The sequence below is a fragment of the Sarcophilus harrisii genome, chromosome 1 (genome assembly GCF_902635505.1).
Source record: "Sarcophilus harrisii chromosome 1, mSarHar1.11, whole genome shotgun sequence".
Classification (NCBI taxonomy): domain Eukaryota; kingdom Metazoa; phylum Chordata; class Mammalia; order Dasyuromorphia; family Dasyuridae; genus Sarcophilus; species Sarcophilus harrisii.
In genome coordinates, this window is record NC_045426.1 from 256,653,927 (window position 1) to 256,726,015 (window position 72,089).

At 35.9% G+C, this 72,089-nt stretch overlaps 1 protein-coding gene across 2 annotated transcripts; it reads right to left on the reverse strand.

Annotated features, from left to right (window-relative positions):
* Positions 1–19,372: 19,372 nt before the first annotated feature.
* WIPI2 (WD repeat domain, phosphoinositide interacting 2) lies at positions 19,373–51,022 on the reverse strand. 2 transcript variants are annotated; one of them, XM_031940887.1, is made up of 12 exons: positions 50,699–51,018; positions 44,914–44,996; positions 43,441–43,610; positions 42,711–42,807; positions 41,290–41,387; positions 40,931–41,023; positions 39,090–39,160; positions 37,286–37,393; positions 36,180–36,344; positions 35,061–35,168; positions 25,449–25,579; positions 19,373–24,617 (listed from the first exon to the last, which is right to left on the reverse strand). In XM_031940887.1, the coding sequence occupies exons 1-12, from the start codon at positions 50,770–50,772 to the stop codon at positions 24,505–24,507; spliced, it is 1,311 nt and encodes a 436-aa protein (XP_031796747.1). In that variant the 5' UTR covers positions 50,773–51,018; the 3' UTR covers positions 19,373–24,504. The 2 variants fall into 2 exon arrangements, with proteins under 2 accessions (XP_031796747.1, XP_031796754.1); XM_031940894.1 differs by lacking the exons at positions 19,373–24,617; positions 25,449–25,579 and adding an exon at positions 32,420–34,350 and having other exon boundaries at positions 50,699–51,022.
* Between the last annotated feature and the right edge of the window lie 21,067 nt (positions 51,023–72,089).

The following is a 72,089-nucleotide window of genomic DNA, read 5'->3' on the forward strand; positions in this document are numbered from 1 at the left end:
GTCTTCTCAAATACTTTTTTTGCACAGTCCTAAAGAAACTATGAAATATATAGAAAAGATTCCTCAACAGAATGAATGAATTCATACCTGCTGGTTAAATCTAGTACCTTCTGGATTAAACCCAAGGAGAGGTGGTTTGGGGGTAATCAGAAGCATTATTACATTGTGAATCATCTGACAAGACTTGAAGTGCTCTGGACAAAAGCAGCAGCTACATCTGCTAAGAGGTTACATAATATACACACACTTACACATACATACACACTCCCATTTTTTTTTTCAGTGAATGTTTCACAAGACAGACCTCTGCTCACCAAAATAAGTCAGTTCATATGATGTGGTTCATCAAAGATTAAAAATGAAGATATTTTCTGAGAAGACCACCAAAGATATTTTATATAAGATACATACCTTTTTGACATGGAAAAGACTGAAGACCAGAGGCTCCATGTGTCTTCACTCAATCAATTAACATTTATTAAACACCTACTATGTGCCAAGTACTAGGGATACAAAAAGAGGGAAAGGACAGTCCCTGCCCTCAAAGAGCTTACAATCTAATATCTTCATTAGCTACATCCTTCGCAGTTCTCTCAGCAACTGTAGCTTTTCAACATTTGCTTGTTTTCTTTTCATTTCATGTCAACTCCTTGGGGGAAGGACTTGAAAGCTCTTTGGATATAAGATCTTAATGATTGATGAGTCCCTTTCCATGAAAACGCCCAGACAAATTGCTGACTCTCAACTTCCAACTCATCCTCTCCAGTGGTTCTCGTAGTATGGTCTAGAGAATCCTGGGGATCTCTGAAACCCTTTTAGAAGGTCTACAAATTTAAAAATAGTTTTTATTTCCAATATGGTAAATGCCTATAAATATAATCCAGATTTAAAAAAAAACCACTTTGGAGAGATCCTCAATAATTTTTAATAGGATAAAGATACTGAAAACAAAAGTTTGAGAACCACTGCCTAGCCTGTTTCAGCACCACATCAGGTTTCTCCACTTCTCCACTGGCTGATTGACCATGAAAGAGATACCTTCTTTTCCTCTCCCAGCACGTCCCATTTCCCCTTTATGTTGGATCTTCCTCTGTTGGACTGTAAATTCCTTGAAAATAGAATTGTTATTCTTCAATTGATAAATGATCAAAGGATATGAACAGACAATTTTCAGTTGAAGAAATTAAAAGCATTTCTGATCATATGAAAAGTTGCTCTAAATCACTATTGGTTAGAAATGCAAATTAAAACAACTCTGAGATACCACTACACACCTGTCAGATTGGCTAAGATGACAGGAAAAGGGGCAGCTAGGTGGCACAGTGGACTTCAGGCAGCCCTGAAGTCAGGAAGATCTGAATTCAAATCTGACCTCAGACACTTAACACTTCCTAGCTGTGTGACCCTGGGAAAGTTACTTAACCCCAATTGCCTCAGCGGGGGATGGGAAACAGGAAAAGATAATGATGAATGTTGGAGGGGATGTGGGGAAACTGGGACACTGATACATTGTTGGTAGAGTTGTGAACCGATCTAGCCATTCTGGAGAGCAATTTGGAACTATGACTAAAGGGTTATCAAACTGTGCATACCCTTTGATCCAGCAGTGTTTCTACTGGACTTATATCCCAAAGAGATCTTAAAAGAAGGAAGTGCCAAAATGTTTGTGGAAGCCCTTTTTGTAGTGACAAGAAACTAGAAATTGAGTGGATGCCCATCAATTGGAGAATAGCTGAATAAATTATGGTATGTGAATGCTATGGAATACTATTGCTCTGTAAGAAATGACCAGCAAGATTATTTCAGAAAGACCAGGAGAGACTTACACGAACTGATGCTGAGTGAAATGAGCAGAACCAGGAGATCATTGTATATGGCAACAAGAAGATTATGTGATGATCAATTCTGATGGACGTGGTTCTTTTCAACAATGAGATGATTCAGGCCAATTCTAATAATCTTGTGATGAAGAGAGCCATCTTTACCCAGAGAGAGGACTGTGGGAACTGAGAGTAGATCACAACATACTTTTTTTACTCTTTTTGTTGTTATTTGCATTTTGTTTTCTTTCTTTTTTTTTTTTCCTTTTTGATCTGATTTTTCTTGTGCAACAAAATAATTGTGGAAATATAAATGGAAAAAATTGCACATGTTTAACATATTGGATTATTAGCTGTCTAAAGGCAGAGGTGAGGGGAAGGGCGGGAAAAAATTTGGAACACAAGATTTTGAAAGGGTGAATACTGAAAATTATCTATACATATGTTTTCATATGTTTTGAAAACAAAAAGCTTTAATTTAAAAAAAAAGAAATAGAGTTGGCTTTACTTTCTTGTTATTTCTTTAATCGCTAGCATTTAGCACAGAAACTTGAACATAGTAAGCTCTTATTAAATGCTTGCTCACCATATCTATCTATCTATTTATCCATCCATCCATCTATCTATCTGTCTAGTTATCTCTGATTTGGGAATATCTTCTGCTAGCCTACTTATTCTGTATAATTCTGGCTTTTGATCCTCCATAAATCCATTAGGATAGATTTATCCAAAAGAGAGGTAGCCTTCCTGATGTCCTAATGAATGGCAAGGCACCACCCTGGCTATTGCTATTATTCTTCAATCTTCTTCCTCACATGAATGGCCCACCTCCTTTGCTGGTTGTAATGCCCTCAATGACGCATTTAATATCACTTTTTTGCCCACAAGTCACCATTGGTAATGAGCTAGAGTCTACTGACAGCTACCATGCCTGTAATCCATTACCCTTAGGGTCACCCTCAATTTTGAATTGTCAGCTATTCACAATTATATATCACTGCTAAGAGATTACTAGTGTTGGAGAGATGAGTTTTTGTGTCAAGGTGTAGGTTGGGATCACTGAAAGCACTCTGCAGTTTCTCACCTGAAATTCATCCTGTTCATCTATTCAACTCTGAGCTCAGCTTATCATTCATTCATCTGCAGGGTTCACCTCACCCCTAGTTTTGGGAAATAAATAGACTTGGAATCAAGAATAGCTAAAATAGAACTTACTAGTGATAGCTAGTTTTGTCATCTAAAAAATGGAGAAACTGTTTGCCTCAGATAATAGCACTCATTTCTCAGAATTGTGAGGCTCAAATAAATTACTATATCTAAAGTATTTTTTTATCCAAAATTTAAAGCACTGTATAGATTTTAGCTATTATTATTACAGGATTAACCCAATATCTATTCAACTGAATGTTAATCTGAGTTATCTGTATTCTACTTGATATTTTATATTAGCTCTTTTCTATTTTTCACTAGCACTACAATACAATGCAAGTACTTAGTAGGCACTAAAATACAGGGTGAATTAGCTAACTTTTCTCTGATTAAGACTTAGCTCAAGCTCAGTGCATTAGCTATGAAAAATGTGTTTTGGTCCAGATATTAATCTCTGTCCACACACAATCTAGCCTGGCTATTTATAAATGGACCAAATTACCTGGTCAGAATGTGAGAAAAATCTAAATTCCCGACTTGGGCAGGTCAGATCTGTAATGGCTAAGAGTCCTCAGGCTAAGATCTCAAACAAGCTGCGAAATCCCTTACAGAATTTTAACCACTTGAATGTTTTATTGCCACGAATTGTGGCCCTTATAAATATTTCTAATGACCTGTCCCATTTTTATACACTTTCTCTGTCATATTTGAAGACCAAGCCGAACAGTGAACCAAACCCTTTTCATCCTAACTCATTCAACCTAATTCTATAGACAGCAGTTGGTATCTTTAAAGCAGCCAGAAGGGAGAATACCTAACCAATGAATGATGAAAATGTCAATTTGAAGCTGCTCTTCAGGATTTAGCTAAATGGAATAAATCTAAAAAGCAAAAAAAAATTATAACCTTAAATCCAATTTCTATAAGTAAGGAAGAAGGACAATACTCCGATAAAAACCAGAGAGTATCCAGAAATTCATGGGGAAATGACTGGCACTGAAAATGTCAGCCTTCTTCAGAAAACAAAATAAATTATTGAGAATCAGTGTGGTATGGTAGGTGGGGAAAGTGCAGGTCTTAGATCTAGAAAACTTGGATTGCAGTTAAGTTTCTGACATTTTTTGGCTGTGTGACTCTAGCCACATCAGTTCTTTTCTGAGTCTCTGTTTTCTTGTATTCTTTTATATTTAACTGACTCCCAACATTTGTTCTGTATGCATTTATTTCCCCATTAGAATGTAAGCTCATTAACAGGAGGGATTGCTCCATTTTCTGTATTTGTATCCTTAGCATTCCCATCAGGATGCCAAGTACATAGTAGGCACTTCTTTATCTATAAAATGAAAATGTTGAACTCTAGGCTTTCTAAGGCCTCTTTCAATTCTAAATCCCATTATTCTATAATTATGTCAGGAGGCAGTCTTTTAAAGACAGTGATAAAAATGCAAATTTTATCTGTAAGAGAGAATTTGGTTTAGAAGGTTATAAGGATTTTTTTTTTTTTTAGAATTTTGGGGCGGTTGCTTTCTCCAGTCCTCTTAACATTCAGTTTCCTAGTCTCACATATACTTTATAAGAAAGTGTCTCTGATATCAAGTGAACTCTTTTTTAGTTCTGTTTTACCTAAATTGATAAACAACAACAGTAGGGTACAGAGTTTAAAGGAAGCATGGGATCAACAATTATCTGAATTTTCAAATGAACGAACTATAGAATTTGAAAGAAAAATGAAGGCAGATGATTAGATTGAATGCAATTAGCCTTGACAACAAAAATGTAATAAGGCTCATAATTAGTCTCACTATTCTTAGAAATTGGTAGAGGAAATAGGGTTTCTCTCTTTATGTTCTCTCTTTTTGCACTGTCTTTTATCTATATATACATATACAAAACCACATATATGTATATTATGTACATGTATGTATACATAGATGTATATATCCATGACTATGTCCATATATGTATGCGTGTGTGTGAATGCAGACATACACGGTTACATGCATACACATATACATACATATATGGATTCAAACAGGGTCAGGTAAAAGCTGTTCTGTAGTTTTATATCAAAGAAAGCTAACTTGTAAGACACAAAATAAGCAATTTAACCACATAGAGATAGGATTTGTTCAACAGTACAATGCTTTGTGCCTCAGTGTTTATGTAATGGCATGGCTGTTTTGGTCTGCTTCTGTGATTTCATTGGTATATGGCAGGAACTTTCAATGAGCAAATGCCCTCTGTAAAGGTAAATTAACTATTGTCCTACTGTGTATAATCTCAGAGATGCAAGAAGTTACATGACTTGTTCAGATATGTATAAAAGACTTGTACCCAGGTCTTCCCAACTTCCTATTCAGTTCTCTATCTCCCTTACTCCAATCTTTGTTTATGTACATAAAGGATTTAAAATTCCTTGTGAATTTCCAAATATGGTAGGTATGATAGAAACAATTATAAATAGCATCTTTAAGTTTGAATTTTAAACTTTGGGAAAAATACATTATTCACCTGTACAGGTAGCTGTAACTCCTATGACAAATGGAAAATAACTACCACATTTTTTCTTTTGGTCTATTTCTTTTTTTACTGCCTGATTAACATGGAAATATATTTTACATGTTTATAGATATATTACCTATATCAAATCATTTATCATCTTGGGGAGAGGAAGAAAATTTGAAAATCAAATTTCTTTAAAAAAAAAAAAAAAAAAAAGAATGTTGGGACAGCTAGGTAGTGCAGAGGATAGAGCACCAGCCCTGAAATCAGAAGCACCTGAGTTCAAATCTGACCTCAGACACTTAATACCTCCTAGCTGTGTGACCCTGGGCAAGTCACTTAACCCCAAGTGCCTTGACAAAAAAAAAAAAATTCTTTGCATGTAATTGAAAAAAAAAAATACTATTAGATTTAAAAAAAGAAAAACCTACCACAGATTACGAGATAGCCATGATCCTATAGAGAGCAGATTTTTAAGGTCTTATTTATTTGTTTGCCTATCTACCTATCTATCTGGGAAGGAAGTCCATATCTGTGATTTCATATAAATTAAGGAGCTCTTTCATATACTATGAAAGGGAATGTGGATAGAAAAACATCTAGTGGCGAAAAAGTCTGGAGGAGGTATGTATCTTGCTTTTTCCTACCAGCTAGGCTCCTTAGTTCTAAACTCACATATAAAGGGTGACATTCAGTATTGGAGTTAGGAGACTGGGGTGGAGTGATGGGAGAATGGCCTCTCATTTCAAGAGAAGGTCCAAACAGGGTCTTTTCTTTATATCTCTGTCTCTCTTGGTTTATACCCTAGAGTCCTTCCTAGGGAAGGTCATTTAAAGCTTATATGTGCTTCATTTCTACCATCTTCCCAAAAGGGAGTAGAAGGATATTAAATGTACAATGTAAATCAAGTGTAGAACAGCTAATTCATAATGAAAAAAAAAATCAAATGAAGGTGGTCTAGCTGTACCAGATCTAAAATTATATTATAAGGCAGCGGTTACTAAAACTATCTGGTATTGGCTAAGAAATAGACTAGTTGATCAATGGAATAGGCTAGGTTCAAAGGACAAAACAGCCAATAACCTTAATTATCTAGTGTTTGACAAACCCAAAGACCCCAGTTTTGGGGATAAGAATGAATTATTTGACAAAAATTGCTGGGAAAATTGGAAATTAGTATGGCAGAAACTGGACATTGACCCACACTTAACACCGTACACCAAGATAAGGTCAAAATGGGTTCATGATCTAGGCATAAAGAATGAGATCATAAATAAATTGGAAGAGCATAGGATAGTTTACCTCTCAGACCCGTGGAAGAGGAAGGAATTTATGACCAAAGAAGAACTAGAGACCACTATTGACTATAAAATTGAAAATTTTGACTATATCAAATTGAAAAGTTTTTGTACAAACAAAACTAATGCAGGCAAGATTAGAAGGGAAACAATAAACTGGGAAAACATTTTTACAGTCAAAGGTTCTGATAAAGGACTATTTCCAAAATATATAGAGAACTGACTCTAATTTATAAGAAATCAAGCCATTCTCCAATTGATAAATGGTCAAAGGATATGAACAGACAATTTTCAGATGATGAAATTAAAACTATTACTACTCATATGAAAGAGTGTTCCAAATCACTATTGATCAGAGAAATGCAAATTAAGACAACTCTGAGATACCACTATACACCTGTCAGATTGGCCAGAATGACAGGGAAAGATAATGCAGAATGTTGAGGGGATGTGGGAAAACAGGGACACTGATACATTGTTGGTGGAATTGTGAATACATCCAGCCATTCTGGAGAGCAATTTGGAACTATGCCCAAAAAGTTATCAAACTGTGCATACCCTTTGATCCAGCAGTGTCTCTACTGGGCTTATACCCCAAAGAGATACTAAAAAAGGGAAAGGGACCTGTATGTGCCAAAATGTTTGTGGCAGCCCTGTTTGTAGTGGCCAGAAGCTGGAAAATGAATGGATGCCCATCAATTGGAGAATGGTTGAGTAAATTGTGGTATATGAATGTTATGGAATATTATTGTTCTGTAAGAAATGACCAGCAGGACGAATACAGAGAGGATTGGTGAGACTTACATGAACTGATGCTGAGCGAAATGAGCAGAACCAGGAAATCATTGTATACCTCAACAACGATACTGTATGAGGATGTATTCTGATGGAAGTAGATTTCTTCAAAGACAAGATCCAACTGAGTTTCAATTGATCAAGGATGGACAGAAGCAGCTACACCCAAAGAAACAACACTAGGAAATGAATGTAAACTGCTTGCATTTTTGTTCTTCTTCCCAATTCTCCTTGAGCAACAAGAAAACTGTCCGGTTCTGCACACATATATTATATCCAAGATCCACTGCAATCTATTTAACATGTATAGGACTGCTTGCCATCTTTGGGGAGAGGGCGGAGGGAGGGAGGGGAAAAATCGGAACAGAAGTGAGTGCAAGGGATAATGTTGTAAAAAACTATCCTGGCATAGGTTCTGTCAATAAAAAGTTATTAAAAAAAAAAAAAAAAAAGAACAGCTAATTCATTTCCTCCTTCAAGAAAAATATTTAATATGCAAAAGGGTAAAGAAAGGGAATAAGCTATTATATGGTGACTATTATGTAGATAATGTGTCCTAAACCCTTTTTTTTTTTCCCCAGATATCTCATTTAGTCCTCACATCAACTCTCAGAATCTCTTCCTCAGCAAGGAAGGTGCTACTATGATCTTCATTTATAGTTGGGAAAATTGAGACAAAGACTAAGTGATTTACCTGAAACACAGTTATTAGATTTTGGAAGCTGGATTTGAACTGATATTCTGACTCTAGATCCAGTGTTCTATTCATGGTATCACCTAGCTGCCTCAAAAAGAGAAAAGACTCATGAGTGTATATTGACAAAGACATAAAGCATAACACAAAACATAACAACCTAGTACTCCTATTATATTCTTCTGGGGGTAAGGGTGGACACTTAAAACTTTACAACATGAGACATTTAGTAGGAGTCTTGAATGGCCATTCCAAACAACTCTTTTAAGATCCAGAGTTCTTAGCAAGCCCGTGTAGAGCTTGGATTCTTTCTCATGATGGCAGTCATCTTCTACTCAAAAAAATATTGCAATAGCTACAGCAGAGAGTACTTCCTGCAAAGCAACTGGCACTGATTAAGTGCCTCAGGAACTCTTGAACTCTTAAATTCGAGCTGAAAAGAGCATTTCAAGGATCACTGTTGAGTCAGCCATACACAGGAGAAACACACACACATACATACATATATATGGTCACATCCATTTATCTATCTACCTACTTATCTACCTATCCATCTATCTGTCTGACTATCTATCTACCTTCCTATCCACCTCTCCATCTCTCCATCCATCTCTCCATCTCTACATCCATGCATCTATCCATCTATCTATCTATCTATCCCTAAGGGTCTGACGACTATTTTCTAGTTCTGGCTCTATATTAATTAGTTATGTGACATTGAGTGTGTCACTAGTTATAAATTTCATTTGTGAATTGAAAGTTTTGGATCACACAGATGTCTTCCTTTCAAATTCTAAAATGATTTTAAAGTTTATGTGCATACATATGTGTGTATATACAGACAGAAATATCAACTCAACAAAGAACTATGGAATATATATATTCTGTAAGGCACTATAGAATCCTGGGCACGAAGGAGAATGGAGCCTAGTGATTGCCAGTGATTAAATACAATCCACAGGGCTTGTGAGAGGGCAAAAGAAGGGTGTGACTCAAGTCTTATCTAAGACAGGCAGTGAGGCACAGTAGAAAGTATCTAGGGACCCGCCTTCATTGAATTCAGACACATTCATCACTAAGTTGACTGCAGGGTGGTGAATTTTAAAGGATTGCAGTGATTAGAAAAGACCATTAAACAAGGAAGGGAAGACAATCTGCCTTTAATAGAGGAAGTACCAATACCAGTGGGACTATAGATCCTTGAAGGTGAGTCTTTGAGACTTGCTGTAGACAAAAAGTTAATCACAGTTCCAAATATGGTGATAAGCCTCTGAATTTGGGCTGGTCCTGAGACAATAATACAAATAATAGCATTTACATAGTGCTTCAAGTTTTGTAAAGCACTTTATTATATAGAATGTCCCAAGTCTTAATGCAGTTTTAAGCTTTAATAATTTAAAGTTAACAATTAAGCTTAAGTTAATAGTTTAAAACTACATTAAAATTAAGACTGTTGGGACATCCTGTATTAGCTCATTTGATCTTCAGCACATTGTGAGGTAGGTACCATTATTATTCCTACTTTAGAGGAAAGGAAATTGAGGCTAAAGGAGATTAAGTCACTTGTTTTTATAGATGAGATTATAACTCAGATCTTCTTCAAGCTAAATCCAGTACTGTGGTATCTAGCTGACAGTAGGTGTACACTCATGAGGGGGACTGGGAGGAGGTAAAGGGAATCTACTCATCAATGACAATTTTTACCCTTTCAAGGATCTGCAGTTGCCTGGACAAGTGGGATGAGTATAGCGGAAAGAGTACTAGACCGAGAATCAGGAGCCCTGGGTCCTAGTTAGATGTCCAGGTAAGTCACAACTTCTTAAGGCTTGAGTTTCACAGAATTCTAGATCTATGAATGAAATTTGAAATCACTTAGTTCAAAGTTTCTCATGTTGCGGTTCATAATTCCATACAATATCTCCTAACAAAATTTGGGGGGTCACAAAATTATGATTTTTTTACCAGTGTTTGCATAAAAATATCTAGGGCAAAAAGGGGTCATGAGCTTATTTATTTAATGTTTTTATTTTTCTTTATTTCTTTATTTTTATTTTTATTTTATTATTTGCCCAAATGAGGCAATTGGGGCTAAGTGACTTGTCCAGGTAAATGTTATGTGACTGAGGCCAGATTTAAACTTGGATCCTCCTGACTTCATAACTGGCACTGTATCTAGCTGCCCCAAGTGGAAAAAGTTTAAGAAGTCTTAGACTCTAATTCAACTCACTTATTCTACAATTGAGGAAACTGAGGCACAAGGAGGTTGAATATACATCCTCATTTGTTTCATTTCTCTACAAAGTCTAGGGGCATGGGACTTTCATAGCCTACAAAAATTTATTGAGTACCTGATATATATAAGACATTGTAGTAAGAGAAATACAGTCATATGGTTCCTGACTTTATAATTAAGTGAAGGAGGTTATATACAGAAATTATACATATACACACACAAGTTGCTCTAAAGAATTGAATGTGATATTCATTACATGTATACATAAGATACATAAGAGAAGGTCAAACAATGGGCTTTCTGTGTATATACATAAGGAAGGTTGCCTGGAAAGAGTAGCATGGCCTGAGACCTTGCTGGAACAACTAGCAGGTTTCATGAACATAAGTGGGAGCAAGCGCTCTCCAGAAACGAGCAAAAACACTAAGACAGAAAAGGAGAAGATGTGTTTGAGGGTGCATTGAGTTGTTTCTTTGGGGTGTAAGCTATCTGAAACTTGAGATAAGTCCTGAATGTGAGGCTGGATTGGACTCAACTGGTCAATGAAACTCAAAAGCCAGAGAAGGCTTTTAAGCAGGAGTGCAGTGATCTGAGCAGTACATTAGGAAAATTAATTGAGGGTGGAGAGTAGGGGGTGTATAACAAAATGGGGGTAGGAGAAGTTTTATCTTCTTTCATCCAATCAATTCCCTGGATTTTTCATTCTCGGTTACCTTTTTTTCCTTCCCAATCCTGAACCTCCATTAAAGATCTTAATGTTCAGGTACCTGAAGATAAGCTGGGAAGGAAGGATACTGACAGCTTTGACTATCTCCATATGTAAAAGAAATATAGACCACTAAAAATAGAGTCTATTCCCTGAATCCCCTAAAACAAGCCGTTTGTTTCAATAGATTGCTTTTTCTGTTGTTGGTTTTTTTTTCCCTTCTCAAAAGCACAACAGACAAAGATGATTATCTGCCCATCAAAGCCCTGCCATAGTGTGTCTGCTTTAAGCAAACAAAACAGCTTCATTACTATAGAATTATTTTGCATTTCTATGGTTCTTCATATGGAGCTGAACATTCTAGAGTTCATCTGCTAATGTAAACTTAGATATAAATAATGGCCATGACTGGGGGAGAAGAGCAAAGAAAGGCGCACAGAAACACAAGAGAGAAAGCTTCAATCTCTGATTTTATCACCAAACTCTCTCCTTCTGGAAGCTCAGTGTTAATAGTACTGAAAACAAACATAACAGACAAAACAAAGCAAAGGCAAGTAACTGGACACTCAACAATCTGTCTAGCCTGAAGTATCTTAATACAGAGGATGCTGCTCAAGGCCCTTTGTACTGAACATAATTAGATCATTAGGGATTGGGACAAGTACCTTCCTAAAACTGGAGGCTGCCAGTTACAAATCAAAATAATAAACCATCCAATAAGGTGGTGGTTAATGTGCCATTTAAATACTGTTCTCACTCACCCCCCTCTGAATCTTATTATTTTAGCTGGGTTAGAAGGAAAGAAGGTAATGAGGACTTATGGAGGGAAGGCAAATGACAAGGGTATAAGAGTTTTCTTCCATAGTACTGATTTGAGCAGGGGTCTCTTATAAGGATTTAAAAAGAAAAAACTTCCCAAAATGACCACCTGAGTCTCTATTCCTCCAAGCAAATCACCTAGTCTCCATTCCTGAAGCACCAGCTCCTCCACAAAAACCTCCTTAATAGCAACTGCTGTCTGATGGTAGAACAGAAGTAGCAAACTAGAAATCATTAAGAAAAGGAACATCTGTATTGACCAAACAAAAAAGAAGTAAATACATGCTCCTAACCAAACTCTAGAAGTGAAATGCAACAGTCCTTAGATGACACAGTCACCTCTTATTTACATTTTGCTCTTTGTCCTTTGCTTCTTACTCCCACACCCTGTTTTCCCTCTCTCGGGTCCGTGAATTTAGGCTATTTATGCTTCCAGTTCACAGGAACATCGGATCTTGTGATACACTTGCACATGTTAGGGCTGTTCTCCACCTCATTTCTAATGCCTAAGCTAAGAAACATATTTAGGGGAGAAAGATTTCCCAAAGAGCAAGCTTATTATTAGCTGTAGTCACCTTTTCTTGGCCACTTTTAGCTCTGGCTCAGCTCTCTTTGGGTTTTGTTTTAGAAAAAGCTGTAAAATATGTGAAGGTTTTCTGGAGGCAGCCTTAGTCTCAGTTGAAAGACAACTATACAAAGGTGGTTGAAGGGAGTGGAAAGCCTGTAAATGAAAAAGAGGAGCAGGAAGAGCCAAAATGTGAAGGTTTTCTGGAGGCAGCCTTAGTCTCAGTTGAAATAAATAATTACTCCAAAATCGCAGCCAGCTGGTAAAAATGCAAACGGTTATTTCTCCTTCCAAATTAGCCTGGTTAGTTGAGGCCTATCTCTTTACCTGGCTCCAAGAGATCTTGCAGCTTTGTCCTTGGCTTCTGCCGCTGCTTTCTTCAGCCTCCAGCCAGCACCAAGGTAGAAGATGCAATGAATCTCTTGCCTCGAAGATAGGGCTTGTGGGTTCCAAGAGCTCTCTCAGACTCCAAGTAAAACTTTCTCGAGCTCCCAGAGTTTCTAGTAACTCCTCAAGTAACTAACTCAAGTAGTTAATTCAAGTAAGTACCTCCAGTCAGTCCCCAAACTCCAAGAGCTCCCTCTATATATGTGATCTCCCAAAGGTTAACTCCGCCTTCTGGAGGGAGAGGGATTCTGGGTTATCTCCCAGAGTGCAAAACCTTAACCCTGAACTCTCCCAAACGTGTGAACTCCTTTGAGTACTTAGATACTTATGAGCTCTCTAAAGGTGTGAACACAAGCATTGTTCTATCAGTTCCACTTAGAACCTTGTTTCAAGTTCTGGCCCAAAATATCTCTTTCTAAGATCAAATCAACTCCAATGGCTTAACACTTTGTAAAGATTCCAACAAAATAAGCATTAGACAAGAGGGGCAAGATGAAGAGAGCTTCTTTATAGACAAGACTAAATAAAATGGGTAAGAAAATGTAGCTAGCAAATGGGATGCATATGTTTAGCAGAACAAGTCAGTCCCTACCTTAGTACAAATAAAGGTTTTCCATCCACTGAACTTTTCTCTTCCCTGTCTCATTTCCATCATGATTATCCACAAGAAGTTCATCCTTCCTTTCCTTTAACATGTGGTTCCTTCACATTCTCAGTTCTATCACACACTTGCTCCTCACATCCCATCTCCAAGAATCTCCCTGGTTGACGAATTTCCTTCAGGGATCTAGTCAAATTCCATCTTCTATAAGAAGCCTTTCCTAATCTAACTAGGTATCTTTCCTAATTCCCCCAAATCATGATGTATTATTTTGTCTATCTGCAGACTTACATATGTGATTTCCCTTGGTTATACTGTATACTCTCAAAGGTAAAGAATGTTCTCTTTTGCTTTTATATCCCCAGGATATAAGACCATGCCTTACATGTAGGTGCTTATGATAGATGTAACTATTCCCCCAATTTGAGGAGGCAAAATGAGAGGCAGAGACTCACTAAAAGGGCTCCTTAGCTTACCTAGACCAATTGTCTGATTTTACAGATGAGGAAACTAAGAACCACATGGAGAAATGACTTGTCCAAAGAGACAGAATTGGGACTATAATTCATATCTTACATTCATTGATAGCTTCTTCCACAACCATTATTGTGCATCTTTTTTTTTTTTTTTTTTTTTTTTTTTTAAATAAGGAAGTCTGTATCCTATCATGAGCCATGAAAGTAAAGGGCATATTTCTAGGCTGTCATTTTCTGAGAAAGATGAAGACTATGGCTTTGTAAAGACAATCCAAGGGCAAAGTCCCTAGTCCAATCATTCTTTTCTTTTCTCCTCTTAAAACTGTAAAAGCTATACCAAGGTCGTCCACAAAGGTTTTGAAGTTTCCATGGCCACAATAGTTCTTAGTAATGATAAAAAGGTAGGTCTACCTACTTCAGAGCCATTTGTAAGTTTTAAAAAACACATTTAAATGAAAAGAAAGTTACACTATTGAAATGCAAATAGACTTTTACCCAAGGGAACACATGAAAGGATATTTAAATAATATTTCTTAGAAGGGCCTCTACTACCTTTCTCTTACCTTGGCTTTTCCCCAAGAATTTAAATTTGTTGAAAAGGATGAAATGCTGTAAGCAATTTGGGTAGAGATCAAATGGATTATTTCCTTCCTTCTACAGTACATGTTTTTCCAAAGTTTATTTCAGATTGATGAGGTTCCTTGAAACTTATAGAACATCACATAAACACTGGTGCATGCATTTGAGAATAATTTTTTTTTTTTTTAATTTCAGATGTAGAATCAGTTTGTAGGGTTAGGCAGACTTTGGAGGTAATCTAGTTTAACATTCTCATTTTACAGATGAGGAATGTCAAGCTCAGGGAGTTTTAAGGGATTTGACCAAGCTAATAGAGCTAGTGCCAGAAGCAGGATCTGAGCTGAACCCAATGCCTATGAGTTCAGTGTCAAGGTACTTTCCACTGTATTGTGATACGTGTGAATGGAAGAAGGGTTTTGGATAGAAAGGCAATGCAAAAGTTATATATATCAAGATCAGAAATATGTTAAATGTCCTTGGACCTTTTAAGTAATCAAGTAAAATCTGTTTTGAGAAATTACAAAGATTGTAGCATTTCTGAGAAACACAAGGTCAATCAGCATGGGACAATTTGAGATATCAATAATCATTAAATCAAAATTTAATATGCAAAGGAGCAGAGTTTATCATCTTAGACCTTCCTTGTTTCCCCTTAGTTCACGTGCTTAGAAATCAATCACTCAGAAGGCCTCAAACATGGATATGTGTTATACAGAGATCCAACCTGTTCTATTTCTCATGACTGAAGCTTAAAGTCAAATTTTGAGGAAATGGAATAATTACATCCTCCCAAGATTGTTTTTATCTACATGACATCATCTCAAATCCTGAAGATTCTCTGCGCTTTGAACACAGCATAGTTGTCTATTTCCCATGTCCCAGCATGGGACACAAAAACTTTCCTTGTGAACACTCAATGTTCACAACAAAAACATAATGGCCTCTTTCACCTCTCTTCTACAATGACACTTAAAATGGAATGCCATACAAAGCATGAAGTATTTGTATTTTCTTTTCTTTTGTAAGATCAGGTTATCAGCTGCTCAGATCTGGGATCAAGTGCTCTTTATGACAAGAGATAGGGAATGAAACTAAAAAGTTTCATGAGATTTCATTCTGCCCTTTTACCAACTTACTATAAAATATGACAATGATTGTGTCCATGTTTCTAAAAGTATGAGCAATAAATACAGTTCTGCCTCTTAGGGGGTGTCAAAATCAGAAAACATAATACTAAAATGTGCTAGAGTTTTACATGCAGTTCTAAGCTTCAGGAAACACTTTCCTCACAATCCTGGTAAGACAGACAATGCAAGTATTATTTAAAAAGGTTAAAAGACTTACTGATGCTTGATCTACCCCCAAGGTTCATAGGCTAGATTTTTTAATGACTATGCTTTAAACCCAAATTACTCTGGCTCTCATTAACTGGCCAACAAAAGGTTCCATTTGGTCTGTTTTGGCCCCAACTGCCTCAGAGTGAAGGTAAATAGCATTTATTGCTGCTTGGCGAGAAACCGTAAGTCTTCCCTCTCAGAGCGATTCCATTCTTTGCTTCATTTCTTTCTTACCTAGCCTTAATCACTGAATGGACAGTTGCCTGGGTCAGACCTATTAAAGATCTTAGATTAAAAAGGTAGAAACCTTCCACCCAATTCAGGGCCTCTTCACCTGTTCTAATCTCTATCTTGATACTGGACCCAGAGGAGAGAATTGTTGGTGATTTGGCATAGCTGTCCCTCAGTCAAATCCAATGTACTTGTATGTCATGCCGTTACCTCCCTGATGTTTCGGCCCTCTTAGAAAAGGAAGAATGACAACTTGTTGATGGTCACACAACCAGTTAAGTAGAGGAGCTGGGATTCTGGGATTCCAGATCTTATAGCTCTAAAAACTACTGTTTTTACCAGCATGCTAGTTATCCTAGCATCCTAGCCTTTCTATATCATTCTATATTTAATTAACACCCAAGTATTATGAATACCACACATTTCTCTCATTCCCTGCTAAACCACCCACCCACACACCCACATGTTTAAGGACATAATGTATTTTAAGGCTATACCTCAAAATACATGAGTACTAAGAAAACTGAAAAATCTATGCAGAGAGCTGTCCCCAACCATGACGTTCTGCATATACAGAAGATATATTGCATTTCTATGAGACAAATAGCCAACAATATTCCTTTCTTGTATGCATTATCTAAAATAGTGTTTATTTGGTCCTTCAACATGTAATTTTTTTTTAACAATATGGTAGCATCCTTGTTGCTAAAGAAGTTGTCCTTTAGTTACCTAGGTTCAAAGATCTTAATTCTACTCAGAATGCTTTTACTATATCAGCTAATAGTACAAATAGTTATTTGAAAAAAGGAAGTTTTCTACCACCTAGTGGTGGAAAAATAGTGACCATTTAAGTTTTTCTAATTCTTTTTCAACACAATAGTTCAAGATGTATAGATCTGTTAACTTCTTGAAGTATTCACATTTAAAATGCAAAAACAATTGCTCATCTGAGAAAAAAAGTTTTACTTTTTGGATACTTAATAAAGACCAGACACCACCCCATTTGTAAGCCATTGAAAACACTGCTAGTCTTTTCACATTGTTTGTGGTATCTTTTAAAAGTGTAGCCAAAAATATGGAACACAAGGTTTTGCAAGGGTGAATGTTGAAAATTATCCGTGCATATGTTTTGAAAATAAAAAGTTTTAATTAAAAAAAAATTAAAATAACTAAAATGTGGAAAAATAAGAAGCATCTGAATTAGTCTGTTACCCACCAATCAAGTTGATCTGGGCTTGCCCATAGTCTGGAAGAATTCTGAAGTAAAAAGTACACAGTAAAACTTATTTATATTCTACATCTATTATTTCAGATTTTAGGGGTGATGCAGTCTTCTGAAATAAAACCTCTTACAAAACTACAGTAATTTAAAAAAAATTATAAAACAATGGAATGGAAAATAATCAAGTAGAATCGGACAAATAAGTAAAAACTTGTTCACCTACTTCTCTACTTCCTCCAAAGAAAAATGAAATGAATGAATATTTTTGATATTTAAGATAGTAAACTAAAGGAAAACAATATTAGATTCTTACACAATCCAGGGAAACCAGTTTATAAGATATTAGATTATGCAATTTTTTTTTACTATCCCACTATCCCAGGCAAGCAATTCAGCAAGGTAGCAGTATTCAAAGTCATAGCCTCCAGTTTTAATATGTGATTCCCTATAACCTGTTTATAAACCCTCAAGTATCAACCTACGTCCATAACATGAATGAGCCTTTAAAACGAAAACATAGGTCTGCAAACTCAAAACAATCTGCTACTTTATTGTCCCATTCACAATGTGTCATAGGGAACAACCTTGGAATGTATACAGAAGATATAGCTTGGAAATGCCCATTAATTTTCATCTGTATAAAGCCATGCAAATTAGCAAGGACCCACCCCCAAGAAACAGCAGATAAATTTTACAAAGACATCAGAGGAGAAGCAACTTGGAATTTTTAATGAAAATGAAAAAATATGACCCATTAGTATTGTACTTATTTCAGGCCACTGATGTTCTCCCTGCAAACATCATTATTCATCACGGTTACAAGTACCATAAGAGTAGTGGACAAGGGCAGATTTTTAAAAATTTTTCTTTAAGGCTTTAGGCTTTACTTTGAGTAGGGCTTCCCAAGGATGTCCTTTAAAAAGGATGGTTACTGTGGAGTTCAAAATCATCTGTTTAACATGCACATCACCCTGCTATACCAGTTTCCTTAATCCCCTGCAAGAACAGCTCGGTTATAGATGTATCGCAGTATGTGCAGTTGGTCTAATTTCCATCCTCAGCAGTTGTGCTGCCCTTAATGGATTTCATTTTGAACTCTCTTCAAGACCTGAGGCTCAGGAAAAGACAAGGAACTAAAGCTATTACAAAAGGTCAATAGTACAGGTATTGAAGGAAACCAGAATGACCTCACAGGTAAGAAATGCTACTTTTAAAATTTCTCTCCTCAAGTTATTCAGTATTTATAATTTTTCTTTAAAACAATAACTTGGAAAACAATATTTGAAAAGTAACATGAAATAACTGTAGTTTACAAAAATATAACAAAATCAAATGATTTAGCTTTTTAAAAAAGCTACTGAGACTGAAGGTATGTTACCCCATGCTCTTATGAATTCATATGTTACATGTTAAATATAGCTAATGCATATAAATGTTTACACAATTCTTTTAATTTTTTTCTAAATGAAACTCTTTAGATATGCAACTAATATAAATGAGGTGATAAAAGTCTACAAAAACTTTACTAAATGGAGAGGCCACTTAAAATGTAGGTAGTTACAATCAGCCAAGCCTAGAACCACTTTCTCAGATGTTCACCTTCTAATGAAACTCATTGTACACTTCATTTGGCAAGGTGAAACTTGGAAATAAATATCTTTCAATAAAGCTTTTCCTTAGCAAAAACACAAACTCTTCTCTAAATAGGGAAACCTTTAACAACTGAAATAAACATAGCTTTGTGCACATTGAACACTTTTAAATTGTTTCACAGACTGGTTGAATTAAAAGTCAAATTCTATGCACTAGAAGAGAGGCAATAAATAATTGATAGAGCCTGATTTTAAGCCAAGAAGACCTAGGTTTAAATCCAGTTTCTAATACATAAATTTGCAACAATAAGTAAACATCACTTAGCATTTCAGTGTCCCAAACAACTAAATCACAAAATTGTGATCTGCACTTAATAAAAGTAATTTTTTTTATTGGGAATTCTCTTCACTCATGAAATCACAAGACAAAAAAAAATGCAAATACAATGTAATTATCTTCATTACACTCACTTCTTTTATTACAACAATCCAGATTAGATTATTGGTTATTAATTTGGATTATTTCCCATAACTGCTAATATTTACTCCTTTTTGTCCCCCCAAAGTTAAATAAATGACCTCAGGAGCGTAAAAATGAAACTTTCTAGCTTTGTATCAACATATAAGAACACAGCAAATTCTGATAGAGTGAATTATATACTTTCTTAAAAAAAAACAAAAAAAACAATGCAGTAATTCATGTGAACAAAATTCTTAGTATAAACTTTTAATCTACCTTCAGAGTACTGATGCTATTGCTGCTGACATGTTCTTAAGATAATTAGGATGAATGCCTGGTACAAATAAATGTACTATTTGCCTGTGAACATGCAATGAATTAAAGAAAGACAACATGTATAACAACACAGGTTTAATGTCTTATGCAGTTATAGAATTCTAACAGCAAAGGGTTTTTGATCAGATCTGGACAGTTCATGGAGTGGAATGTAATTTGTAAGCATACTTTTACACTGTTTACACACACATACAAGACAAACATTAGCAACACATGCTACAGTTTCATCCAAAAAGGGAATGGGAAAAGGAAGGCATTTAAATTAAAATTCAATAAAACACAGGGGAAAATCCACCAGACAATATGAAGTGAAATAATGAAAGGCTCTATCAAATTATAAGTTTTGATAAGGTTTGACTTTTCAAAGTCAAATTCTTCCCTACTCCATCATTGATAAAGGATGAAAAAAAAGTCATGTCTATTCAAAGTAATTTCAGGACTCTACCTGAAACTTGCAGAATCTTAAAAAGACAATGTGAACAAAGGATTTGAAAGGGAAAAGAGATCCAATATGGACCAAAGTTATGTCTACATTATGACCCTTGTCAGGTGAGAACTAAAATACACACACAAAAAATCTGGCTGCTTGATAAATGTCTCCTAATGTGTAAGTGCAACCTGAAATAAGTTATGCATGAAGAACCAGAGTTCTAGACAATGCATCCTACCAAAATTGCACCAATAGCTGAAGTGTGCTCTTCTTTTATGTCAAGAAAAAGCTATTAGCTTTCAACTTCTAGGTACCATAGAACAAAAAACAAAAGCTTTCACCTAACTGCATCCTTTTTGGTTTTTATAATTGTTAAGTACACTTGTAAAATATATTTGGATTTTTAGTTGCTCAAGCACAAAACTATCAAATATTTCTTTTCAATTAAGTGACTCAGTCATTCAGCATGCAAGAGATACTTATTTATCTCTTTTATAAAGTCATGCTTCATATAACTTGTTTGTGCCAACTCTGTTATGAAAGTCAAGAAAATATAAAATATAAAAGGAATTTAATACAAAAAAATTTTCCAACTCAGTTTGATTGTTCTGGTCGCTATCTTTTGTAGGGTCTCAATTTTCCTTATGCAATTATCTACAAATAGCCCCTTTGTCAGACAGTCAACATTATAACATTTTAAAATATCATTCTGAAACAACTTTACAAGTCTCATTTTTTATGTGTGACACTTTATGTAGTTGAAGGGAAGGAGAGATGATCTGAAAAGGAAACCATGCTGTTTAGGTGCTGTAGGGGAAACAAAGGTCAGTAGTAGAAAGAAAACATCCAGGAGCTTCTCGGTTGTTCCCACTATTACTTTTGGGATCGCTCAAAATCACAATCTGAAGAGGCCACTAACCCTTTTTCCTACCTCAGGGATAACCTGGAAAAAGGTAATAAAATGGAACCAGACTTGGTGAACACAGGGGTAGGAACAACCCGAGTGGGAGCAAAGTTATCTCCTTACCCCAGGAGAGGTTCAATCAATGATTTAGCTAATATAATTTTCATAGTCCCAGGGAAGAAGAGGAACAGAGTTATACATGTCAAGATATCATCCTTATCCACTAGACATTTGAGCCACTAAAGATCTCTACCAGGACACAACAGAACCAAGATGGCTAGTTCATAGCCACAATTGGCAATGATGTTCTGTCTTTGCTCAATATAGATAACTAAAGCAAATGACCTTTCATTTTTAGTGGGGTCATATGCTAATACTAGAGTCCAAAAGAGCTACACTCTAGAGAAAAAAAAGTAACTCATATACCAGTAGTCTGTTTGGCTTAAGAATCAGTGTCAAGATTCTATATATTGGTCTTCAATTTTACCAATAATTTAGGGTTAGGGTCTATGCTGTTAGTTCATTATTTCTGGTATTGAGGAATAAAAACAGTGTGTATATGAAATCATAGGTAATTCAAGACACCAATCATAACTAATAGTTGTTTTCCATCAAGCCTTGCATCCAAAGGATTAGAACTGAATCAACCATCAAGTAAGTTAGGTTTTTTTGTTTTTTTTTTTAATGTTTTTTATTGAAGTTTGATGCAGGCTCAAACTGGTTTACTAGGCTTTCTTTCACTCTTAAAAAAAAAGTTAGAAAAAGAATTTTTAACAAAATTTGATTTAACTAATAAACAAAGGGGGAGGAGGGAACTTTGTATTAAGAGTTCAGCAAATTAGTAGGATGTGTAGAACTGGGTCAAGGCATAATTATAATTTTTAGTCTCATTCATCTCTGCTGTAACAAAGCATCTAATTTAGAGGGAGGTAGGCAACCTGTGGTACTTGCTGGAGGCACTCTTAACAATCCCTAACATATGCTTAAAGGGATTATTGATCCCCGATCTATCAAGAGATAGTAAGTTTTGTTTCAATTCTCAAGTGGAAGAGGTACTAGTGGGCAATGAAATAGCTAAAAAGTTGGCTAAAGACGACATAAGTTCATCAATAAAGTAAACTCTCAGTGAGAAATGCTTACCTCCATTTTTGAGGTACACTAAAAGTTCATGTTTAAAGTCAAAGATTATTTCCTTTTCTTCTAATAAAAGAAGGTTATACTTATTTTAAACTTTCTTTCTCTGCCAGTCACATATTCCAAAAACACTTGGCACTGTCAATATCAAAAAGTGCAAATATGTATATTTTACCTCTGGTGACTATCCACTTTATTATGAAAGCAAATTCAGCCCTTGAAAACTACCTACCTACCTACCTAAATAAATAAATAAATAAATAGTTGTGCGTGCTCCCAAAATAACATTAATGACACTTCACTACAATGGACAGGAAAAAGCAGTTCCCTCTTCATTCATCAAAACACTAAGCTAGGCTCCCAACTGTAAGGGGAACACTTCTTACTCTGTATTACAAAACTTTATCATACACATCTTGGTGTTGAAGAGAATTGAGAAAGAAAATTGAAAGCAATTAGATAACTAGCTACAGGATAGTACAACTGTTCTATAAAAGTGTTCCCAGGGTAGCATTTCTATCACTTCAACTCTGATATACCCAAATAACTCCATCATGTTCCTAAGAATCACTTCATAGCAAACTTCAAGTGAATACACCAAGTTTTTGTTTAAAGAGAGATATAGGCAGTCCTCACTAAATTTTTTTTTTTACTGCTTTGTTCTTTTAGATGCTTACCCAGAGCTATACCTTACCCTCTCCTGCCCCCGATTTCTGAACAGATGAAGGGAGATTATATGCAGCCAGAATTTTGCTGTGAAAATCGTTTTACTGACAGAAACTTTGACTACCACCTGTATAACTTTTTTTTCTTTCACATATGGTTTAATTCAGACAGTGACCGAGACACAAAGAGCAAATCTGAAAAACTTCCCCTCTTTCATTACTGCCTACTGTTCAAAATTCAATAGTGAAACCAAAAAACTAGCTAAAGCAATATTTTTCTTTCTTCTATTTATAAAGTTTAATCTCAGCCCTGAGTCAGATTTATATCTTTCAAACCATTAAGTTTCTATCACAAAATGAACTGGTATGTGTCTTGTTTTGGAATGCAGAGATTGAGGTAATTCAGGATGCTTTAGCCTTTATCTCCCATTTAAAAAAAAAAAGAGAAAAAGAAAATAACAGGGAATCTGACAGATTAGTGACATTTAGAACCATAATCTCATTTTTTGCTAAATACATCTCAAAAAAATTAAGACACAAAAGTACACAGAACCCAACCTAGCTATATAGGATTTTATATCCAGTTTCTTTTTTCTCATATTTTTGTGCCTTGGAAATTCTCTTAAAGATCAAACCCTTACAGAATGAAAATGGTATTATTACAGTAAGAAGACAGCTTAGCAACAAAAAAATCAAGTTTTTTTGTGCTTTTCTGCAAAAAGTAGTTGATAAGACACTCTCCTTAAAGTCAGCACTGATTCAAAAAAAAAAAAAAAAAACAAAAAACAAAACCCACAAAAAAACCTCTGAAATCTAAAATAATGAACAGATGATTTAACTGCACATGCCATTTTAATCTCTAGATGTTCTCAAGTACTTTTTCAACTTCATGTGCTGAGGGGAAGGAGTTGGTTTTTGATCTGAAAACAGATCACCCGAAAAGTCCACCACAGAAGAAGTCCCACAAATGAGCAACATTCAGGAGGAATTTAATTAAAGAAAAATAAAATATATATATATTTTTAAATGGTCCAGGAGTGGGAAACTGAATAAAGAGGGTGTCTCTTAAAAGGTCACACGTCAGTCACTAAAGCACACCGACAAGCCCATGCATAAGAAACTTTCTGGACCTTTGTCAGTGCAGAACTAACCTCAGCATTAAGAATCAAGTCGTCACACTTTCTTTATATATACTTACTATTATATATACATGTATAAAAAGAAATACAAACTTTAGTTTGTTATAAAGTGGCTTCTCTTTCTCCTATGCTAGCTTGGCACATGAATGCATGCAAAGCGAAGAGGTTCTAAGGGTCCACCAAACAGCTGATTTTGGCAAAAAAAAAAATGGGGGAAAAAACCAAGAAAGCTAAAATAGAGAAGATTAAAAGCCACAGAAGTGAAAACAATATATTTTCTAATTATTAGTCTACGGCTACAATTTAAATGTCTCTGCCATCCTGTCTCCCCAAATCATGTCAAAGTTCATAGCAGCTTAACACAGAGTCCTCAAAGAAGTATCAAGCCAGTGTTCTCTGCTTCAAGGGGTTAGAGTTCACAGGTTAAAGTTCAGTCAGTCCGCAGAATCATGGGAGGATGCTCGCTGTCTTCATCCAATCGTAGTGCATTGGTTTCATCTTCCAGACAAGTACCACCTACTGCACCCAGGTCCTCTGTGTATGCTACAAAGAAATAGTGATAAAGTATTTAGAAGATATACAAAAAAGAATTCCAGAAATAGTCTCTTTAAAAGTGTTATCCAAAGTTAAGAAATAATCTGAGAAATATCTGCAAGTCTTGAGTATCTCATACTGTCAAGATAAGTGACACAAAATTCTAAACTTTAAATATGGATTGGAAAGAGCTCAAAAGATGAAATGCACTTATATGCTATTAGCACAGTTAAAAATTAAGACATAATTGACTACCCACACTTGATAGATATATTAGTGGAAAAGACGGAAATTAACACAACTGCTCTTCTACTGTTTGGCTTATCAAAAAGAAAGAGCAGAGCCATAGATAAATTATTTTACTGTCAGAGACTTGTCAAGATGTAGACTGGTGCTCTGAAGCAACTGACTTTAGACATATTTAAACAAGGATTAGGGTTAGCAAAGGAAATACTAAAATGACATGGTAACTCTTAAAAAGTGTTAAATACCTCCAAATTATGTTAAAAAAAATGATCCTGAATCATGACATCTTTGGTAAGATTATCAAACAAAATAGAGGAAAAAACAGTGTATGAATTTAAAAAAAATAAATGGAACTTCAGCCTGAAAAAAATCTAAAATACAATGACCTCTGGATACTTATTTCTTGTCATATCTGATAGCAGTTACCATTCCATCCCTATCCCAACCCAAGGAAAACAGCATAAAAATGTGAGATCAGTGAGTAATCTACAAAAGAACCTGTAGTAGCAGACACCAAGCAGATTATATTTATAGTTATATGAAACTTTTCTATTTAATGTAAATTAAGTTCCCTGCTATTTTTTCCTCCCTTACCATGTCTCGTAGGTGAGGAAGGTACATAAGCACCTCTTGTCACAGCAGTATTGTAGGTCTGAGCTACTAATGGACGGTCATGGGACGCAGATTCTAAGATTTCATTGGCCGGCTCCATGCTGCCATCCAATCTGGGAATATTCAGAAAAAATATAACTGCCACAATATAACATTATTTTATCACTTATTTCAACATCAACAAGGAAAAGAATATAAACATTAAAGGTTATAAACCATGTATGATATACCCTAAACAAAAGAATCTAAATACTTTTCCTACCTGCCACCAGGTAAGCTCATGGCTATGAAGGAATGGTGTCACTTTTTTGTCTCTGTGGTATATTTAGATCCCTAGGTGATTGAATACCTGAGATGGAACAGACCAGGTTACAATCTTGTGTCAAAAGGTTAGAAAAGTCATTGTCTGGAAGTCTAGCCATCATCTGGGGTAAGTTCAATAAGCATTCTCCAACAAATGGTGGAGATGAAAAAAGCAAAACAAAACAAACAAACAAAAAAAACCCAAAAAACACTAGTCCTGGCAAGAAGTGATGAGGACCTGAACTAGAGTAGTGATAGAAAAAAAGGTATGAAGAGGATGTATGAGATAGCAATGTTTGGGTATGTGAGGCAAGAGTGAAGAGATGAGGGAAATGAGGTTGTAGGCCTGGAAGACAAAGAAGATGGTACTCCTGAACAATGATAGGGGAAATTTAGAAGGGGGGAGTTTGGAGAAGACGAGTAATGCTTTGGATAAGCTAATACCTGTAAATCTAGCTTGAGAGGCATTTAGAAATGTAGGATGGTAATCTGACAAACAATGTAGGACATACAGATCTGGGAATCATTTCCATTGTCTATAACTGAACCCATGGGATTGAAATCAGTAAGAAAGCACTATGTGAAATGAAAAGGCTGGCCACAATCAGAGCCTTAAGGAGACATGTAAATTCTTGGTGAAGTCTGCTGGTGGCTACATAAATCAAATGTAGAAAGATCAATTGGCATGATCCAATACAACAGTGGCTAGAACCAGCACATCAAGACAATTTGTTCCAGGGACAAAGGAGTAATTACAATACTCATTACTACTCAGAAGTAAAGGAGGGAGTGGGAAGAGTTCAATTTATCTCACTTTGTGAGCCCCATCAGATCCCATAGATTGTTATCTCCATGCAAATAACCCTCAGATCTATTTATCAAGTCTTAACTTCTCTTTGAGCCCCATGCTTACATCAATTGCCTTTTCAAATACCTCAAACCCCAAAATTAAATTCATTCTTTTCTCAAATCCTTTCTTCTAATGTCCCTATCACAATACTATTTGAACTACCATTTTCCTAATCCAAAACCAGTCATCCTAATTTATCCCTTGAATTCATACCCCATTTCCAATGTTGCTATTCTATTTATTATTTCTCTCCAACCACCATTCACTCCCACCTGAATAGTAGTTCAGGACTCCCTGACTTAAGTCTCTTTCTACTATAAACATGCCATTATAGTCTATATAACTCCATGCAGTTGCCAAAATGATCACCCTAAAACCTAAATCTGACCTTTTATGTGTCTGCCACCCTTTCATGCTGTACTTCATGCTCACAACACTACATCTCTGGACTTCTGCACATTCTTGGAATGTCTTCCTTCTCACTTTCTTATTTTAAGTTGTGTCCACCTCCTACAGAAGGCCTTTACAGGCCATACATTGCCTAAATCTTCCGTTTCGAGATGACCTGATTATTTGCACTGTATATATTCTTATGTTCCTGTACATTAAACACTAATTTTAGTTAAGATCACAAACTTAGCAGATGGTGGAATCTGGAGGAGATACACACAAGCGCACACACAACCCTTTCTTTGTATTTCTAGTACTTAGTATAATACTCAATGCTTGAAGACTGACAGTCATCACTTGAAATTTTTAGTTCATTCTCTCCATGGACAAAGGGCAAAGTATACCTTAGGATGGCAGGATGTTTTTATAATTGTAAATTAGAATTTGTAAATTGGAATGTATAATTGTAAATGAAATTTGTGTAGACTCAGGAACTTTTTTTTTTTTTTAACTTCTATCTTTTATGATGCCTTGCTTAAAGAATCAAACAGTACTGCATTCTACTTCAATGCTTTGCAGGTAAGTTTTTAAAGTTGGGAGAATGCTTCCCAATGCAAATAATATGTAGGCTGTCATCTAGAACTTCCATTTTCAGGGATCAAGAAGGCTCTGACATTTCTCCTTAATTTTAGTGCCTTTCTTTTGAAATGATCTCCAATATTAAATACTTAGATTTTGAATTAAGATTATGACAAGAGACTGCTTTTGCCTCTTTGTAACCCTAAATATTTGACTAATGAAATAGCTACCATAAAATATAACAAAAGAAATTGGTAAGAAACTGATACAATAAAGTAAGCCTAATAGGACAATATCATAACTTACAGCACTTTGACTTTAAAACTCTTGCTTGTAAAGCCATGTTTCTAATGTACTGAGATGAAGTATACACTGTCCTTCCAGACAGTGGATGGACTAACAATAGAAAACTTTTGTCTCTGCGTATTAGGAAGGTTTTGTGTTCTGTATAGTACAGTTGTAAGGGAGGAGGAGGGGAAGAGACACTGAGACTTTTGTCCGATTTCCCCTTGTGGAAAGACACCTGGAAACTGGACATTCAATTAGATTATACAGGTGTTTTAGAGCTCCCTGGAGAACACGTGTGTCACTTTTCTGGAACTCGGCAAATTTTGCTGGATAAATATCTAGATTCCCAAATGATTAGGAGTCTCTAGAGAAAAGTTTAGGGTTCTATGTTGTTAGGGAAATGCACAAAAAAAAATAATCGTCTGCATGTAGGACCAGAACAAAGGAAATACCACTTAGCAGAAATAGTTTCCCAATGCCCATTGGAACCAAGGTCTGTATTCTGTAGCTCTTAGTACTCAGTTGCCACACAAACTGATCTGTCACTTGAGACTTGAGCGGTGACCCACAGTAAACCTTGCAAAGATAATTTCACAAGGTCTAGGAAACTCCATTGGGACCAGTGTCCCTGTTATAAGAAACTTGATTTTTCTTTTTTGACTTTTGAAATGGGAAAGTTATTTTGAGCACCAAGGCAAGTTCTTGTTAAATACTACGTAAACAGTAGCAACCTCTGATTAATATTATTGTATTATTGTAATGTTTTATGAAACATTCTTTGCTGAACTTGCCTACTGCTGGGAAAATGATTTCCTGTACATGTGTACATGCTTGTTATAAGAAATAAAAGTGAGTTCCCCAGCAATGGGGGAGTGGCTGGACAGATTATAATATATTAACATGATAGATTATTTTTCTATATAAAAAAAACCTGATGGTTTCACAAATCTATTCAAAAATGAAGTAAACATTAGTGATGCTAAGATTTTGAAAGACTGATCAACAACATAAAGATGACTTTGTAAGATCAACGATTTACCACTATTACAGAAAAATCAATGATAAAACATGCTCCTGATAGATTCAACTTGAAGAATGATAGCTTCAGACACAGCCCATGTAGTAATTTGTTTTGCATGATAATGTAATGCATATTTAAATGCTTTGATTTTTTTTCCTGAACTATTATAGGCGGCAAAGAGAAAGATGGAAGGAGGGAAAGGGGAACAAGAAATAGTATTACAAAATATTACATAAGTTTCCTGATCCTAGGTGGATTAGTATATTTTATTTTTCCTCATGCAGCAAAAACACTTCACCTTTTTACCAACTCTATAGCCCCAACTGAAATAGCAAAATCTTTATTAAAATGTATGGTCAATCAAAAAATTTTCCATTTAGTTATATAGAAGAAAAATATAGAAGTAGGTATCGTGCCTAGGATAATGATGAAACGTTCACTTTAATGACAACCTAGGCAATTACAATTGTCACTGTACAAACTTCCAATTCTGTTCACTTCACTCTGCTCTGCATTAGTTCAAACATTCCCAGGTTTCTCTCATAGCTTGAGATGGGCCAGAACTAGAAACAAGGTGTTAACACTGGAATTGATAGAAACAATGCTTATGTACTTAAGTTACCTTTGAGGGTTCACACATTAGAGTTCGCAAGTTTGGGAGATTCGATTCACAAATTACACCTCCCACAATCCCACTCTTAGAGAAGTCAACCTTTGAATTCACACCTCTAAAAGAGCATATAAAAGGATGAGCCTCAATGGAGTAGTCAGGGATGGAGAATGAAAAGCCAGAGACTGCAGTCCCGCAGAACAAAGGATTCGGAAGAGGAGAGGCTGAAGCTGGCAGTAATAGAGGCAAAGGACAAGCTGCAAGAGCTCTTGGAACCAAGGGGAAAGAAGCCTCTAAGAAAACTAACCAGGTTATTTTGGAAGAGACAATAAAGGACTGTATTTTAACAGCTGGCTGAATTTGAGACGATTATTACTCTAAACTGAAACTAAGGCTGCCTCCAGAAGCTCCCCGAGAAACCTGCTCCCAGAAAACGATTATTTTTTTTGAAAAGAAAACACTCATATTTTGGCACCTGAACATGGGACTGACAGGACCAGTGGAAAAGCCTCTGACCCCCCATTTCAGAGGAAAAATCTCTTCAACCCAGAAATTAGGGTAAGTACAACAAAGAAACTTTGTTATTAAAGTAGAAATTTCAGTTGAAATGGGACAGATGTTTAGAAAACAGCCTTGGTTTTTCTCTTCAAGGAAAATGTTTAGAGAGTATTGTCAAGGTTATGAAAAACCAAGGTTTGATCATAATTCTGGAGATCACTGAACTTTTAGAAACTGTAAAGTACACATCTCCTTGGTTCTCTATGGAAAAAGAATTGGATCTAGACGAGTGGAAATTAGGAGTCAATCCTACAATAAAAATGGACCTGATTCAATTTCTAAAGACACACTTAATACATATATAATTTCCTAAGGCCAGTTGTATTAGAATAAGGAAAAAGAGCAAGAGGGGGAGGTGCCAACTAAAGTAGGTGAAAAGGATGAAGAATCAGATAAGCAGGAGAAATTATATCATTCCACATCTCATGACCCTCCCCCCCAATTAACCCTTCATGGGTAAAGGGAGGAGGGGGAGAGGCAGTAATGCAGTCAGAACCACCCATTAAGGAGCCTGTGACAAGATTAGAAAAGGCATTAATGCATAATGTGACTGAAGAGATTGACTCTTCAGGTCAAAAAAGGAGGATGTACTCCTTTTAATTTGGAAAACATTAACTATTTGAAAAAGGGTTGCACTCTTTATGGGGCTACATCCTCTTATGTTAAAATGTTAATTTGTTTGTCTTATGAAATCTTAACCTCAAGCGATTGGAAATCCATAGTTAGGACACGTTTAGAACCTGGACAAAACTTGTTGTGGCTTTCGGAGTAGCATGAATTATGTAGGATTCAAGCCAGATGCAATGGGTAAACATGTGTTAATGTACAAATCAATTTTGACCAACTAGCTGATGATGGTCAATATGCAAAGGATTCAGAACAGATTTATTATCCACAACAGTGTATGAGCAAATTTCTAAGGCTGCAAAAAAAGCTTGGGGTTCCCTCCCAGGACAAAAAGATCGAGGGGAAGCCTTCACAAAATAGAGCCAGGTCCCAATGAACCTTTTGCTGATTTTGTGGGACATTTGCAAACAGCTGTGACAATAACCATTGGAGAAAATGCAGCTACAGAAATAATGACCAAACATCTGGCTAAGGAAAATGACAATGAGGTTTGCAAAAGACACTGTGCCACAGTGGGCACAAATGCTTATTATACCCAAACTATGATGAACATTGGGAAGAAAGGGTTCCTCTTGGCAAGGGACTTCTAGAGAAAATCAATGTTTTCAGTGTGTAAAAGTTGGACATTTGAGAGCCCAATTCAGACATGGAGATAGAGAAAACCCAAAAACCCATGTCCAAAATGCATCCGAGGCTTCCACTGGGACTCAGAATGTAGATTGACCCAGAGAAATGAGAAGCAGGGCACAGCTCCAAGATATCATACAAAAGACAGGTGGGGCATGATGCAGCTGAGGTTACATCCAGAGAGTCTCAGGACTCTGATGTGATCAGCCTAAAAGTAATCACATGGCAGAAAGAGATTACAATTGGGGAAATAACAGCCTTTTTAACCCAACAGGGCAGTATCCAGTGCAAATAGCTCCAGAGCTATAATAGCCAGATGAGAAATCCCAAAAGTGGTAAATAGAAGGGAATTAGATTAACTGCCTGGGAGAGAAGGTTTGCTACATTCCTACAGATAGAGAAGCAAATGGATGGAGAAGGAAACAGATGGGTGGCAACGAGAACCTGAAGAGACAGAAAAGGAGAAAAAAGTAAATTTAAGAAACATCTGACACTGAAAGAGGATGACTGACAATGAGACTTTAAAATCTTCAGGAATCTTTGGATTCCGTAACACAAGATGAGACTGTTTCAAGGTCTTGAAAACCAGCAGATATCACTGGATTTCCTGGATGAAAAATTGTTGATGAGACTATTGCAGTACTACAAAGCTTGCAGGAATTATTGTATTCCTGGCACATGAACTAATGGACAATAGATTCTTTTGGACTATTTCTAGGACTTATGGACATGTATAAATTCTCATGATTCATGTTGTTACATCACTTCTAGCCCGTGTTAAATTGCTATGTGCTTATGTAATTTATGTATTATGTGTAACGCCTCCCATATTGATGGATTTATGTATACCTGTTTCAAATGAGCCCCTTCAGAAACCCGCTAATCTGATTTGATTTCCCATTTCCTTTTTCATCGCCCTTCCCAAAAAGTCAGGGAGGGTGTGATCACCTCCTTTTTATGATGTTTTCACTTTTTTTGAGCAGTCAGTGAAGGTGTGATCACCTTTTTTGGGGTTCTCACCACCTTGGTAAGTCAGGGAGGTCATGACCACCTTAGATTCTAAATCAAAAGAAAAGTTATGGACCAGAACTTGAAACAAGATGTTAACTCACTGGAATTGATACAAACAATGCTTATGTACTCAAGTTTACACCTTTGAGGGTTCATGCATTAGAGTTCACAAATTCAGGACATTCACAAGTTACACCTCCCACAATCCCACTTTCCTTTTGGAGGGAATTCTCTTTCCCATTCTTCAACATCCAAGATTTAATAAAACCACTTCCAGGTCTTGAAAAATTACTTTATGACCTCTGATAAAGGTCAGAGTATTTCCTTATTTGAATGTCAAGCCATTTATCCTTGTTTTTACTGATCATTCATGGTTGCTTGTCTTCTTTTCCTTTCTAGTTTGCTTGCAGCTGTCATTGTGGAATTGTGCCATTCAAGATTCATTTTCTCTGAATCATTATACTCAATTTTGCTAATGTCTATATCTTTTGCCTACATTCTCTACTCCTTTACAGCAATGGTTAAATCACACGTGATCCTGTCTGTGGATCCTTAGTATCCGATTTCTTTTGGTGGCTTTCATTATTTGACTTCAGGAAGTGACCAATAGTATCTTCGTTTCCATTTTCCCACTGGTTCTAAGAAATCTAGACAAATTTGTTTTCTGGGCTCCTTTTTTGTCTCAGCATTCAGATGAATCTTTTTTTCTATTCAATTTGTTTTCTAAATTAGTTTTAGCTCTAAGATATTATTTGCTCTTTTTTTCAGTGTTCTAACCATTGTCAACTCATGGAGTCATTGATTATTTAATCTATTTTAATTTTTAAGGAGTTTGATGCTTGGACAAGCTTTTGTACCTCTTAGGGTTAATTACTTTTCCATTTTCCCCCCACTCCCATGTTTCCAGGCTTTTTAGCTGTTTGTACCCAAGTTATGTTTTCTCAAAGACTCAGAAGTTTTAGACTTATTCTTTTTCTGTTCTTGTTATACTAAGCACCCTTAAAACCTAACATTTTTTAGGGCCGAGTTCTTTGTTTATTCATTCTTCCAGGTTAAATCAATTTGAAATATATGTTTATAAATTATTTTTCGTGAGTGGAAGTTAATTGTATTGTTTCTTGCACCTCCTCCATCTTCCAGCTGCTTCATGATTCTGTAAACTTGGGGAAGATCCAAGTTGGGGAAGGTGGGAAGATCCACCAGAAGCCCATCAAGTGTAGTACATAGCAATCTGCTGATAAGCACAGTAGCTAACTCTAGTGAGGAGTCAGCCCTAAAATCAGGTGATCAAGTTCAGAAAAGCAGGCCAATGAAGCACGTATTTTTGAAATGCACACAACTGAAGACCAGGTGAAAATCCCATCCAGGGAAAATAGTAATACAATGAATTTATTATATATATATAAGATATTCATAATATCATGAACAATATTCAAGATAAAAATTAAATCTGTGATTCTAAAAAAAAAAATCTCTCCATTACTCTATAGAACTGTCTATAGGACAATATATAGTCAAAAATGCATCCCAGAGAGATAGCAGGATGGAGTAAGTAATGGGGAGACTGGCCAATCAGTGTTAAAGCCCATGGCACATGTGCAATATCCTGCTGGTAATCAGACGTCTGGGAAGTCGGTGATGAAGCTCTGTCAGCCTTTGTACAGATATCCAGTGATTGAACTTGTTGAATACATGCTATTCCTTCTGTTGGTTCTGTGTAGACTTTCACAATCCTGAGTGAATCTTGAGACGAAACAGACCAGACTATGACCTTATGAGCTTCAAAAGGTCATATCTACCAGCAGTCCCAAGTTTGCTGACAGTCAAGTGTGGTGAGGAACCAGATTTGTGGGCTTTACCTAGTTGGCCCAGCCCAACAATAGCTATACTCAGTCACTTTTTTCTGAGATCAAGGTGTCAACTCATTTTATTAATGAAATACCCTTCAGAAGTGTATCTGTACCGAGAGAAATATCTCAGTTCAGAGAAGTATGCTCTTTCCTCTATTTCTCTGAAAAGGCTAAAAAACAAAACAAAACAAACACAACAAATGGAACTAAATGAAATATTTACAGATGAAGACATTTTAAAAATTCCACTAATTAATATTTCATATGCGTTTGCTTAAAGTGAGGATCAATAAAACAAACAAACAAAAAAAAAAAACTGCTTAATTCTAGTGCCCGACATTTTCATGCAAAAGGGCAGAATTTAAAGCACAATGCTGTAGTGGCAGCAACTGATTTTAATGATGTCTTTAATTAAACACATCAATATACATTTTATTTTTTGCTAAGGCAATTGGGTTTAAGTGACTTGCCCAGAGTCACACAGCAAGGAAGTGTCTGAGGCAAGATTTGAACTCAGTTCCTCCTGACTTTAGGCTGGTGCTCTCTATCCACTACGCCACTTAGCTTCTCTAATCAATATATAGCTTCTCTAATCAATATATATTTTATTAAGAAACTCATGTATTAAGGTTCTAGGTTCTGTGGATACAAAGTTCCTATCTTCAAAAACCTCATTACCACTAAGCTTACTCTGAAATGTTATGTTCAAAAGAAAGCAAAAATCTTGCCAATTTCAAAATCCCATTGCATTAAGACTCAAAAAATGCAATAAATATCATAGTATAAAATGCTAGCATCTACACTGTTAGTGTAAAAGATAAATTCTACCCACTTCTTGAAAAGGAACTTTATCCATACTTGTAAAATCAGATAAACTTACTTGTGTTGTTTCATCAGAGTACATTCCCCTCCTTCCTGAGGGTCCAGGTTATACATGTATAAGTATCCATCAGAAGCTCCCACTAATAATCGAGGAATCTTCTGAATTCTAGAGGAGAAAATTGTTTAAAGGTGAGTTCCAGCAATATATTTCCTACAAAGACTATTCTTAACTTACCACAATAAGCTTGCTGAATGACCCTAGAGAGCTAAATATGTTCTCATATGAACAGAAAGGCAATGAGTCACAGATCTAAGCAAATTACCTACGGTCATGTAGGCAAGATTTGAAACTAAGCCCTAGATTCCAATTTCAGTCACTTTCCACTGTACCTCAAAAGAAATAACTATGTTTCTTCTATCAATAAGAGTACTTACAGATAATGTGAGTAAACATTTTTTATTATTTATTATATTTCCAATGAGATCAAAACAAAACTGCCAAGAAATCCCAAACTGTAAATAAATTTTGCAAAATATAAAAACATTTTTTAAAAGTTGTAATTGTTGGAAAGGAATTGGAAAACAAATAAACACTGAATTACAATGACTAAGCATGGTAGTTCAGAGGAGTAATGGGATAATGCCAATTAGTTTTTTTTTTTTTAATGTTACAATTATTTGGAGTACAAAAAATCTGGTAACATCTTCAGACAAAAAGGATACATAATGAAAATGTAAAAGGCCAATTTTTTATTTACCTATAGCTACTCACATTAAGGGCATTCCATGACTAGGCAGTCAGCACAAAACTGAAAATTTTTAAACTAATAAATAACTGAAGAATTTCAATGTGTGCTCAAGTTATACTTGAGAACTTTGGTTGAGAACTTGAGAACTTTGACTGTTGCACTACTTTCAATATTTTTTATCAATGCTATTAGAAGATAGGATCTTATCACCCAAAGGGTTCCTATCCAAAGAACTATCCTAGAAACTAGGATAGTTTCACATAAGGAAGTAGGTTAAGAAAGAGATTTAAGTTATTTGACTACACTCGCAAAACTATTAAGCAAATTTAAATCCTGCAGTTGCACCATGATAATTTCAGGCAACCCAGGAATTCCCTTGCTATTCAATATAAACATTGCAAAACAGATTATGCAAAAACCATACTCACGTGGCAAGTGAACAGATATTTTTGTGACCGCAAAATGGTAGTCGAACAGTAGCAAATGCTCTACCCTGGTTAAACATTTCTGTTACTTGAGAGGGCAAATAGCTGGTAGAGGCCATAAGCACTTTCCCAAAGTAACCAGTCCAGGTAGTTGGTTCCTCCTGAGGTCTAGAAGAAATAGCTTGCCTCATGAAAATTATCCAGGAATAGAATACATACTTTTTATGAACTTCCTCAGCAATGTTAGCCTGAACTTGAAATGCTACCTTTTCCACATTCCTAAAGCACAAAGTTAAATGGAATGCTCTAAAGGGAAAAAAAATTCTAAGCATATCTGCAGCACTATATCATTCCATTTCCTTATTGTTACAACAAAATGCACATTTCAATCCCAAATAAAAAAAAAAAACTTTGCAAAATATTAGGAGGTAATTGTGAGATTGTCATGTAAACATAATTTTCTTTTTAAAAATTTCTTGATGGCTAAGCAATTTTACAAAGGTTTTTTTTAAAAAGCAGTACAGGCCAGTTACTCTAAAAGTTATCTTCAACTGGAAGCCTGTGCATACTAATAAGGGCAAGAAAATAACCATGAGTGTCTGAAGAGGATTTGGATGCCTGTTTTTTCAGAGGCTATTTTCTGTTGTGTAGATGAACTGAAAGGGACCTTTCTATTCTATTCTCTCCTTTTCTAGATGAAAAAATTGAGGACCAGAGAGATTCAGTGAATTGCGCACAGTCAGTCAAGCAGGTGACAAGCATCAAAAGGAGGATTTTATTCCAAAGTATTTTACCCCAGAGTTTAAAAAAAAAGATGGAATTTACAAAGGGACAAATCAAGGCTTGATTAAAGGAATTCCTTGATTAAAAGGAAACTTTAGGGTTACCCAAGAGGAGTAAATTGTAATATTCATTACATTCAATAAGAAGTAATATTCAACCAAAGGCAAGATGACCACTTATTGGCAAAAAGAATATTTTTGGAGGCAACAGGGAGGAGTGGGGAGGGAGGGAGGGGACAGAGAGGAGAGAAAGGAATGAAGGGGACAAGCATCCACTATATACTTGACTTTCACAACATGTAGTAGTTTCTAAAATCTGATACTCACTTCTCTTTCACAGTCTCAAGTTTGAAGATGTGCACTGTTTCAGTGTTACTGGATGCAGAGAGGAACATTCCATCCATGCTGAAGGCCAAAGAGCAGATGCTTACACACCTGAAGAGGAGTGTAAAGAATTCAAAGATTTACTCTTTACCCTCTTAACAGGAAGGGCACTAATAAATGTTATATGATTATGGTAATAAAACATTTCCTGTAACAGAATTCTTGGCTTCTCATTCCATTTGGTCTTTTTTCTCATGAATTTGAGGGGAGGGAAGGTTAAAAAGAAAATTCTGGAGGATAACCTATTCACAATGAATTAATCAATTTTTATTAGAGAAAGAGGAAAAGGAACAAAAATTTATAAGCACATACTATGTATTACAGAAACTGAAGCAGAGGTTGAATGACTAACATTATGGTGGTATAAATCGGCACTCTAATGCCATTAACATTGTTGAATTTTCTAAATATGATGTCGTATTCTAAGTGTTCTCCCTAGTTTAAATGAATGATCTTGGCCAAAAGGAACAATTTTTTTTACTCATAATTAGCAAGGGTAAGAGGTTTATGTTTATTAAAACATCTAAACATCATGTTGTATTTCTATTTTGGGTCCATTATTTAAAATCTATTGCTGTTGAGTGTTCTAATTCAAGGGTTATAAATAGTAATTTGAACTGTACCTGAAAGTAATTTGAACTGTACCTGAAACTACCAGTTCAAATTCTGGATTTTTAAAAAAATCTAACTCTTCTATAGTTTATAATCACATTATAATCACAATAATGCTAACCATTATTCAATGAAGCAATGAAACCTTCAATTTTAGTTAATTAAGCAACTGAGAGGATTATTTTAAAGTATATGCTATTTACACTACTAATTTTAGAGAGCTGCTCATAAGAAATTTCTTCTATCAATAGACAGGTGGCAGAAAGTCTTTTTCTGCCACCTAGGTTTTTAGAAAGTTGCCTAGATTATATACTTCAACAATACTATATGATCAATTCTGATGAACGTGGCCTATTCAACAATGAGATGAACCAAATCAGCTCCAATAGAGCAGTAATGAAGTGAACCAGCTACACCCAGTGAACTCTGGGAGATGACTATGAACCACTACATAGAATTCCCAATCCCTCTATTTATTCCACCTGCATTTTTAATTTCCCTCACATGCCAATTGTACACTATTTTCAAGTCCGATTCTTTTTGTACAGCAAAATAACTGTTTGGACATGTATACATATATTGTATTTACCTTGTACTTTAATGTATTTAACATGTATTGGTCAACTTGCCATATGGGGGAAGGGGTGGGGGGAAGGAGGGGAAAAGTTGGAACAAAAGGTTTTGCAATTGTCAATGCTGAAAAATTACCCATGCATGTAACTTTGTAAACAAAAGAAAAGAAAGTTGCCTAGAGAACCAAGAAGTCAAGTAGCTAGGTTAGGAACGTCCATGTCAAGTCTATGACTAGGTCTTCTGGGAAGGCTCACATTACAGATCTAATTTCCAATAGCAAATAAAATTCTTCTGTTAAAACTGAAAGTGAACCATAATACAATACATCATACATAATAGCAATACATAATACAATAGGAGTGGAAAGGTGAGGGGCATGGAAGATTCATGTGGTGTTACACAAAGATTCCAGATCATTCTAGAAATGTTAGAAAACCTTTAATATGCAACAAATTCTTGTTGCCCTTTAAACCTAATCTTACTTTTTAGACATAGCAGATTACCTACAAATGAAATCCAAGTATATCCAAAAGAACTTCTAAGAAATGCAGCTATACATTACCGCTTTACTCCTCTCCGGAATTCAAAGATTTTCTGTCCTTCTGGGATGGAAAATACTCTAATCACAGTTCCCTATAATAGGAGAAAGAAAAAAAAACCTTAGGTAATGAAACATGGGAAAAAGAAATCTAAATAGAAGGGATCTCAAACTCCTCAAATTTCAAAGAATTCCTATTCTTATTAATGAACAATTTATTGAGCATTACTAATGACCAAAGTTGAAAATGCACTTTTTCTGCAGTGATTGGGACCAATCCTCATTTGTCTAGTTGATAATAGTTTTATTCCACCTTGTTTTACCTGCTTTTTATGTTTTGTTAAAGAAAGAAACTGAGGGGAGGAGGAAATAAAAATAAAATAATAAAATATAATAAAAATAGAACAAAAAATAGTAATTTAAAGGAGACTCAATAAGAATTATAGGTTTTTCCCAAGCAGGCTCTACTACTGGGCCAGTGAGAAAGGATAAAGTTATAGGGGACCTCTCCATAAAAAAAGGAACATTTTAGAAATTATTTTGAAGTAAAATTTAATAACTCAAAACTTTTGTAATCATTGAAAATACCTCTCCTTTTCTACCTTCTGTGATATGTCCCAAATTCTAACTTTAGATCTATAAATATTCAACAGATATTAAAAATAGGTTTAAGGGACCACACCTACTTATCTTTTCTTTCTCGTAATGTTTACATGAGAATAAGATTGACTAGGTAAACAGTATTGCCAAAAACCTTATATAATGTATATTATTATAAATTATAATATATATGTAAATTATATATTTTTGCACAAAACAAAACTAGTGCAGACAAGATTAAAAGGGAAGCAATAAACTTAAGGATCTGATAAAGTCCTCATTTCTAAAATATAAAGAATTGACTGAAATTTATAATAGTTCAAGCCATTCTATTGATAAATGGTCAAAGGATATGAACACTTTTCAGATGAAATTAAAAAATGAAAAGGTGCTCCAAATCACTACTGATTAGAGAAATGCAAAATAATATATCACTACACACCTGCCAGACTGGCTAAGATAACAGAAAAATATAATGACAAATGTTGGAAAACTGGAACTGATACATTGTTGGTTAGTAGAAGTGAACAGATCCAACCATGGAGAGCAGTTTGGAACCTATGCTCAAAATTTTATCCAACTGTGCAAACCCTTTGATTCAACAGTGTTTCTACTGGGATATATCCCAAAGAGGGAAAAAGACCCACATGTGAAAAAATGTTTATGGCACCCTTTTTGTAGAGGCAGGAAACTGATTGGAAACCCATCAATTGGAGAATGGCTTAATAAATTATAGTACATGAATGCTATGGAATACTACTGTTCTCTAAGAAACGACCAGCAGGATGGTTTCAGAGAGGCCTGGAGAGGCTTACATGAACTGATGCCAAGTGGAATGAGCAGTACTGGGAGATATACATGTCAACTAGAAGATCAATTCTGATGGACATGGCTCTCTTCAACAATAAAATGATTCAAACCAGTTCCATTTGTTCAGTGATGAAGAGAGCCATCTACACCCAGAGAGAACTGTGTAGAACACATCAGAGCATTTCTCACTATTATTTGCTTGCATTGTTTTCTTTCTCAGTTTTTCCTTTTTCTTCCTTCTTAATCTGATTTTTCTTGTGCAGCAAGATAACTGCATAAATATATACATTTGATTTAACATGTATTTCAACATATTAAACATGTATTGGACTACCTGCCAGTTAGGGGAGGGGGTGGGAGGAAGATGGGAAAATTTGGAACAAAATGTTTTGCAAGGGTCAATGTTGGAAATTTTTTGTAAATAAATCATCTAACTACAATAAATTATGACCTACCTTCTCAGAAGCAGTGGCAAGTTTGGTACCACTTGCATCAAAGGCCAAGGCTGCTAGGGGACTATCATGAGCTGGTATCATATTAGCAGCCCTCTAAAAAGTGTAAAAAAAATAACATGTTAAGTACTGAGCAAGAAATTCCAATTCATTAAGTTATGTGCTAGAAATACAGTGAGTGCTTTACTAAAAATTTCTACAATGCAACAGATACCTATGAATTGAATGTGGGCAATGAGACGCCAAACGACAAATATTCAAAGCTGCCTCAGACCTCACAGACCACATTGCAAACAGCAAAAGACCTACACTCTAGAAAATTCAGGTTGCCCAAAACTCCCAGTACATAAAGAGATCCTCACCAAATTAATTGTGTCAAAGACTTGTACTTCCCCAATTGTTGCACTCCCAGGATAAGCCAGATAACAATTTTCATTGTTTATCGACAACGCACACAAACCTGTGAAAAATATAGAGGACTAGTGGTAAAGGGAAAAGGCTTAAAAATTTTTTAAAAGATAAAAAACACTAGACATACATGGTACTTAAAATTTTAGTATTTTAATTTAATTTTCATTTAAAGCATGTATCCATATTTAGTAAAAATATGAGGCTTAAATTATAATGAATAGCCTGAGAGGCTTGAATTCTAATTATGATCCCCATAAAGGAAAATTGGTTGTCCAATTCAATTTAAAAGTTATTCTATTTTTTGAGATTTTATTCTTTTACCATTTGGCCAATTCTAAGCTTTTCAATTTTTTTTGTGTCTTTTGTAAAGCTGTTTAAGTCATTGTCCCGAGTTTCCCTGTCACTATAGTTTTTGGTGACGGTGTTGCCTCATTTTCCAGCCTATTATCTGACCATGTCATATAAAAGTTGGATTCTGTTCCTTCTCTTGAAGGATGGGAGGAGAGAAGGGAGCATATCTGGACTGAGCTTCCATCTCATGACCTTTACAGTTTTCACAGCTCAGTTAAATTTTCAGTTCTTTCAACATGGTGTGATCCAGTGATAAGTCTCTTTATTGCCCTGCTGATTTGAGCTCTGATCCTTACTCAGGTAGGGTAAGGCTTCCCGTTTCCTTAATTCTTTTGGCCTTGGAACTGATAACTGGGTGAGAAAACTGCCAGATGGTATCCGTTTGTATTCCCAGTACTAATACAGGATTCTCATGGAATCTGTCTGGGCGGTCAATCTGTTTACTGTCCTTGGGCATTGCTGGGTTGCTCCTTCATGTTGCTGTTACATTCTTACTGTTGCTTGCTTTGGCCTAGTTCTTGCTCCATTCCTGTCTTCCTAAGCTGCCCTAAGCTAGACAAATGACTCATTGATTTAATTAGCTTTCCTGTTCAGAAGGAAAGCCTGCCCTACAGTTTGATAGTTGTTTTGGAAGGGAAGTGATGAGAAAAAAAATAAGTCACCATCTTTGACTCCAAAAGGCAAATTACCAATGCCCCATTTCTACCCATTATTTAAGGTGAAAATGGAACATTTTTATATTGTCTTTCTGTTTACTTGCATTCCAAATACTCATTTGGTCCTCAGAACAAATTTATGGGGATGATCACCAATGAAACAGACTGAGAAGTGGGACTCTGATGTTTCCGATTTCATGTCTGTTCCATACTTGTTAAAACATTATGCCTCGTAAAATTACTTAAATACAGTGTGGTTAGAAAAACTACCTACAGTTATCAAAAATAACCAAAAGGCAATGACAACGATACATAATGGAAACTATTTTAAAATATTTTGAATTTCCCAAAAAGAATGAATTTACCTGCAGGGTTAGGAGGAGTTTCCCTGATTGTATGTAGTACCTTCATATCACGAATATTATGTATGTATAGACTTTCTTCTAGGCATACTATCAATCTCTGAAGAATGAAAAGAAAAAAGAAAACATTACTAAATGACTATGCTGAAATGTAAGGGTCATTTTTTAAATTGAAAGTAACAATAATTACTTCATATATTAGAGTTCTTAAGATTTCTCTAATAACAGCAATATTTATTCTACAGCCAGCTGTGCAATTATCTTTCCCCTTCTCAACCCCATGCCATGAACAGAAAGCTTTTAAGGATCCTTAGGGATCCTTAACCCTTTCCCTAACAATACAGTTATTCAGTAAGCAAATAAGAGCTGTGTAGGGAAGTCTCATAAAACCAAATAAAAAAAAGATTCTCCTAGGTGTAGAAGGCATTAAGGAATATAAACAAGATGAGCTAAAGTTCCTGCTCTCTAGAAACACAGGAACTGGCTGGGGATTCAAAACTTACTTAAAATGCTAAACAGATAAATAATGGTTCAAAAGAGTATTTCAGAAGAATATACACAATTGTATGATGAGCTAAGAGATAATAGGAAGGTGGAATACTTCAAAGAATGTTTTAGGAGACAATGAATACATTGGTTTTGCTGAAATATGACAGCAACTGTGAAGACCCTTGAATCTTTAGGAAATGGGAAGCCAATGAAACATTTACCAAAAAAAAAGCTGCTAACTCACCTGCCTATTCAATTTAACTGCCAATATGGTATTGGAATAGCTATAATTGCATATTTCAGTCCCCTTCTTAAAGTGGCACACTTTTAGTTTTCGTGGAGCTTTGAGACTAACGATAGCCACCAGGCTGCTTGAAAACAATCTTTCCACAATACATACATCTTCAGTATCAGCTGCAATATGAGCAAATGGGAGAAAGTGGGAAGAATCCATGTTAGTGCAAGTCAAGAAAAACTGAATCTGCAAATCAGGTAATATTTGACCAATTTTATAAATTTCATAATAAAATTCTTATGACAGAAACCGCAATTTAGAAACAAATGTTTGAACACCAAGTAAAAATGCAAACCATATTTTTTCTAAAGAGGTTCAGTTCACTTTCTACATGGCAATAGTAACAGATCCAATTTTCTGAATCTGAACTAAAAGCAAAAGCAGGGGAAAAATGAGTTTTTCCTATAAAGAAGCTAAGGACAGAGACTGAGGAACAATTAAGAAATCGCTCTTGGAAGCTAGTATTTTCTACAGGCAGACACACAATACACAGCAGACACGCAACACACAACAGGTACACGCAACAGACACATGTTGTCGATGTCCTAAATTTTGTGTAAAAAGATGTAATAACTTACAAATAAAAAAGCATTCAATAAAAAGCTAAAACATTTGCCTTTTTCCCTAATCATCTGTAATCCAACTTCACCAGATCTACCTACAAAATAGCTTGCCATGCTGTCAAGTTACCAGTTAAATTTTTGTATTATCAGAAAAATCTGAGTCAAGAAAGGAAAAAAGTGCCCCAATGGCTACAATATAATTCAGGAGAACTAAAGGACTAAATTAAAGGACAATCAATCAATTTAAATTTAAATCAAATTAAATCAATTTAAATCAAAGTCAATTTAAAGGACAGTCAAGAACATCTGCAAATTGTGTTTTAACAAATCTGAGGTTTCTCACACTTTCACAACATTAAACATTATCACAGCATGGTTCCAAAATCTAATGTGCATTTATCCATCGGGAAAATTACTTATAATAAAAATAAATCCATCATCACATAAGCTCCTGAAGGTCATTCATACAAAATTCTTAAAATATAATCTTATTTCAGGGATACAATGGATGGTACTGGCAAACAACCAGAAAAAAATTGAGATTTATCAGTAGGGAGGGAAAAAATTTCTCCAAGCTCACACAGTGAACTAATAAGTTAAAAATATCTTCTGTTCATATTTCCATCTATTATGAAACTTGTAACTTAACTTTTACAGAAGTTTACCATCAGGTGTCATTTCTAAGATACCTAACTGCACAAAACAGATTATGGCACCAAAAATGGCAAGCCATGATAGGAAAAATCAGTGATTTACAACATTTTAGCAGAGATAGTCCTCTCTCAATGTTCTAAGAGTCTTTAAGATACAAAATAAGTGTGGTAACATGACACTAAAAAAGGAAAAACAGGATACTTACTACATTCATAAATTTGTTCCAGCTTATCCACAGAGGAAAGGGAGAAGAATTTGTAACCAGATTTACTACCAACAGCTAAGGACCTGAAAAAGAATTAAATTATAAAGAAAGGCAAGCCATGATATAATACTAATTCCACATAGTATTTTGGTTCTTTTAGTAAAATAAGGAACTCTCAAATTCCTTATTATCTTAAGAGAATTGGGTGGGCACTAAGAGGGTAATTAATTTGCCCAAGGTCATGTCAAACAATAACAGCCTATTATGTGTTAGCCAAATGGAGATGAAAAATAACCAAGAACTTTTTATTATTTTATAGCAAATGAAAAGTGATAAATAGAATGTGCATAAAAGATGTTACACACCCTCAGTTAGGAAACTAGATTCATTTGTTAAAGGATGACCTGAGAGTATGTGTGCTAAAATAGCTTTAATTATGACTGTAGTATAGTCAGAAGATTTACCTTTATAATTCCAACAAAATACTGTATTTTACAAGTACCAGGATATTGTATTGGCCTAAAATAAGCTTTTAAGTATCAGTCAATATAATAGTTTCTGCCAAAGTTAGAAGTATCTACACAGGAAATCACAAGGAAAAGTATCCATGAAAAATGGATTTTTCTCTTATTGATTAGATCAGATTACTGCACATTACAAAACCAAAGAAAAGGAAGACTTTTATGGGGCAAATAAGAAGGGAAAATAGCAGCAACAGATGGGATAAGAATCAATTATCATAAATCGTTTTCAACATCACAACCATATAAACAGAATATGAAGCATAGGACCTAGAATAATAAAGGCAGATTAAAGTCCTGTACCTAAGCAACAGTTTCCCTATCTGTAAAAATGAGAATTGTCCTAATGATTTTACAAAGTATCAAGAAAGGTTACATGCTAGAGCATTTTATGGCTGCAAAATGCTATAAATATGAACACATTAACATTTGATACCAGCTAAAATCTAGAAAAGTGAAACAAACATATGGAAGCAAACACAGAAGTATGTCTGATAAATATTAAGACTACTATTACTGGGCAGGTCTTACTATGAACAAATTTGCTGAGAAAATGACAAGCAAGTTGGTTTACTAAATTTAGCCCAATATCTCACAGTATATATTCAAATGTATAGTTATAAATATAATATAAATAAAATAAATAAATAAAAGGGTAAATAAAAAGAATTACAAAAAAACTGGGTGGGGTAGGGGTGGGATCATGACTAAGGGATAAGGATCATTCACAGAAGACAAAATGGACAATTTTGATTATACAAAATTGTTTTTGCAAAGAAAATTGATGCAATGAAAAAAAATTTTAAAGTGGAATTCTGCAGAAAATTTCTGACAAGGATCTGATATTAAAAACTTTAGGAAAAGATTCAAGAACAGAAGACACTCCAATTGATAAAATGATCAAAGGATAGTTTTCAAACAATTCTAAAAATTCCAAATCATTTTTAGCAAATTGCAACTTTATGAACTATGAAGTTCCCCTTTACATCAGACTGTCACAGTTGGCAAAAATACATAAGGTGGGGAAGGACAAACTTGAAAAGACCGAAGAATAAGCACAAGAATGTAACTGGAACTGTGAAGTGGTCCAGCCATTTTAGAAGCAATTTGGAACTATAGCCAAAATTATTTTTAATCTACAATTAAATTGTAAATGGCCTCTGACCCAGTACTATTACTTCCACTATCACAGCAACAATTAGGCTTCTACTCCAAAGAGAAACAACAACCAGGTTTCAAATACAAAAATATCTATAATACATTTTTGTACACAAATTAGAAACTAATGGGGTATCTATCAAATGGGGAATAGAGTATCTACACCCCCAAGAAATTACAAAAGGTTTGAGAAACCTGGAAAGACTACTATGAACTGATGAAGAGAAGGGAATATACATCTAAAAGAAAAACTTGTAAAGACTGTATGAGCTCTGATCAATGCAATGATCAACAAGGATTTCAGAGGACCGGTGATGAAATATATACACCTACATCTAGAGACAAAGGTGAACTCATAATGCAGAATGAGACATCCATTTTCAGACACAGCCCAGTTGGTTTGACTATAAAGTCAAAGGGCTTTATCTGCCCCTCTCCTACACTCATAGGGGTAAAGGTGGAGTCAATTGACAAGATTAAAAAAAAAAAGGATCATTGAAGCAGAATAGGTTAGTAGGAAATCAGACAAGTAGAATTGTTGAAAAACATATAAAACCAAAGCAAAATTAGGTAATAGATTTCTAAGTGTTTGTGATTTAGTGGCTTAAAATTTCAGAATAAAAAAAGCTAAAATAAAAATTGATTACAAATTGGAGGGTGGGGGTGGAAATCAAGATATACCATAGGTACCAAAAACACATGGCCAAAATCTTATTTTCTTCCCAACTTTAAACTTTCTCTCTTTTGGCAAAGTCACCACACATCCAAACTTTTCCCAACATATATTCAGTTAACAAAAATTATTCCTAGCCATTCGCACCTTAATTCAGGTTCTTATCACCTGTATTTTACTGCCAATAACATCCTAATTGATGCCTCTACCTCTCAAGGTCCTACCTCTTTTCGAGCCACTTTATACACTTTATACACAGCTGCCAGTGATTTTCCTTAAGCTTCTATCTGATCATGAATATCATCCCATATTCTTCAGTGGCTGTTGAAGCTTTTAAAGCCCTTCACAATTCTTGCCCCACTCTTTCCAGCTTAACTGAACAATTACTCCTCTGCCAGAACTTTGATCCAATCAAAATAATTTATTCTGTGCCTTTGAATGAAAATCCTTTTCACATGTATCACAAAATCTTCCTTCAAAATAGCACCACCTTCTTTATTAAGCATTTTCTGATCCCAATTGTCTGCCCTTCACAAATTTTAACTACTTTGCATTTATTTATGCTTATTACTTTCATAATTATATTCTGTATATATCTTCAACTGTATATGCCAATATCTTTTCTTTCTCATTGGAATGTAAATTCCTTAGGAATAAACTAGCTATGTCTAACATATTAACACACCACTTTAATAAACAGGGTGTTACTAACAGTAAATTGGAGATCACCTGGCCTCATCTGCCTTGCCACAGAGCTTTATCTGCCCCTCTCACTCTTCAACTCCACCTCGCCTCAAAGCTATAATTTCTTGGTGGTACTACCTCTTCCAAATAGAATGAGTCTTTTGAAAAGAGGTATTGTCTTGCTCTTAAATGCTTTTCCATTCAAGTGATTGAAAACAAGGGCAAGACAATTAACTATCAAAACTTCTAAAATATAGAACAAGTGAAAAGGAGTCATGCTTGAGGTCAGAACATTTTTCTTAGATGAAAAAAAATTAAATAGTGAATTTTGATGGTTGTAATAGCCCATGGAAATGGATTAACATTCTTTGTGCTTTCTGAAAGATTTGTTCTTTTTAAAAAAGAATTTCTTAAAAATTTTTTTAAAAAGTACAATTTGAAAGGTCTTCCTATATTCAACTATTTGGGGTTGTCCCTTTATATAGTTTACTCTTATAAATTCTATTAATTCTAAAATTATGGGGGCAGGTAGGTGGTACAGTGGATAGAGCACCAGCCCTGGAGTCTAGAAGACCCGAGTTTAAATCCAATCTCAGATACTACTAGTTGTGTGACCCTGGGGAAGAAGAAAAAAGTCAAGATATTTCTTTTTCTGATAATAAGAGTAAATAAAGAGCAAAAAGCCACATTCAATGTTGTTTCCAAAACTTCCATACTTCTTTTCTTTCATTTGGCAAGGCAATTGGAGTTAAGTGACTTACCCAGGGTCACACAAGCATATGAGTCTGGATTTGAGCTGAAGTCCTCTGGAGATATTCTATCTACTTCAGCCATCTTAAAGATTTCCCCCCTTCCCTCCACAATACTTTTCTTTGAAGCAACAGGGGCTCTCAAGCTTTTGTGTTATGAATCTCTGGCAGTCTGGTGAAGCCTTCCCAGAATATTGTTTTTAAATGAAAGGGAAAGCTAAAGTCCATAAAAATATAGTTCTAAAGAGTTTTTGATTTTGACATTTTTGATTCTCAAAATGGCTGCAAGACAGGTATATGTACTTCTATTTTGCAGATAAAAATTGGCAATCCAAAAGCAATATTTTCCAAGTACCTGAATTAAGGTAGTCTTTTAGCACATATGCAAATTCTGAAAACTCTAGAAAATTACCTAAGGCTTGTGAATGAAATTGTTTACTAATTACAATTTGCCATTATTTTGAACAGAACTGACACATAACTGCCCAAATACTTTGTTGTACTGAATATTTGTCATACAGAATACTGGTTGAAAATATCAGGTCATGTAAAGGTGTCAATTCTTTCCTTAAACAATTTTTGGTTGCAACAAGTCCTGGCCTATCATATCCCTTTCAAACATTACAATTGATAAATCCACCTTTTAGACTATTCAATACATCAGAGGAACTCGAGTATTAAACAGGAAAAAAAAAAATCAGAGGACCTTGGTTTTTACAGTAGTATAGGTGGTACTTAAATGTTAAGTTGTAACTGTGGCCAAATATTTTACCTTCCTAAGCAGTTCATTTAATAAAACTTGTTTGGAACAGGTGATCTTATAAGATCTTATAGATTCTGTCTAATGCAACCAACTATCCCAATTTTGAGCTCTATTCTACTTCAGTGCAGTCAGTCCTTCTAGTTGGTGACTATATTGATTACATCCAGCAAAACAAACTCAATCCAAGGACCAACAATTACATATTCCTCCACTACTACCGCCCTTACATCATTTCCTCTTACTCACTTTTCAGATACCCTCCTCCCTCTTAGTCCTATACAAGTCATCCTCCTTTCCCCGGCAACCTTATCTCTTCATTATCTTTCTCAGTACTATCATCTCAACAATCTCATACTATTTTTCCAACTCTAGAGGCTTGTCCTATCGCTCCCTATGACATCTGAGGGAAAAAAAAGCCTCAAGATTCTCACTGGACACCAGTGATGGCGCCAAATACTTTTGGCAAAATACAAAAATGGCCCCAATACTTTAATCATCAATATCCTTGCTGCATTTGTACATTTCAGCGCACAGATCTCACTATTGACTTCTACAAAACGACGACAACCTGTAGTGTCAAAAGTGGAGAAAATCCCTATCCTGTTGACCTTTAGTCCAAAATTCTCGACTCTAAAACAAGTTAATCTTACTAAGATGCATCGAGAAAATAAAAACTCTTTCCAGTTCGAACCCTGTGACTGATAGCAAGATGGCAACACCAAGGAAAACTTATGTTAATTTTGATTCAAAGTGAGACCGAAAAAGCCATTCTTCCGTTCGCGTTAAGTTAAAAACAAACCCAAAAAACTACTTCACACCGGGGAAAAAATTATCTGTAGGACATGAACTTTCCTCTCCTCTGCCCCCCAATCTCCCATTCCTGACCCGGAAAAGGCCAATCAATAGAAAGAGACAACTCTGCAGTCTCCGAGTCCCACCACCAGGAAGCAATCGTCCCCACTGCTCTCGTGATTGGCCCTTATTCACCCCACCTCTCTCCCAGCCTCCCAGGGAAGGCCTGGCCTTCACCCCAATTTAGCTGCGGGGAAGCTGCGGGGGTGGGGGGTTGGGTGGGAGGGGGGTGGAGGATCAACTCCTAATATCTCAAGAGTAAAGAGCAGCGCTGCCGGGAGACAGACCCCGAAGGAGAGCCCCGACCCCCACCCCGGGGGGTTCCACTCGAGTCTCGACACCTCGGGGGGGGGGGAAGAGAGGAGGGGGCGGGGTCCTTCCTTACGTGTTGTCCTGGTTGAAGTTGGCGAAGAGCAGCTGGCCGGAGCCGGCCTCCCCGCTCTGACTGGCCAGGTTCATGACTGAGAAGGGGGGGCTCGGCTCGGGAGCTCTAGAGACGAGGGAGTCAGGCTCGGCTCCAGGCCCCGCTCTTCACCACCGTCGTCTCCTCCGCCTTGGGTCCTCCAGCTGCTGCGGTCGTTGCTTCGGTTCCTACAGTTGCTGTCGCCACCACCGCCGCTCGCTGCTCCAACTTCTGCCGTCGCCTCATCCCTTCCCGTCTCTTGTTTACGCTCCAGGTCCTAAACCTCGCACGGCGCTTGCGCCGCTCCGCCCCCGCGGCCGCACACGACCTAGGTCACGCACAGGCGCAATAGCCACAACACGCCTGTGGTGCGGGCTACCGGTGGCCGCGAAGGACGCTGGTTCTGCATGAATGCGCACGCGCGACGCGTGAAGCCCGGGGTGGAGGCCTATCTCTTAGCCTGCCCACGCGAAATCCGGGAAACTGCGCGTGCGTGAGTGAGCGGTCTCCTTGGGAGCATGCGCATCGCGATTTGGGGACCTGGAACAAAATTTAACTTTTTTTTTTTCTATCCCCGTGGGGAGTTTGCTTTTTAGATAGAACTGAAATTCTTAACATTTTATGTGGATTTTTGCCCAGAATAATATTGTTGCCTCCATCCAAAATGGAAGGAAATGCTGAATTTCAATTAGATGTCCCCAAACTAAAGATGTACATTTTTCCCCCAGATTAAGACCTGCTCATCCTGCCATCTGGGGGAGGGGGTGGGGAGGTAAGAGGTGAAAAATTGGAACAAGAGGTTTGGCAATTGTCAATGCTGTAAAGTTACCCATGTATATATCCTGTAAATAAAAGGCTATTAAATTAAAAAAAAAAAATTGGAACAAGAGGTTTGGCAATTGTCAATGCTGTAAAGTTACCCATGTATATATCCTGTAAATAAAAGGCTATTAAATTAAAAAAAAAAAAAAAAGGACCTGCTGAGTTGTGCAGGCTTGCTACGGAGACCTTTTATTAAAAAATACGCACATTCCGTCAGTCTGCAGGGATCTAGCTTGACTGCGCAAGTGGTGATGCTTCTTTAATTCCACAAATAATCATCGGTGCCGCCTGTGAGCGCGGTTTCAGCACAGACCGAAAAGGTCTGTCAGCAAGGGCAAAAGTCGGGTCTGCGAGGAACAAAAAAGCCCTGATCGAGTGCTGTGTCCCAGGCACACGCTGTGCAGCAGACGTAGCCCTTGACTCGTTTACAGTCTCTTAGGAAAGATAAGACCTGTATATAGCAAGAATTATCAACACTGCCGGGGAAGATTCAACTCAATTCGACCAAGGTTTACGGAGCGACTAGAAAAAAGTGAAAGTGTTGAGCAAAATATAGGTATTGCCCTCAAGGGAGGCAATAAAAAGTGGAAAAAGCAAATGAATAAATAAATTAGGAATTTTTAAGTGTCTAGAATAGAAAAGTAGAAATAGCCTTTATTGGATTCAGATGATCTGTATTCAAATTACCCATATGTATGTGAATTGGAAAGTCATACGATAAGATTCGGAGCTCAATTTAGTTCCACCTCATCACTTTTTAGATGAACAAACTGAGGACCAAAGAGGTTGTATTAAGGCTCAAAGTCCCACAGGTAGGAAGTTGCAGAGTCAGGAATCAAATTAAGATTTTCTGAAATTAAACCAAGACTTTTTCTGCGATGCAATAAAAGCCTTTTTATGCGACTCTCAGCAGCTTCATCTATAGAAGGAAGATGTTGAACTAGATGCTTTTTAAGGAACTTTTCCTGCATTAAATCCCAGGATCCTTTAAAGGATCAGAGTACTCCAATCTTTTAGCTCATCTCAAAATCTCCATAGGTCGTGGCTGCTGATTAAACGCCCAAATTGCAATATTGGCTAAAGACGTGTTGGTAAATTTGTTTAACGGGTTCTGTCGGGAACACTGAGATAGGCTCAATTTAGAACTCCCACAATAAATTGAAGAGGAAGAAGACATGAAGACCCTTGTTATGGCACTAGAGTATAAAGTTATAGCCCCTAGATGACAGAATTAGGAACTTGACTGTCCACTTTCAGCCTTTCTAAAAGTCAATTAAGACTTAATAATGTCTAATATTTTGACTATAGTGCCAACATCATTTGCAAAAGAGGTCTCCCCATCTTTATGTTAGGAGACCTGTATTACACATGTAATATATGTCTATTCACATGGGTTATCTAAATGCAGCTTTTGGGAGGCATTGATAGATAATTCTGACATCTTGCCCAACCCTCCCCTAAGGGAAATGTTGATTTTTGCCCAAAGAAGAGCAGGAGGAGAAGGCTGACTACTGTTTTCTTAAAGAGGGATATCAGACTAGACTTATATTTATCTGCTCCTTTTCCTAAATTGTGTAGGGAAGTGAATTTTTTTAGTTTCAAAAGCTACAAAGCCAAAAACTTCCCTGGTCCCTGGCTTTTAAAGATGGAATAATCCCAAATTATACTTGCCAACTCTTTTCCTTCCCACCAAATGCTAATTATACAGAAGACCCACACAAATGGTGAATATTGAGTAAACTCATTTATCCAAGCAGACAGGATAGAGAAATCAAAGATGTTTGCAGATGAGTATATATCAAAAAATATACAGAATGAATGAGCTCTTTCACTGAGAATGGGATGTACTAAAATAGAGGATTCCATCATTTCACCCAAGGAGAGAATTTCTCTAAGTCTGTAGGAAGGCAGAGCTAGAAATTTAGACTATGTTGAGGAGCTTGCTTCCTCCTACATATCTATTTTCCTGTAGAAGACCTGGAATAGATTCTGTAGGAGGCCAGGAGGTAAGAATCCATTCCAGGTCTTGAATTTTACAAAACATTTCTCTTTTCAAGGGTCTTTCAGGGAAGACCTTCTAGAACTTTGTATATTATTTTCTTCCAGAACTAGGAAGAATATTTCTCATGTAGTTCTCCCAATTCACTCCAGTAATTCAGAATCACACCTTAACCAAAACAAGCTTTTGCTTGAAACTTTTTTGGGGCTTGAAACTTGATTTCAGTTAGAATGACACAAATGCTTGGGCTCCTTGGCTTTCCTTCGGGAAATCCTCCTTCCTGGTAACCATAGGGTCTTTCACCCACACATTTCCCTGTCCTTTGGCTGTGGTAACCTCCTTTTTGCTTAGTTGTCTCTACAGAAGTTGACTAAAAGTTGGATACCAATGCCACTGACCAAAAAGGAGATCCTTTCCAAACTGCCAACAGAAGGTAAACTGGGAGAATCTCCCTTGTACTTTTCTGATGAATGGGGCAAGATCTGTCTTGAGCTTCCTCAACATTCTTTGGACATTTTTTCCTTTCCCTTGAGAATCTAAATTTTTAGACTATAGAGGGCTAAAACTAAGGTATTTATTTTTGTGCTAGATAAAATTTAAGGATAATGTACTCAACTTTTATGTCCTCATTTACCTCTTTTAGGCTTTGTATTGCTAATGCTTTTATCCTTCCATTAGAAATTAATCAGCAAAATGTTGAGTTTATCACATACTAAGTACTGTGCTAAGCGCTAGAAATAAACAGATAGCAGAGAAACAGTGCTTGGTCTTATAGAGTTTATGTTCGAGAAAAAAAGGACTTGGGGCATTGAGGCAGAATTGAAGAACATTTTCTCCTTCAAGGATTTTCAGAGCTCCAGGGTCCCCTCTTCATTTGGATTTCCCATTCTTGAATTCTGCATTCCAAGTATATAAGATAAAAGAGCTCACTAAACTGGTTTTCAAAACTCAGTATTCCTTAATGTTGGCTTTAAAAACGAGTCTGGTGAGCTATTTCATTGTTCATGTAAAAGGTGGTAATGTTTTCAGCCAATCAATCTGTAGTGATCACATTCCAGGAGAGGAGAGACAGCCAAAGTGTGTTGCTCATTTAGCCTTTGCTTTTAGGAAGGAAGAAGAGCCCTAACTGGAACTAAGGTCAGGAAATGTAAGGAAACAGACTAAAGCAAATTCTTCTTACTCCAAGTCATTAAACAGATCTTCAATGAGGTATTATTCCCAACCTCAAGAAAAAGTAACAACTGTAGGTTATCTCCCTGGTGGTCAGGAAGATGTTTAGTAGATTCTTTCTGTGTTAGTCTAATCATACCCAAAAGGATAATCATGGAACTATTTGCTAAGTTAGCAGGCAGAGAGGTGTAATGTTATTAGTCAGTCAGTTGATTAGCTTTTATTATGTGCTTACTATCTGCCAAGTACTGTGCCAAGCACTGATAATACAAACATAAGCACAAAGAAAGATAGTATCTTTCTTCAAGAAGCTTACATTTTCTTTTCTTTTCTGTTGGAATCTTTACTAAAGTGTTAAGACATTTCTTTACAAAGTGTTAAAGACATTGGAGTTAATTTAATCTTAAGAGTTATTTTGGGCCAGAACTTGAAACAAGATAGTAAGTGGAACTGATTGAACAATGCTTGTGTTCACACCTTTAGAGAGCCCAAGTAGATACTCAATAGAGTTAACACAAGAGTTCAGGGCTAGTATGAGAGCTGAATTCACACCTCCCTTAGGACCAGAGAGCACTCTGGGAGATAACCCAGAATCCCTCTCCCTCAAGAAGGAGGAGTTAACCTTTGGGAGATCACATAAATGAAGGAAGCTCTTGGAGCGAAGAGGAATTTTCTCTGGAATATCAACAGGGCTCTGAGGCAGAACACTCTGGAAGAAAAGACTACTCGCCACAGACTGGAGATTGAGAAGCCACGAGTCGGAGCTTGCTGGAGGCTGAAGAAAGCAGAGGCAGAAGCCAAGGACAAAGCTACAAGATTCTCTTGGAGCCAGGCAGATAGGCATCAACTAACCGGGCTAATTTGATAAACCACCACATTTTGGCGCCCGAACAGGGACTTGAACCCTCGCTGGGAGAGATTGGGCCTGGATTCTTTTTCTCCTAGCTTCTCTTCCTTGTTCCTCTCTCTGCCTCCACCCACCAAAATCATTTCCTCTACAACACATCAGGACTTGCACAGAGAGTGGTCAGGGACCATTCTTTATCCAATCATGTATATTAATAGAGTATAGCCCAATTACTATTTAGCCTCACGTACTTGAGACCTCAGTGCATCAACTCAAACTTCAGCTCATTACACTTTTTTTTTTTTTTTTTTTTTTTTGCTGAGGCAATTGGGGTTAAATGACTTGCCCAGGGTCACACAAGGAGCTTACATTTTCAAAAAATATATATTTTATTGTAAACAATTTTTAAACATTTTTTCAGTTGTGTTTTGTTTTTAAATTTTGAGCTACATATTCTATCCTTTTCTCTCTCCCTTCCCTCCCCTTTCTCTGAGACCATAAGCAATCTGATATAGCTCATACATGTGCATTCATGTAATTTCCATTTTGATCATTTTGTACAAGAAGATTAAAAAGGAAAGAAAGAAAAAGAAAGAAAGGAAGAAAAGAAAAAGAGTATGCTTCAGTCTGTATTCAGGTAACATCAGTTGTTTTTTTTTCCTTTGGAGGTAAATAACATGTTTCAATATGACTTCTTTGAGATTATTCTGGATTATTGGGACAAGATGACCCCTGAAATTCTCTCCCACTCTTTCTCAGACTTTGAGAAAGCTTGGGAACTCCCCCAGAGAAGCTCTCCCCTGACAGACCTGTCCCAAGGAATCAAGATAAAGCCATTCTGTTATCTAGGTGGGGCTAGTTGAGTCCAGAGCTAGAGAATTCCAACCCTATTGAATTGAAGATTAGCTCAGAGACTCATTCAATTCCAAGATTTTCTCTGATTTCAGCTCAAACCACACCCAGCCCTCATCAAGAGCTGCTAATCTATGCTTCTATTGTAAAATGAGCCAACTTGGAGCTCAGTCCTTGCAGAGGACCTAATATGCCATTCCTAGCATAGCAACAACCCTCTGTCCACTGAAATAATATTCTCTTTCAGTGTTACCCTCTCTTTATCTTTCTCACCTATTTCCCTAACAAGACTTTATACCTCTCTGTTGGGATTTCTCTGCTAGAAACTTTATATCTCTCTGTTGGGATCTTGCCACCAAGGAATTCAGTCTTTCTATTCATGCATAGCAAAGGCTGACTTCTCAATATCAATAAACTTCTTTATCTAGCTTTTCAAGTTAGTAAATTCCTTTATGAAAGACCTCTGTGCTGTCAGAAGGGGTTCCCACAACTCCCTACCTGTGTTGAATCTAGGGGGGCTCCCCTAGAGGGGAGCCAAATCTCTTCATTTGGTTCCCTGAACCCCAAACCTGCCACTAACCTCATCATTTAACTCCCTGACCACTAGGAACCCTAATCTCACCAGGAACCCTGAAATCTAGACCTCATCAATTGTATTCCTCAGAACAACTAAGTCATTCACAATTTTTCATCATACAACATTACTGTTATTGTATAAAACATTCTGGTTCTGCTCAATTCACATTGCATCAGTTTATATAAGTCTTCACATGCTTTTCTGAAACTATCCTCTTAGTCATTTCTATTAAACACACCAGTATTCCATCACAATCAGATATCACAGCTTATTTAACCATTCCCCCAATTGATGGGTATTCTCTTGATTTCCATTTCTTAGCCACCATAAAAAGAGCTGCTATAAATATTTTTATAGAAATAGGTCCTTCCCCCTTTTTTGATGTTTTTGAGATATAAACCTAACAGTGATGGAATTTACAATCTATTGGAGAAAGACAACGTATAAACAAATTTATACAAAGCATATTACATACAGGGTAAATAGGAAAATGATTAACAGAGGGAAGGCACTGGAAATAAGATTAAGGAAGGCTTATAGTGAAAAATAGGACAAGAAGGAAGTCAAAGACTTCAGTAGACAGAAACAAGAGGGAGAGTATTCCAGGAATGGGGAAAGTAAAAGATAATGCCCTGAACTGAGAGACAGAACACATTCTTCACACTCTTTTCTTTTTTAAAGAGAAAATTTGGATTAAGTGACTTGCTCAGGGTCACACAGCTATTAAGTGTTAAGTGTCTGAGGTCAGATTTGAGCATAGATACCCCCAACTTCAAGGCCAGTAATATATTCACTTCGACATCTATCTACCCCAAGTACTTTCTTACTTAACATAGGTGCATGTAAGATATATGGGTCATATAGGAGAGCATTCTAGGCATAGAATCCTGAGCACATAAATGGACCATTCTGTAGACCTTTCCCACTTCTATCCTGGCTCTGTGTAGCCCTGCCCTTTCCATGGTTCAGTTGCATAATGTGAATTTATATAAAACAAGAATTGTCTATATCTCATGGTACAGGTAGGAGGCTTGTATCACTGTATTTATGTGAATATGTGTAGTAGAGCAAAGTATAAGAAGACTACAATAGAAAGGGAGGAAGAGGCTAAGCAATTTAGGACTTTAAATGTCAAAGAGAATTTTGTATTTGATTAGGGAGGTAATAGAGAAATTTAATGAATGGAGGAGTCACATAGTCTGAAATGCACTTGAGGAATATCATTTCAGTGACTGAATAGAAGATGGAGTAGAATGGGAAGAGATTTGAGTCAGACAGATTCACTCACTGCTAAGAATTTTGCTAGGCCCTGGGTATATAAGTACAAAAACAAAAAAAAAAGAGAGAAATTCTGCCCTCAAGGAGTTTATATTCTAATGAGAGGATACAACTTGTTCATGGATATGTAAATACGTGATAGACAGAATAAGTCCAATTTAATTGGAAGTGAGGTGGAGACACACTCTCAACTGGGAGATCAAGAAAGGTGCCTCTTAGGAAATAGCCCTCAAGCTTAGACTTAAAGGATCCTAGGAGTTCAAGAAACTAAACTGAGGAAGGAAAACATTCTACCATGAAGGACAATCTCTATAAGAGTAGACGGTGAGCTCAATAACTACTTTTAATTTATGAGAAAAAAATTATTTTAGACCAAGAAGTGAGGACATTTGTAAAAGAAATAGGATTTGAGTGGCAAAGATAGGAAGAACAAAGAAGAGGAAAAGAGAAAAGAGAACCAACAAGGACCATGAGAAATATTTTTTTTTTTGGAGGCAATTAGGGTTAAGTAACTTGCCCAAGGTCACACAGCTAGGCAGTGTTGTATCTGAAGTCACATTTGAACCGGGTCCCCCTGACTTCAGGGCTGATGCTCTATCCACTGAACCATCTAAACTGCCCCCACTAGAAATCTTTACAAGGAATTTGTACTGATGTTTGAAAAACAAGCAAACAAAAAAACCCAAATATTCTCTGAGAACCTGTAGACAAATGAAATAGGAAAAGAAAACAATTACTCTTAGAATACATATAAAAATAAATATTTAAAGAAGATACCAAAAAAAAAAAAAAAGACACCTATTACAATCCCATAGAGATTTTTCCTACTAAAGCCTAAAACCACACTAACACTTTTGTGACACTGTGTATTACATTATTATAATTCACACTGAAGTAATTAAACACAAAATGCAATTCCACACATTATAACTTTTCATAAAGTGCACCCTCTTATAATACAATTAATTAAAACAAAGTATTTACAAAATGCAATTACTTTTTTTTTTTTTTTACCAAACGTTACATTTTAAAATTCTTATAATTTTGACAGGAGATAGTTTATTTGAAAACTAAAACAATGCAGCTTGAAAACATTTTAAAATAGACTTTTGCTAAAATACATGTATGCTACTTAAAATTTTGTAATTAAAGAAAATTAAACATTTTGAAATTTATACCTTATCATAATATTGTACTCAAGATGTCTAGATGATGAGGTTAGTGGCAGTCAGAGAGTTGTGGAAATCCCCTTTTGGTTGGAGGCACAGGTTCTTCATGAAAGAATTCATGAATCTTGAAATATTAACGGCAAAAATGGAAGTTTATTGTTGGATAGGAAGCCAGTTTTGCTAAGAGATTGACTTCTTTAATGGCAAAATACTATTAGGAAAATGGAGGCTGGCACTGAAAAGAGAATGTCTTCGTAGCGGGCAAGGTCCTAGCAGCTATACCAAGCAAGCACAAGGCATAATCCTGCTTTGGACATTCTGCAAAGAAAGAGTTCAAAAATTGCCCTTTAAAAAGGAATCTTGAGGCTTAGGTTTCAGGTTGAAAAGAAAGTCAAATTTCCCAGGCCTAGATGCTTATCAATATCTAACCCAGTCTGGCATCCCCAAAAGATCAATGGGGAGCTTTTTGACCAAGATTTCTAATTGAACAATGATACTTGTCAGGGGAGATATGCTTTCCCAGGAGGGCCTGAGACTCCAAGATCAAAAGGAAACACAGTTTAAGAATGTTAATTTTACAGATCAAAAGGGAACACAGTTTCAGAGTGATTACAGAGTTCACTCGCATCATAGGGAGTAAAGATTTCGAGGAATAGAGGAGAAAGTGGGTGAATAAGTGATGCCATACAATATAGACAATTTTTTTTCACCAGAAATTTGACACTGAAAAGGAGCAAAAGGATACAATGGTATCTTCACAGGAGAGAAGAATCAAGGGAAAGCACTTTAGAATTGGGAAAACCTGAGCACATTTATAGACAGATGAGAAGAATGCAATAGAAAAGTACAAGGTAAAAATGCATAAGAGTTAAGGGATAATTACAGAAGCAAAGTCAGAGTTAAAATGAATGGGATTAAGAACACAGGAAGAGGAATTAGACTGAGAAATAAGTGAGAACATTCAGAACTAAAATTAGGATGGGTCATCCAGGGCTTTGTTCCAAAGTACTGAATTTAGAGGGTACTGAATTTAGCAGCTATAGAGCTAAAACTAAGTACTTGATTAACAAGAATAATTATATTTAAAATACAAAGTTAAGATGTGGCAAACTGGAACAAATTCCTCCTCTTCTCTCTTACCAACTAAGAGTTGGTACTTTCTGCAGTTGAAGTTTATGAGAATTGCCCTATGTACAATGATTCCGAATTGTGACTCTAGGAATCATCTTCTGAGGTAGGAAGAAAAGAGTAAAGAATGAGGGTAAACACCAATAAGTTATGAAAAATAGACTCCCAGAATTGAAGAACAAAACAATCTCAACAAAAAGTAAAGGAGGTTAGATCACCTGTTAGTGGGGTTGGAGTGGGGAATAAAATAGGAAATTGATAATAAAGTGAGGGCCTAGTTAAGCTTTAGTATCCATAATTGGGGTCTGATGCATGTACAAAATGCCTCTATTGGTATCTGTTGATGTGGGGATGCTGGAAAGCCTGCTTCCTACTTCTGGAATAATTATGATGATGTAAAAAGAAAGTTCCTTGGACAGAAATTATGTAACTAGGGCTGGTACTCCATCAGCTAGTACCACACCATCCATATGTGAAATTATTGGTTACAGCAAATGGGGTTTTGAACTCTGTGGATAAGTTCACTTACTTTGGCATTATACTCTTCAAGGATGCAAACATTGTTAATAAGGTTGACACACATATGTATTGTCAGAGTTAGCTTAGTATTTGATAAGGTGTGAAGAAAAGTATGGGAGAGGAATGGTGTTAAACTAACAAACTGAAGGTCTGTAGAGTTGTTGACCTTGTTGTATGTTTTTGAAATCTAGAAAGTATACCAGTGCCATTCCAAGAAACTGAATCACCTCCATTTGAATTGTCTTAGGAAGATTTTGAAGATCATCTAGCAAAATAAGAAATCAGACACAAAGGTCCTTTCTCTAGCTAAATTGCCAATCATTCAAATTCTGCTGCAGAGAATAACTCCATTGGGCTGGGTACATTGAGTGCCAAATGTATACTTGCGAAAAAGACTATTTTATGGGGAACTCATACAGGGCCAGTACTCACAAGGTGGTCAAAAAATGTATTACAAGGACACTCTCAAGGTCTCTCTTAAGAACTTTAGAAGTGATTGTATGACATGGGAGACACTGGCATAGGGTCACCCAGAATGGTGAACCCTTATCCATGAGCAAAGCAGAATTGAATTAGCTCAGAAGAAATGAGAGATGTGCAAAGTTAGAGAAACCATCTCAAATGTTTATAGGGACTACTTGTGTCCAACCTGTGGCAGAGCATTCTGAGGTCATATTGGTCTGATCAGCCACAGTCAGACACTGTAACTGGACTTTAACATAATGATGTCATTTTGGTCTTTTTCAAGAATGAAACTGGTCAACTTAGCTTGGCGAAGAGAATGTTTTTGGTTGTCTGCAGAGGGATTCAAAAAGGCTTGTTGGATTTAGTTACTTTTTCTTAGCTTCAGTACTGTTGGAGGGGCTTAGTGACTCCTATACTCCAGTGATCAATGAAAGATCAATGAAAGAACAGAGCCTAAGATCTTGTGAATTCCGAAAGTTCAGAGGGTATCTTGGCATCCCAGCATTCCAGAGGTCATGCTTGTAGGCAATATATATATGAAGGGATGGTAACTCCCTTGACATCCTGAGATTCCATAGGATTGCAGTCAGTATAGCATCACTACTTCCAAACACCAAGATCTTTGGGACTCCAGAATAGCAGTAGTGAGTCAAAGACATATCTAGGACTGATGTTGCCCTTGGATGTGAACTTAATTAGATACTAGAGACTGAGCTTTTGTTGTTCAATCATGTCTGGTTCTTTGTGACCCCATTTGAGGTTTTCTTGGCAGAGATACTGAAGTGGTTTGCCATTTCCTTCCACATTTCACTTTACAGATGAGAAAATTGAGGCAAACAGAGTTAAATAATTTGTTCAAGGTTACACAGCTAATAAGTGAGGCCAGATTTGAACTTGAGTTTTTCTGATTTCATGTTCAACACTTTATCCACTACACTACCTTTCTCCTTACAATAAGTTAAGTTGAGCCTATTCTCCCAAGAGAATGAAGTATTATAGAGGAAGTATGTGCCCAAAGTATTGAGGAAAATATTTGTGCTTTGTTCTTGTCATATCTTTGAAGTAAATATCTCTTTTTTAAAAGCTACATGATATCAGATGATTAAATGGAACTGGAATGCTGGTCATTGATCCTTAACAATGAGGGAAATATAGAAGCTCTTGCTGATAATAATAGAAATGCTAGAACCCCCAAATCTTCCATGTTCCCTAGAATGCTACAGGTAAAATGTCTCCTACCTCTGGGAGAACAAGCTAGATCATATTTATTACACATTACAAATTTATAGTGGATTTTACCAACTTCCGATATGATTTTATACATTTTCTCTATGAAAGCTGTCCCAGCTACTCTAGCCAATGTCAATCAATCAGTTAACAAACATTTATTAAATTCTTATGATGTGCCAGGCGCTATGCTAAGCTATATTAATAATTTTTCTTTCTGATCTCCCAAGGAATTTTAATCTGAGTCAAAGATTTTGGCTCTTAGCTATGTTGAATCTTCAATTTTGTTCAATTGTTTCATTATCTAAGTTCATCTCCCCCCAAAAAGAGTCAATTTCTGGGAAACAGGGCCTGAATTCCAGGTTTTTTGTAAGACCTTAACTAAATCACAACCTCTCTGGGTCTCATTTTCCTCTTCTGGGCCTATGAGATAAAGGAAGTAAGACAAAAGATATCTAAATCCTATCAAGTTTTCATCACAGGATTCCAATATATTGTGCCTATGTTCTTCACAAAGCACAGCATGGTCTTAGATACATTATTTAATAAGTGCCCATGCAGCTAAAGAACAATATAGGCTCATTTTAATATAAGGAGAGATTGTAGCCTCCAAACCAACCATTTTATAGGTAGTTAGATGACTCAGTGGATAAAGAAGACCTAAATTCAAATCTAGCTTTAAACACTTGCTAGCTGGGTGTTCCTGAGCAAATCCCTTAATCTCTGCCTTAATCCACTGCGGAAGAAAAGCAAATCATTCCTGTATCTTTGCCAAAAAACAGCATTGACATGATATCGTCTATGGAGTCATGAAGAGTTGGACAACTTTATAATTCTGATACTCATGATTATTGTTTCTGTGCTCCAACCTCTGTATTATGGAGATTGATGGATTCTTGCCTGACTACTGAGTATTTAGAAGCTAGAGGAATGATTTTTTTGTGGAATTTGAATACTTCACATAATTGCTCCTCTAGCCTTTAAATATTTACTAGTAAAGACTTCATTAAGATGATCATAAGGTCAAAGAAGCAGAAACAATACGATATAATGAATGGAAAGCCCACAGAAAGATGTGGGTTCAAATCCTCCCTCAGATACTGGTCTATGTGACTTTAGGAAAATTAATTAACCCTTTTGAGCCTCAGTTTCCTCATCTGCAAAAAAAAAAGTTTGAATTAGATGATCTCTAATATCTCTATCTCAGCTTCCTCCACTGTAAAATGGAGATAATCTGCCTTGAACAATTGCTTTTTTCAAAATAGTAATTTATTTTTCCCAGTTATATGTAAAGATAATTTTGAGCAAAATTCTGAGTTTCAAATTTGCTCCATCCCCTCTTCCTAAAATGATAAGCAGTTTGACATAGGTTGTATATATAAAATCATGTAAAATTTATTTCTATATTAGTCACAGTTGTGAAAGAAGAAACAGACCAAAAGAGAAAAAACACAAGAAAAATAAAGCAAGTGAAAATAGTATGTTTCAATCTGAATGTAGAGTACATCAGTTTTTTATCTAGATATGGATAGCATTTTCCATCATCAATCCTTTGAAGTGGTCTTAGATCATTACATCACTGAGAAGAGCTAAATCATTTATAGTTGATCATCTAATAGTGTTGCTGTTACTGTGTAGGATGTTTTTTTTCCCTAGTTCTCATTTCACTTTGCATCAGTTCATACAAATATTGCCAGGTTTTTCTGAAATTTGTCTGCTCTTCATTTCTTATTGCACATTAGTATTCCATTGCTTTCATATACTAGAATTCATTCGGCCATTCCCCAATTGAAGGGCAAACCCCTCAGTTTCCAACTTTTTTTGTCACTACACCACAAAAAGAGCAATTGTAAATATTTGTGTATATATAGGTCCTTTTCTCTTTTTTATGAGCTCTTTGGGATGAACACCTAGTAGTGACAGATCAAAGAGTTTGCATAGTTTGGTTGTCTTTTGGGCATAGTTCCAAATTGTTCTTCATAATGGTGGACCAGTTCACAACTCCACCAATGATGCATTAATGTCACACTTTTCTCACATCCTTTCCAACATTTATCATTTTCCTTTTTTGTCATTTGTTAGCCAATATGATAGGTATGAGATGGTAGCTCATAGTTGTTTTAATTTGCATTTCTCTAATCAAAAGTGAACCAGAGCACTTCTTTATTTAACTATAGATAGTTTTGCTTTCCTTATCTGAAACCATTTGTTTGTGTTCTTTGATCATTTATCAATTATGGAATTGTTTGCATTCTTATACATTTGACTCAATTCTTTATGTATTTGAGAAATGAGGCTATAAAGATTGTTTCCTGGCTTTCTGCTTGCCTTCTAATTTTGATTGCATTTGTTTGTACAACCCCCTTTTAATTTAATATAATTAAAATTCTCTATTTAACATTCTACAATGTTTTCTCTTTCTTATTTGGCCATAAATTCTTCCCTTTTTTTTTTTTTTTTTTAATATAGATCTAACAAATAGATTATTCCTTGCCTTGAACAAATTGTTATGAGGATCAAATGCTATATTTGCAAAACACAGCATATATCTTGGCACATAGTAGGCACTATATAAATTCCTTTCTCTCTCTGGCCTGTTCCCTCCTCCCTCCCCCAAATCTGGTACATCCTTTATCAATAGACCATTTCCCCACCTAAGTATACTTTTTTGAGATTTTTTTGACTTCCTTAACATGCCCCACCCTTTTCTTCCCTCCCCCTCTCAATCCTCCTCATTGGGAAATCTTTTTACAAGATCCAATTGTCTTTGGTAATTACATCTATTTCATCAATACCCTCTGTCCCTCTGATTGGAAAGCAAAGCTATAATCTCTTCCACCTTATTTTCCACCCAGATACACTCATTTTGAAGCTTTTTTACTTCTCTGCTGAACTCATTTTCCACCTATACCATTCCTCACTGATAACTTCTCCCTGGCTTTTCATGTTTCCTTTATGTGTTACCTTCTGCCATTAGATTGTTAACTCTTAGGGGGCAAGAATTGTCTCTCTTTTTTTTTCTACATGGGCATCTTCAGCACTTAGCACAATGCTTAGTACATATTAGGTACTCATAAATATTTACTAGTTATTGACCATTATTGGTTTCCATGCAGAAAACAAATTAAATAGCAAAACATTTAATTAAGATAAAATAGAATAGTAAATAACAAAAGAATATTAAGCATTACAATCATTCTCTCACACACCTTATGTAAAAAGTTACAGTATTACATATGTTTCCATCTTGGTGGGAGAAAACACTTTCTTTTTAATTTATATTCTGAAGTAATTTTGTTGTTTGTTTACTTACGAGTCCTAAAAAAGTTTAATGATTTATTGAAGGTCACATATGAGTAAGAAGCAGAATTGGAATTTGAACATAAGTCTTCTGAAGTTCAGTATTTCTATCATTAAATCATTCTATTCCTGTGTTTTAAAATATATGTATATACAATAACATATTTAACATGTATTGGTCAACCTGCCATCTGGGGGAGAAGGTGGGGAGGAGGGGAAAAATTGGAACAGAAGGTTTGTCAATTGTCAATGCTATAAAATTACCCATGCATATAATTTGTAAATAAAAAGCTATACCAAAAAGAAATATATGTATATATTTCTCGTCATTCCTCACATGCTAATTTTTCATTGGCTATGTACTTTAGAATGTTTAAACCCATTACCTTTAGGGTCACCTGCCTTTCTATTCTTTGAGATCAAATGGTCCATGATAAAAAATGTTATCCATCTCCAGAGAGAAAATGAATGAACTCTGAGTGCAAATTGAAATATGGTTTTTAAACTTTTTTTTTTGTTTTTCTTGCATTGCATGTATGTTTGCTTTTTATGGCTGCTATGGAACTATGTTTTCATATTTCACTATATAATAAATATATTCCTTGCCTTCTTAAGCAGTAGGAGAGGGGCAATAGAGAATAAGAATTTGAAACTCAAAAATTTTTTAAATGTTTACAATTTTACATGGCATTGGTAAAAATTGTTGAAATAAATTTTTAAAAGATGAGTTTTTGTAAGAGCAATTAGAGTCAATGACAATGCTTCAATTTTTCAAAAATGTTCTAGTTTAGACTTTTTTCCTAATTTACTCCTGAACCCAGCTCGTTTTTCATTTGTAACACCAATCTTAAATATATGTACAGATGAACCAACTCAATGACTTGCTTACTCAAGTACACATCATAATCTTAGTAACATGTATTCATCATACACATTTTTTTTTTCTGTGTAAATGTCTGGACTGTTTTCTTTAGAGTACCTATGAATCTCAGTGAGAAGTTCCTGCAAGTTCCTCAAAGACTTAATATAATGATTATTACATAATCTGAAAATGGGAATAGCTAAAGACCCTCTCAACAGGGAACCCTTTATTTGATGTTGATACTCTGTAGACTGATGAATAAAGTTTTCTTTGTTTGAGTTATAATTGATTGAAAGCCCCAATAGGATATAAGCTCTTTGAGCTTATTTAATTTTTATTTTATTGTTCCTGGTGACTTGTAAAGGTGTTTAATAAATATACCTGTTGAATGACTGAACAACATAATCTAATGTAATCATAATATGTTTGTGGGAGGGACCTTATTTAAAAAGAGCTATTGTTTATGGCTACATTTTGCTCTACAAGGTGATTGTTTCATGCTTTAATATAATTATATTTTGCCTCTTTTTGTATTCCCAGCACTTAATACAAAGCCTGGCACTTAGTAGGTGCTTAATAAATGTTTACTGATTGATTGACTGATAAATGAAAAATACACAGCAATTTATATTCTTTATATCTCTCAGTTAATTTTATGATTGAGAGTATATAGTTGGCTATAGAAAATCATTTACAGTGCCAATCCCTTTCTTACAGTTTCATCATGCACACTGTTGCTGTGCATTTAGATTATTTTGGTAAAGATTTTCTGAAAATGTAGAAATGAGAAATGAAATAACAGAGATAGTAGTTTCTGATTTCTTCTCTGACACTTTTTAGGGAGAAAGAAATAGGACCATCTGAGATCTTTTCCATTCTTTTGAACTAGTCTACTCTTTGAAATATCGAAAAATTCCCTGAGAATTACATTGCCTCTAACAGAGTTCCTCCATGTACTTACTCAGGTTCTATCATAACTCACCAATTTCATCTTAAATTTCATTACACTACTTCACATAGCACATTGGGTAAATTAAAGGATAAAGTCCAAATGTGGTCTAGTATCATATCTAGTATCCTTGCTGATAAGAATAACTTTCCATCTAAGTTCTAGCAGATCTGTGTCACTTTACATTTATTTGTTGTTTTTCTTCCTATCCCATCTGTTGATGCATTCTAGAGTCTCTGGCTTATTTGCTGACTACTAAATTATTCATAGGTTTGTTTTCCTTTCTACTCAGTTTAATACACAATTTTCCATCTTTCTTCTCTTTCATAATAGTGTAAAAATCACCTTGCACTCTAACCAGGTGCTGCCCTTGGCTACCAAATCTGTCCCTCTCCCTACCTAGACATTACCCAAAAGCATTACTTGCCTTGATCACCATCAGGAAACATCTATTTGACCATTTGATTCCCTATACACTATTAGCACACTCAGGTTCAGCAGTCAATCAAAGGGCTTTTCTTTACCACTCATTAAATAATAGGAAAGAGTTAGATGTTTAGGATTCAACCAAACCAATTGCTGAACTTAATACACTTCAATGTTGTCTCTCAAAACCTGAAGTCAACATTTAAATTGATTAAATTAATGCAAAGTTGGGCAAACAAGGATGATGAAGACTATATTGAAAATATGGTTTGTAACTACAAAAAGAAGTGCCCAATTTTTACTTGGGAGAGAACTCATATTTGCATGAGAGAAAGAAAGTATAGAAGAGACACATTTTACCTATGTAGGATACAGTATCAAGGAAATGTCTATCAAGGAAGTGTCTAAATATCACATGGGATATAGAATGTCTCACATTGTGTGGAGAGAAGGAATGGAGTACAGAACTGATACATTTCACCATTGGAGTTAGTGGGATATGATGTCAACAAGCTTTTAGATGTATGAGGAACTAAGGAGAGGAAATATTCTTATGTGAGATGCAGAGACAGCTAACGAGTGGGTTGGGGAAAGGATCTCAGAGTCAGGATGGGTGATAGAGAAACAAGTGTCTGGTGGTGATCATGCTTGAAGAAGAGTTAGAAGCTGCCAAAAGCAATTTTCCTTGCAGTTTTGACACCAACATTTTGTATGAGGTGATGAGACAAGCATAAAGCCTTCTTTAATTATATGTAGAAAATTGGACTAGGGGGAAAATGTGATTCTTTCAGAGTGCACGATTTGCATTTGAAGAAGTCCCTTTCAGCAAGAATAGGGGATGTTAGACTTAATGTTTTTTGTTGTTGTTTTTCCTCCATAGAATTTCTAGACTGGTAGATCAGGGGAATGCTCTCAACTTAGTTTACTTAGATTTTATTCAAGCATTTAATAAAATCTCTCAATTTTTTCTCATGGAGAAAATGGAAAAATATAGGCCAGACAATAATATATATTAGGTGTTTTTGGAATGGGATTGGGTGGCCAAATGCCATGATATACTTCAATAACACCTTGGAAGGGTGGTTTCTAACTGAGTGCCCAAAGATCTCTCCTTGACCCTTTGGTGTTTAACATTATTATCAATGACTTGAATAATTCATGGATAACATACTTAGCAAATTTGCAAATGACACAAAGCTAGAACGATGACTAAGAAGGCCAAAATCCAAAAACAATCCCAATAGACTAACACATTGGACTGAATCTCATAAGAAGGATTTTGATGGGCGTTAGTATAAAATCTTATATTTGGATTTTAAAAATCACTTTTATAAGTACAGGATGGCAGAAGGGATGATTAATTAGTTCATGAACTAACATGATAGTTCATTTAAAAAACATCTGGGGATTTCAGTATATCATAAGCTCATCAGTCAAAATAACAGTGAAAAAAAGAGATTGTGTATTAAATGTTAATAAGAGAAACATAATGTTTAGAAGAAGGAAAGTAAGAGTCCTATTATATACATTTAACTTTGTTTGGACCATATCAGGAGGGGTATATGTTCTGGGGAATCACATTTTTTTGGGGGGGGGAGGGAATCACGGTTTAATAAGGACTTAATAAACCAGAGAGGTTAGATAACCAAATGACAAAGAGCCTTGTATTGAGATCATGCCATTTGAGGGTCAATGAAAGGAACTGGGGGTATTTTATCTAGGAAGAAGAGATTTAAGGGAGAAGTTAACTAGTGTTTTCAAATATTTAAAGGTTTTTCTGTTAAGGAAGGATTAGGTTTATTCTGTTTGGCCTAAGAGGGCAGCATTAGGAACAATAAGGTATTCTTTGAACAGAAGCATATCTAGGTTATATATGTAAGGATTAAGTTCTAAGCAATTAGAGTTATTAAAGTCAGCTATCTGGTTTTGGGAAGAAATACCTTCCTAGCACTAGAAGCCTTCAAGAACAGAACAGATGTTACATTGTAGAATATATGATCAAATATGGGTTATTATTAGATAACCTCTGATATTCTTTCTAAGCTCCAAGATTCTATGAATCTGTGGTTGGAGGACCTGGCCTCATATTCCATTTCTGAAGCTCATGCTTCAGTTGTGACCTTGGCCAAGTCTCTTAAATATAAAGATTTCTTCACCTGTAAAATGGGATTATATGATACTTCAGATCTTTTCTACTTCTCTATTTGTTTGTTAACATTTATTACTATACATATATGTATTATTATATTGTATTCAGGGGTCCTCAAACTTTTTAAATAGCGGGCCAGTTCACTGTCTCTCAGACTGGTGGAGGGCCAGACTATAGTAAAAACAAAAACTTTGTTTTGTGGGCCTTTAAATAAAGAAACTTCATAGCCCTGGGTGAGGGGGATAAACATCCTTAGCTGCTGCATCTGGCCCGCGGGCCATAGTTTGAGGACTTCTGTTAATATTTATTAGTGTATTATTTATTAATATATTAACATTTAGTTAATAGTATAGTGTAGTATATTAACATTTATTAAGTTCTTAATATATGTCAGGGAGTACACTAAGTCCTTTATAATATCCTTTGATTCTCAAGACAACCCTGGGAGGTAGGTGCCAAAATTATCCCATTTTTACAGTTAAAGAAACTGAGGCAGAGAAAAGTTAAGTGATTTGCCCAGAGTCACACAGCTACTAAGTGTAGGAGGTAGATTTTATCCTAGGGTTCCAAACCTAGAGTCTAGGCCCAGCACTACACCCACTATACCACTTAGTTGCCTCTAATCTTGTTCCTCCTTTGTTCTCAAAGAAGACCAGGTCATCACCAGATTTTGAGTGATTCAATCACTCCTTTAGGATTTAGTCATTTCCTCTTTTGAACGCTAATGAAAGTCACAAGAATTAGTGACTGATGCATAAAGGCTAGAACCATGTGAATAGTTAGATGCAGAGTTTGTTAAGATGTGCATGTTATAGATCATGCATGTTAGAGAAGAGAAGGAGCTTAGCTATTATCCTTGTTTAACTAACCCTTCCTTTCACAGGAGAGAAAACTGAGGGCCTTGAATGAAAAAGATGTGTTTTTCTTAAGTTATATCCAGTGAAATGATTGTTTTTCATATTGTCTTGAAGCTCTAGCTTAACAGTACAGAGCTAGTGCTAGGAATTTTTCTGCCTGGATAAAACATCATAAACCTTATCAAGGCAATGGCCACCTCAGTTGAGGAGAAATGAGACCAGAACACAATACTGTGTTTGGGGAGGGAGGGAGGAAACACCTTTTAAATTTTTATTGTTACTATTTATTCTGGCTAAGTAGATGCTAAACTCCATTGATTCTATCCACAGAAGGACTCTAAGTACCACCAGAGACTTTGGTATCCATCCCCACCCCCAATTACTCTTTCTTTGTTGCTTGCACATAGCAGACATTTCACAAATAAGTGCTTTGTTGAATTAATTCAATCAGCAAAAATTTTTTTAATCACCTTCTACTACAGAACACAATATTAGGTTCTGGGGAATACAAAGGCAGAAGTGAAACAATCATTGTTTTCAAGGAGTTTATAATCTAATAGAGAAGGGAAATAAGCTGTATACAGGCATATACAAAATTCCTCATTCCTTCTTCCCCCAGCTCAGTTGATAATTATCCTAAGATGATAAAACATCATCTTGATATAGTACAATTTTTAGGGGAAATATAGCAATAATTTTAAGGTCCCCTGACCTTAGAGTGCTTTTGTTCTTACAATATGTTAATAATTCTAAAGTCTTCTGGCTTTGGAATCAGTG

Bases quoted from the DNA above. Each gene is read 5' to 3' on its own strand.
- WIPI2 (XM_031940887.1), bottom strand. From the start codon at position 50,772: ATGAACCTGGCCAGTCAGAGCGGGGAGGCCGGCTCCGGCCAGCTGCTC. The intron at 36,345-37,285 runs GTGAGTATCAGA...TATTTCTTCTAG, and splicing joins CTTGAGACTGTGAAAGAGAA to ACCTCAGGAGGAACCAACTA. The intron at 24,618-25,448 runs GTAAGGGAGGAA...ATTTCTTTGTAG, and splicing joins TTCCTCACCTACGAGACATG to CATACACAGAGGACCTGGGT.